Source organism: Beta vulgaris, chromosome 9 (assembly GCF_026745355.1).
Source record: "Beta vulgaris subsp. vulgaris cultivar EL10 chromosome 9, EL10.2, whole genome shotgun sequence".
NCBI lineage: Eukaryota > Viridiplantae > Streptophyta > Magnoliopsida > Caryophyllales > Amaranthaceae > Beta > Beta vulgaris.
This window is the reverse complement of record NC_079210.1, coordinates 15,486,522-15,558,610: the sequence shown is the minus strand read 5'-3', so window position 1 is coordinate 15,558,610 and position 72,089 is coordinate 15,486,522. Positions and strand designations below refer to the sequence as shown.

Below are 72,089 nucleotides of genomic sequence, written 5' to 3'. Positions count from 1 at the left end.
ATTTTTTTTGTTTTGAAAAATCTCTAATTTAATAGCACAACTTTCTCTACATGATTGACGGTTAAACACCACTTACATTGTTTTAAAAAAATTAAACACCCTAAAATATTTTGTTTTTTAAAAAGAAAATGTTCTTAAATCCTCCGGTTGTTATGGGAAAACTGGAGCACACAAATGCTTCGGCTTTTCCTTAACCACAGAAGCATTTGGTGGTCAAATGCTCCAATTTTTTAAACAACCGAAGTATTTGATCAAATAAATGCTCCGGTTGAAAGCCGGAGCACTTGAGAGTATTTTGTTTTTTAAAAATAAATTATACACCTTGCTAAAGCTGTACGAAAACAACACAACAAGAAGCAGCAGCAAAATAATTGTGTTTCAACATAGTACACATGCATCAAATGTCTCATTAAGTGATATTGACAAGCAACAAAAACATAAACTAATTATAACTCCTGTATAACAATTTTTCCTAATATTAATTTACTGCATATTATACTCTAGCAATTTCTGAACTGTAGACAACATCTTCTCCAAATTAGAAAACTCCCAACATCAACATCATAGACTCTAACATCTAGGATAAGATTTTTAGCTAGATCGAAACTCTTGAACCTTTGTGAGGTGCTTACATTCCTTCTCACGAAGAAAAATAGAATCCCCGAAAAAGCAAAGAACTAGGGCATGCACTATTATTAATTTTACTTTTCTTTTTTAAAAAATCCCTAATTTAATAGCACAACTATAACCCCCCGAAAATTTATGGATTTTATAAATATATTTAATTATATATATATATATTTATATTTAAATATAATTTAGTTTAAAATAATTTATTTATTTAAAGGGTTGACTATTTTAAAAGTCAAAGAAATTATTTTAAAGATTTAAGAAAGTTAAAATATTTTGTTAAGGCATGCTTTGAAAATTATTTGGAATACTAATTGGATTTGAAAAAGGATTTTAAATGGGCTTAAGGAATCCAAATACTAATTGGACTAGGAAAAGGAACTTCTAGTAATGTTAGGAGTTTATTCATCAATCGTTTTAATTCTTCTATCCTACTTAGGATCCAATTAACTTTTCCTAATCCCAAAAGGAAAGCTTGCCTATAAATATCATTAAGCCCAAATATTTTACCCCCAAAAATATTCTCTCTCCTCCTCCCACTTAATAACCGACCCTCACTCTCTCCTCTCCTTTCACATGAGTTTTCTTTCTCCCTTCTTCCTTTATTCTTCTTCAAGAAATACTTTCTTCCTCCACAACAAACACCACCACTACTTCATACCGATCACCATAGTCGACTGCTGCTGTCCTTGCGCGTCGGCGATCCTCATAGGAGTTTGTTGCTAGGTATTTGACCAAATAGGATCGTCTAGTTCCTATATAACCTATCATTAAAATACCTTTAGCAGGGGATAGGGCTAAGCGGAGCGAAATCCTATCTTGTTTGATTTGATTTCTTTTTCTTCTTCCTAAAATTTTTATTTAAAATTATATTTTTATGTTTTGTTTTAGTACTAATTATGATTATAAGCGTTAATTTACTATTTTAATGATAAATATATGATTATATAAATTATGTATTGAAAGAATAAAAATTCAAATTTGATCATTATGTTTAAATTGAATTTTTAATTATTAAAGCATGGATTTTTAGGGTGTTAAAGATTGAAAAATCATAATAGCATGTTATAAACTATGAAATTGGTTTAACTTGTGAATTTAAGCATGTTTAAGTATGTTTAAAGGGAGTTTTAATAATTTATAAGTTGCTTAAATTTGAAAAAGGTTGTTATTAATAGAGTTTTATGGGTTTTCATGACTAGTATAATAGTACTATGATAGGGAATATGAGTAATTAAAGTTTTAATGATAAAAATAACTTTTAAATATTTTTAAAAGGAATTCAAAGTATTTTAAAGTTGCTGTAATTTATTTGGAGTATTGATTATAAATTCTATTAGTTTTTTAGATTTCTGTAGGCGACTTCTAAAGTTGATTAAAAGCAGCCTATTAATTTGTCTACACAAGGTACATACATACCTATGTGTTGTTTGATGTAGTATCATGATTTTAGGAAAAAAAGTTATGTCGTATCATGTATAGGAACTATGTGAGTTCATATATGATTGCTACTATAATTGGATTCTACATGTTTATGCATGTGTGTGAACATGTGAATTATGAGATTTATTTATGAGATTAATATCATGTTTGTATGGAAAATTGATGCAAGCATGTTGGATGGAAACTTTATTTATTAATTCACTGGGGGAATCAATATATTTATTAGTTGGATCATGATTGAATCAGGTGTTTGCTTATATTATTATTTTCACTACTCTATGATAACTGTGGGCCTTATTTGGTAAGTTGATAATTTCTACCTTTGAAAGGTAAGTTGGTTGTTGGCAAGGTTCAACAAATAAGAATGATTGAAATAAAGAAGGAATTAATCTTGGGTTCTAAGTTGTATGATCACTTATTTAATCTTAAGATAAAAAGGAATAAAGTTGTGAATGTTTGATTATATATTATCTGCATTGCTTGTCTGTCATAACAAGTAATAATTGGTAAATCATGTAAAGTGAAACTTGGATAGTAATAAATTAAACTTTAGACTGGTGCACGTCTGAAGTTGGAGAATCAGGATTTGGAGTACATGGTTGTTGTGCCATGGCTTTTTCTGGGAATTGGATTGATCACCGTTCCTATTTTTGTCAAAAGATCCCTCGATATCGTAGGTTATTATGGAATACAGAGTCACGCCCGTATTTCGTCTTCTAAAGGGAAGGCTAGTTATTAGATGAGACAACTCGGTCCAATGACTATTCCATTAAAGTAATAAAAAGATTGTTAAAGTTTGGTTCAGTAAAAGTTATCTGTAGATTTGTTAGATTGTTATGTTGTTATATATCCGTGCTTATTATTTAGTAGTATCATGTTAACAATGTTTATTTATTATTATGTAGTACTCAACTTTGCTGACTACGTGCTTTGTTTGTATGTGTGGATCATGGCGTTGCCTTATTAATCCTGTGATGACCCATTCTTGGTGAGCAGATTCTTTAGTTCATTGCCATCTATAGGTGTGCAAATGTTGCATCATCGGGATTTAGGAATGGAGAGCTTGTGTAACAGATTTATCTGTTTACTAGTGTAAAAAATAGCTTTTGCTACTTATCAAATGCTTTCGTTGACTAATCAACACGAGCATTTGTATCATAAATTCCCGGCTTGATCAATGGAGCACTTGGATCGTTAGGCGCGAGTTTTTTCTTTTGGTGAAATCCCCCCTGGCTAATGCAATCAAATATTGGACCGTAAGTCGTACCCCCTCCCTACCAACTTCCCAAGTCCTTCGCATCCTCCCCCACTCAGCCGTCCTCCGTCGTACCTCCCTCCCTCCCAAGTCCTTCGCATCCTTCCCCACTGATATAACACCCCTGAATTTCGAGTGCTTAATCTAATAAATAATAGTAAAGTTCTATAGAAAATTTGGTAGAGTTTCGTTTGAAATATGGATTACCTAAAAATTAATTTTGGACCGGCGTCCGAATTATAAACCTGTTTCAACAAATCAGTAATCCATATTCTAAATTCTCAACAACTCCACCCAGCTCAAATACCAACGAAATTCCTGTTTAATTACTCGAAATCCAAACGTGTTATTCCACGATTATCACGAGAATAATCGCCAAGGAAGAACTACCTGCACTAAAACTAAATTAAAGCTTAATTTAAACTATTACAATCTAACCGAATAAAGATTTAGGTGGATTAATATTTACAACCCTAAGCCTTAAAATTATTGATTATATATAAGAAATGCACTAGAAAAGAACTATTATAACTATAATTTATGCAAAACTAGTGGACGTTGCTCTCTACCCACACCCCGGCTCTAAGCCTTCATGTACCCACATATATCAGGCATGTAGTATCAGCCAAACAGGCTGAGCAACATTCAATACTGTAAAGCCAAAATACATATGCAGGTAGGATGCATTAATTATATCCTACAAATCATTTACTTTTGGAACCACAATACTAATTGAAAACATTATAAAACATTTTTCTTTATTTCTTTTCCAAACCAAATACTTTTCTATTTTCTTTGCTAAAACAATATCTTTCAGAATCTTAGAATCATAAATCTATGGAATGAAATGAACTTTATTTCCCATTGGGCTAGCTCGGCCCTCCGGATAACTATTAGACAAAGACCCCTACTGTGCACACCCCACAAACGGTCAAACCTTAGCAGAAGATCTAAGTTCGAGGTACTGATCAACGTACCCCAACTATTCTGTAATGTTGAGACGATCCCGACAAGTTTCAATTCCTTGAGACACCATAAAGGCAATCCCAACCAGTAAAACATAAAACTATTCATAAATCTTTTTATGTAACTATTCTATAATTCAAGGTTTGAAAACAAACTATCTGTATTAGGAGGAACATCCTCCTATTCAAACCAATCTCAACTCAAGAGAAATACATACCTTTATAATCTTTTCTCGTAAATGTGAAAGTTTTAGTTGAAATCTTATCTTTTGTAGACCTTTCTCGTAACTATTAAAGATTTGAGTAAGGAATTTTACCTTTTAAAATATATCAAACCAACTAGCCCAGTCAATACAGCTCCTCAATGAAACCGATATCTACAATATAAACATACATGTACTTAATAAATATTAATAGATTTGGCTAATATAGTTAATGAGTTTTTATTAACTTTAGTTTTATAAAACATCAACCCCCTTTTTTTATTCAAGTAAGTATAACTAATTCTCATAACTTATTTACTTAAACTGTCATTTTCCTTTGATTACCAAAGTAATTAATACCAATAATACTAGAATCTCCCTTAGTTTATATTAAATCAACATTAATATTCCTATTATACTTTAGACACTCAAAAGTCCATTAGAAAAAACATTGAAACTTAAAACATTCGAAACTAACTATACTTTTTATCGATTTCAGCAGAAACTTAAAATGGACACAACCTCCTCATACAAAATCCAAATCAAGTGTTTCTTGAGCCTATCATGGATAAAATTCCAATACGAACAACTTTTGTTAAATGGTATTTTTGCTGAAAATGCCCAGAAAGTGCTTAAAACTGCATTTTATGAAACTGACATTAATTTATACGAATTACACCACAATTCTCTTTGAACAACAAGTTTACTTAACATTCTATTAATCTAAACTAACTAGTAAACAACTAAATAAACATTTTATTCATTCAATTCCGCACCCAAACAATTAAAAATCAGAACCCCAATTCAATTTCATAAACATAAACCCTAACTTCATAATTTTGAAAGAAAACTTAAATTAGTTGAGGAATTCATCTTACCCACTTATATAGAAGATTGGAGATGAAAAATAACTTGCAAAACCCCTAATACACTAGTGGAAAAAATTGCCTTTTCTACTTATCAAATGCTCCGGTTAACTAATCAACCCGAGCAATTGTGAAAAATTTAATTTAAAAAATTCACAAATACTCGAGTTGATTAGTCAACCAGAGCGTTTGATGTCAAATGCTCCTGTTGACTAATTAACCGGAGCATTTGCATTATTTCCCACTTATAATTTTCGAGTTATTATTTGCACACTCCATATGTCCCTCCCTCTTTCGTATCAATTCTTCATCATTTTCCTCCCAATTGAAACCCTCGCACTAAACACCTCCGACGTCGTCCCTCAGCCTTCCTTCGCTCCCTCCGTCCCTCCCTACCCGTCGTCCTCCCTCCGTCCCTTGCTCAATCCCGTCGCCTAACTGAAATCCCAACACGTCTTCGTTCCCTCCGTCCCTTGCTCAATCCCGCCATTAACAGCACCGTCGAATCACAAGGCTTCGACCTCCCTCAATCCGTACCTGAATCTTCAACCTCCAAACGCCTTCTGGTTTTATTTTCTCCTAATTTCTAGGTTTTTCTGAATTACTCAAGATAATACTAGGGTTTAATCTAATTAGATTGTTCGATCCACTAGTGGAAAAAACTGCTTTTGCTACTTATCAAATGCTCCGATTGACTAATCAACCCGAGCATTTGCGAAAAATTTTAATAAAAAGAATTCACAAATGCTCGGGTTAATTAGTTAACCGGAGCATTTGACATCAAATGCTCCGGTTGATTAATCAACCCGAGCATTTGTGAATAAGTGCTCCGGTTAGTCAACCCGAGCACTTGAACCCTTTCACATCTATGGAAACAAAAACTCGCATCGTTTATTTTCACTCTCCTCATCAGGCCTCCTTCCCTCTCTAGTGTTTTAACTTTTCCCTCCCTCCGCATTCTCTCTTTTCTTCCCTCTCCTTCAAACGGCTTCTCTGTCTCCCTCTTCCCTCTTCACTCTCAGATGCGCTCCTTGGAACGCATGTCAAGGTAATTTTATGCGAACTTTATTGCTGTATTTTAGGTTTTTTTTTTGGTTTTTTAAGGATTTTCTCTGATTCAAAAACTTTCTCTCTCACCTCGATTCGCCATTCTAGTATTAGATTCCCTCATGATATTTGTGATTAGGGTTTCAAAAACTTTATGTTTTCTCTCATGTTTCTCAAACTCATCGCTGATTGTGACTCACAGTAGAATTTTACAAGGAGAACTGTTGTGGTTTGTGCTTTATTTGTTTTGTCTAAGGTTTGGCAATTTCATCGATTTTTTATTGCGAGATTTCATTCGGCTTTATTCGTAGTTCTATGAATAATCAAGATGGATTTTAATGGATATTTGACATCTCTTGACGCTGGTCTCTTGTAGTTGCACGAGGTTTCACCTTTGACTCTCAAACCTTATCCTTACCTGGTGCAAGAGTTATTTGAACAGTGGCTTTCGCTTCTTGAAACCAATTGCTCGTAAGTCCTTTCATTTTGTTTATGGAAGTTTTTTCTTATAGGTTATTTTTGTGCGTAAGATTATGATGTGCTGATAGTCGATCTGAAAATGGCGATTGGTACTTAGATCTTTCTCTCTTCTTCTTTTGATTTTCTTTTTCGATCTCGGGTTCTGCTATATTGTTCAATTATTTGACTGTGTAATTTCTTGAATTTGGGAATGATTCTGGTAATGAATATGGGCAAATTAGCAGTCAATATCTTTTCTCTAATCTCAATAAAGAAAGAAAGAATAATCTAGTAGCTTACAACCTTGAAATGATTTTTTAGTAATAACAAGATTGGATTGGCACGAGAAAGTGCTTTAATGATGGTTTGAACTTGGTATTCTTATATGGAAATTTTACTCCATTGTAGGATGGCCCTCCAAGCTTTAATTTATGTTTTTAATTATTGGAACCTCACATTGTATAGCATATTTTAAATAAATGAGATGACAGACTTCATTGTTAAACAATGAATAATAATTCTTATTATTTAGAAGTATCTAAATTGCACTAGACATTTATACACCTAGTGATAAAAGTAATGTGTAGCTTTTAAGCTTCTAAATGCATTTTAGGGAAATAGTTTTGTCTTGAGTATGGTAAAAGTTGTGTTCAATACTATGATTTTATTTTCATATATGTCCGCTTGTGCATCAAGTGGATATATATGTGTAGAAGAGTGATGGAAAATCATTTATTATGCTTTTTGAGGTGCTTTTGATTTCATTATTAATGCACATAGATGAGCTAATTTGTGGGCTTTACAGATGAAGTTGATATATGTACAGGCAGTGGTGGCGGTCACGACAAAGGTGGTGGCGGTCGCGGCTGGAGAGGAGGGTTTAAAGGTGGCGCAAAAGTGATAGTTAAGCCACACAGACATAATTTTCATGTTTATTGCTAAGGGTAAAGAAAATGCTCTTGTTACTAAGAATTTGGTTCCTAGTGAATCTATATACAATGAGAAGAGAACCTCAGGCAATTTTAATTTTAAAGTTATTGTCTTTTTGGTTACTTTTATATCGGTTCCGATATATTGATGCGTTGTCGATCGGTGTTATTAATGCTTAGTAGTTCTATTTTTTAGCTTATGCATTTATTGCCTCCTTTATTTTTAGATTAAATAATAAGAATATGCTGAGTTGAAATCATGTATGTTTATAATTCATTAATTTGTGTGTTTCAGTGTTATATTTTGGTGATTGCTTGTGTTTATGTTCTTACCTAAATATGTCAGTTTTGAAAAGAATTTATTGTTTATTAGTGTCTGACCCTAATTAGTTGTAATATCCATATGATTTTAAGGTGTTGAATGAGTTAACTTTTTTTTGTTGGTGTTATGCTTTGTGATTCAGTTTATTGATGGGTTCTGATGTAAATGTTCGTTTAGCGTTTTTTTATTTGACTTTAGCAAGAAGACTCAACAAAAACTGAGTATAGGGTGTGGAATCCCTTTAGGTCAAAGTTGGCAGCTGCCATTCTTGGTGGTGTTGACCAAAGTTGTTAGAATCGTGATCTGGATAGTAGGATCGCACGATCCTACGATCTAGTTTTTTCAAAACGATCTAGATCGTGTCTGGAATCGTGTATGTAGCAGGATCATAACTAGGATAGGGTGGGATCATTAGAATCGGTAGGATCGCACGATTCCATGTGATTCTATCGGTCCCACTTTTTTAGCTGTAAAATCCGCCACACTCAAAGGCCAAAGCCCAAGCTATAATGTCAAAGAAAGCCCACACTTAAGACATGTTATTTACTGCTTCTAAGACAAGCGAATATCCTAGAGTTTAAGTCTTCTCCACTCTCCTCTACTGAGTGAATGACTTAAAGCATCAAGCAATTTAAAGCTGAAATTGAAGCTCGAACAGTTGAATTGAAGATGAAATTTGAGCTCGAACAGGTTAAGAATTATGAGTTTGGGTGATTTGTTGGTGTGATTATGGAAGATTATAAGGAATTGCAGCTTTTGTTGTAAGGTTCGACTAAAGTTAGTCAATGTAATATATTCAAATTTGTGATTTCGAAGTAGCTTGATTCACTTGGTTCACGATTTTGATATGTAAATGAGTCAAATTGGGAGGTTTTAGCCTCTTTTCTGAGTATATAATTGGAATTTGGAGCTTTGAGGTGGATAGATTTACTTAATCTGAAGTTTTGATCTGTAATTTTGGAAAATTTACATAATTACTAGCTTCTTTTAAGGTTGGATTGAGGCTGAGTTATTTTTTAAAATTTATTTGTTCCATTTGCAGCTGCTAAGGGTAGGGATCAATCCTTAGTTCATAACTTTTAGTCATGTAATTATAGAATCAGACAAGTATATTTGTGTGAGAGAGACTTCTCCTCAAAGTAGTGTTGCGATTATTGATACTAGCCTTCATATGCACGCGATGCGTGCGTTAATTTGAAAATTTGTTATTCTATTAGATACTCCATTCGTACTTTATTTATGATTAAACTTAAATGTGAAAAATTCAACAGTTAGATGAATTTAGATATATTAATTCGCTAATGTAAAAAAATAAAAAGGTTGTGAGTGATTGTTAACATTAATTTTTTGTGAATGAATATTGAACAGAAAGAACAAAAATAATGAGTTGGTTAAACTGAATTAAAGAGTATCAAAGGTAGTGAATGTTCAGACTTTTCATGTGCACGTTATGTATGCCATCTTTTTTTATAAGATATAAATTATTTGCCCATTTAATTTTTGATTGAAATATTTGATGCATATACCATTTTAAACTTATTTTAAATGACAAGTTGGAATGAGATTTTTTAAATGATTTGCTTTTGTAATTTTTTTCATTCCATTGATTAGATCATTAAGGGTATTTTAGTCACTTCAAAAGAGGACACCACACCTCCTCCCTTGGCTTATATAATAGAGATAAGCATGCCAAGTCAGCCTTTGAGTCCATCACGGATGATTTTGCTTTGATGAACTGTAATTCAAGAACTCTCTCTCTCAAAGGAAGGATTACCTATTTTGAACCTCTTTTTTCAACTAATTGTGCTTTTACAGGGAACATATTTTAGTTAGACTTAAAATCTACTCACTGTTTAGGTGCTTGTGGTTGATTAGTTGGTCTTATGAATCGGATACTATTTTATTTGGATGTAACCTTGTCTCTTTAAGTGGACAATTGATGTTTACGAGATTATGATGGTAGTTCATTTTTCAGCTCCTCATCGTACTTGACATGCTGTGTGCTCTTGATACTCTTAGTGTACTCACTTGTATGATTGTTTGGTTTGTGATAGTGTTATACTAGTCTAATTGGTTTGTTCATTGACTAGCTAGACTATAATGAATGTTAAAGCTCAATTTTTATTTACTTCTCTGATTTAAGGTCATAATGATCGGACTAAAACCCTTCATTTTTGTCTCTTCAAACCCAAAAATCTTCCCTTCTGTGACGTGCTGTTTTTGGTGCTGTTGGAGGGCGGTACCACTGTCGCCAAGCTGCAGTGATTGCTCCTGCTCCTTTGATGCAGTTGCCGAAGTTCTTCCTGCTCTAGTGCAGCAACAGTTCTTTCTGCTCTAGTGCAGCAGTAGTTCTTCCTTAGAGATTATCATCCTTCAACTCGCATTGCTTTTGGAGCTTGTTATGGTAAATTCTGCACCTCTTCTCTTGCTGCTTTTTCTAGTAGCACAGGGAGGCATAATACTAACATCTATGATGCATGAGTGATGATGAAAGCACCGTTATATGATTATATATCTGCATTTGTAAAGGTTGTGTTATAGTAGTTTGAGTCACCATCATTGCATTTGTAATGGGCTTAAAGTCTATTAATAACGCACTTGTGGGAAACAACCTAACTCAAAGTATGAATCTGAATTCATCATTTTTATTATTATCGCTAAACCTTTCATCAGTTGCTGTCACTATTGTTTCTGACTTTATGAAGAATGTTTGTTATTAATGTGAACTTGTATATGGTTGTGGTACTTAAAAAAGTATATATAAGGTGGTTTCTAACTAAATAAAAAAAGAAGACAATAATATTCTTCATAAAGGATAATTTAGAAGGTGGTTTCTCGCAAATACTCCCTATTTTGGCCAACATTAGTCATAAGACAAAATTATTTCCCTTTTAAAGCTATAATATTACTGTTAACTTGTGCAAAGATTCCACTAAAAAAGGAATTGCAACAGCCAGAGGATCAAATAAAGTAGAAAAAAGAACATTACATATTTAATTAGCTAGTTTTATTAACAACTTTTTAAACTCACTAATTAATGGCAAAAAGAACAATATAGGAGAAACAAAGAGGTTGTGCCTCAAAATTGCATAATTAACTTAAAATTATTCACTTATGTGATGGATTTCCATATTTTATTACTATGATATTCACATTACCTTTATTGTCATTTTTCTAGGCATATTATTTGCAAAGCTGAAAGGTAATGAGAGGCGGAAGGAAAGGATATGACTTTTGCTCTCTTATATCGTGTTTGTGTTGGTAGCTGACTGAATTCTGCGTGTTTTTAAGTTTGTTTCTTGTTTTTTTGGACATTACTTATATCCATACAAAAGTCGAATAACAGTCAAACAATTTATCAAACGTTAATGGAACCCGTTTAGTGATAAACATAAAAAAGGCACTTTTTTTTTGTCAAATTTCGATATTTTTTAATTCTACATGGTTTAGTTGATTTCTTATGTAGATTGAAGAGAATAACCACTTCTTCATCTATGTAGCACCGTTTTTGTATACTTACAAGGTGCATAATGTTCTTGTTTTGTCATAGAGCTGCATGTTCTGTGTTGTTGACCTGCTTGTTACTAAACTCTGATTGCTGACACTATTGTATTATAACTCTTATTATTTTTCACTTATTTTTACTATTACAACTTCATTATGTTTACCTTTAATATTAAAGTGTTAGAAATGGAGAAATTATCAAGTGAACATAACTTAAAACAAAATATGACGAGGAGGTAACTATAATTCGGTTGCCTTTCAGTTTAATCACGATTTATGATTACTTTCTTGCATTTGGGAAACTTGTATTTGCTATATATGAATATAAGTATCAAGAGCATCATAGTTTGATCATGTTTTGCATGAATTATATTCCCTTCCCCACTTATATTTTTTGGGTTCATGTACTTGTAATTAGTATAGCCTGCCATTGAAAGGCTTTTGGAATGGGAATCATTCTAATTTATGAGAAAAGCTATTTTCATGCTTTAGACAGAGTACCATTATGTTCTTTAATTTGGTTTTTCTATGATTTTCCTGCAAGGCGAACTGCGTCCCTATATATATATTGCTGGTGAATTAATTTCTTGTAGCTAGGGATACGTTGAAGAAAGGTTGATGATCCAGAGTTGCTGGAGTCCATTCGCTTGACTATTATTAACAATTTGGTTGAATATCACCCAGTAGTTATCTATCCCAACTTAGTATGAGTTACATTTTGACAACATACGAAAAGTAACTATTGTACGTTTCTTCATTGCGCGATTCTGTTTCCTTTTCCCCCCCAGGGGTCAAGTGCTCAATTAGCGATGGGAGCAGCTTTTGGAATTACACCTCCGAAAATAGAGGTAGGTCATCTTACTCTTGATTTACTTGGAGAGAAGATCCTGTTACTGGAAAAATATACCACACAGTAATCCCTTCCTAAGAATGATGAAATTGCTGCCAGACTGATCGCCCAACGCTTTGATGATACTGAGGAAAAGGTATGCACTGAAGTTTACTTGATTTCATACATGCGTAGATATTACCAACATTATACATGATTAAGGTTAAGTAGTTTTGCCATGAAGATAAAGGATTCTTATTCAAGAATCAAAATCATGTTATTTGTGTTGATTACATGTTTAATTAAGGTTAAAATACTTACCATATCTTGATTTTCGATTAGCTTACCTTGGGAACTGACTTGTTTTGTATTTTATCTCGCGGGTTATTTTCTGAGAGTGTATTTCATATACTGATTGTCTGGATTTATTAAGCTGGAATATATTTGTCAAAAGAGAGGTTTTTGTGAGAGTCTCATGTAAGTCCAAGCTAAATTAGAATGGTTTGTTCATTGGACTTATCACCGTGTCTTGACTCGGTAGGGGATAGGTATTTTTCTGTACACATTGATCTTCTTAGGCCTCCAAGCAAATCACGGGTGTTACTTGACGACCAACTTTTTCATTTATAGACTAAGTTTTGCATTCTTAGACTAACATAATGGTTAAAATACTTACTATATAGCCCCTTGATTGTCTGATTATGCATCTTATCTCTTAATGCTACTTCTTTCACAGATGTCTGCTCCTCTGCAGGTTATTGTGTTTCTACAGGGTATTAGGGTATTGATACATCATCCACTAAAACTAAAGGAGCGACGAACACCAACAAACACAGCGCAGCCAGAGGAAAGAAAAAGAGCGGAAGCAAGAGAAAATTGGGGAAACTGAATTAGGTTTTTAGTCTTTTGAGTAATTGATTCGAGATTAGCATAGATTTGCTATCTTTTGAATGGCACGAAGAAAAAAAAATATCAGCCTAAATAGCATAGATGCAACTATGGACTTTATCCTAGTTAGTGTGTATGGGCTACATACTATAAATGATAGGAAGAGTCTATGGAGTGAATTATTGGAGGTGATAGCCACTTGTAACAAACCTTGCATTATTATTGGAGATTTTAATGCAGTGTATCAGGTGGATGATAGAATAAATGGAGCCATGGTGAGTGAGGCTGAAACTCAAGATATGGGAGATTTTATTCTGAGGGGGAATGTAATTGAAGCACCAAGTGTGGGTTTTTATTATTCCGGGAATAATAAAGGTATTGGGAATACTAGAATTGCTAGTAGAATAGATAGAGAATTTGTGAATGCCCACTGGTTGGTTAGGTTTCCTGATGTGAAAGTCCACTACTTACCCAATGGAGTATCAGATCATTCTCCTTTGATCCTTGATTTGAAAGCTTCAAGAGAGGAGGGTAACAGGCCTTTCAGGTTTAATAACATATTATGTGAGCATAAGGAGTTTGAAGAGAAAGTGAGTACTGCTTGGAGAGAAGGTAATGAGAGCTATAAAATGAAACTTGTCTGGAATAAACTCAAGAGGGTGAAGATGGCTCTCAAGAATCTTCACTCTAATCACTATTCTCAAGCGCATTTGAAGGTGGAGGAATATAGAAGGAAGCTTGCTGATATTCAGAATCTACCTCAGATACAGCATGATGAGAGGGTGCAGTAGGAAGAAAAAGAGTGTGGTGAGCAGTTAAGATACTGGTCTCGAGTTGATGAGAGTGAGTTGATGAGAGTATTATAAGACAAAAATCTAGAATAACTTGGTTACAGGAAGGTGATTCCAACACCAAGTTATTTTTTACTGCAATGAAGATAAGAAGGGCAAGGAATAAAATGGCCCTTCTTTATACAGAGAATGATGTGCTATTGAATAGCAAAGATGAGATTCAGCAGGAACTGGTGGGATTTTATGAACTTATTGGGCACTTGTGCTAGAGAATTGCCTATTATTGATCTCCCAACAGTTAGAGATGGTGCTAAGCTGAGTTCTGCAGCTCAAGAGATTCTAAGCCAGCCTGTGAGTCCACAAGAGATTGAGAGAGCTTTGTGGGATATTGAGGATTCCAAAGCCCCAGGAATGGATGGATTTAATGCTATATTTTTCAAAAAAAGCTGGAGAATCATTAAGCATGATGTTATTGCAGCTGTTATAGAATTTTTTCAAAATTATCATCTTCATGGACCTGTGAACATCACTGCAGTCACTCTGGTGCCCAAGTAAGCAGATGCAAGATATGCCAAAGACTATAGGCCTATAGCTTGCTGCACCACTTTGTATAAAATCATCTCCAAAGTTATCACTCACAGACTTCATCAGGTAATTGGGGAGGTGATAAATCAAGCTCAATCTGGGTTTATTCCTGGAAGACATATAGCAGACAACATCATATTAGCTACAAAGCTAATCAGAGGATATGAGAGAGCTCACATCTCACCTAGATGTGTTATCAAGGTGGATATTAGGAAAGCCTATGATTCTGTGGAATGGACTTTCCTAGAGAGTATGCTATGGGAATTGGGTTTCCCTCATAAGTGCATTAGATGGATAATGGCATGTGTGCAAAGTGCTTCTTACTCTTTGCTCATTGATGGGATCCCTACTAAGCCATTTAAAGCTAAAAAGGGCATAAGACAGGGAGATCCTCTCTCTCCTTTCTTGTTTGCCATTTGTATGGAATACTTGAGTAGGTGTTTGGGGAGACTTAAGTTGAATCCAGATTTTAATTTTCACCCTAAGTGTGAAAAAATCCACCTTACTCACCTCATGTTTGCAGATGATCTTTTACTATTTGTAAGAGCAGACATGAGTTCTATTGTTAAAATCATGACAGCTTCCCAAAGCTTCTCACAAGCTTCAGGGTTAGCAGCTAGTGTGGATAAGAGTAGTCTGTATGTGGCTGGAGTTTCACAGGCTGAAGCAGCACTATTGGTAGAAGTATTCAACTACCAGTGGGGGAACTCCCTTTTAAATACTTGGGGATCCCTCTAACTTCTAGGAAATTGACTTTTGTCCAATGCAAGCCATTGATTGAAAAGATTACTGAAAGAGGACAAAGCTGGATGGTTCATCTCCTTTCATATGCAGGAAGGATGCAGTTGATCAGAGCCATTTTGAGTAGTATGCAAAACTACTGGGCTCATATTTTCCCACTTTCAAAAAAAGTGATTAAAGTTGTTGAGAGAATTTGCTGTAGATTCTAGTGGATAGGTGAGATTAATCCTTCTCACAAAGCCCCTGTTGCTTGGACCCAATTTTATAAACCAAAAAAAGCAGGTGGATGGAACTTGATTGACATGAAGATATGGAATAAGGCAGCTATACTGAAGTTGCTCTGGGCTTTGGCCTTTAAAACAGATAAACTTTGGGTGAGATGGGTAAATGCTTACTACATTAAAAGAGGGGACATTCACAGTGTTACTATCACTAGTAACACTTCTTGGTTGCTTAGGAAAATCATTGACAGCAGGGATTTATTGATTGATCTAGGAGGCTGGGATAATGTGTTGAAGCAGGGGAAATACATCATTAAAACTGTATATAGTATGCTTGTGGGGAGTGTAGAAGCAGTGGATTGGAGGAGACTTATAAGCAACAACAAGGCAACTCCAAAAAGTAAGTTCATATTGTGGATGGCAGTCCAAAACAGATTATACACCACAGATAGATTGCAACAGTGGAACATTCAATGTAACAGGAGGTGTTACCTTTGTGAGAATGAGTTAGAGTCAGTAAATCATCTGTTTTTCCAATGTGAGTATGCAGATCAGGTGTGGAGGCCTTTGCTTCAACTTTTGGGGATCAGCAAACATGGACAAGGGCTCCAAGAGGAGAAAATTATAGCTGTTACTAAAGCTCACAGCAGGAGTCGCAAAGCTAAGCTATGTGTTAGCTTATTTACAGAGGCAATATACATGATTTGGTTACAAAGAAATGAAAAAGTGTATAGTGGTAATTGCTTAACAGCAAGTCAAGCCATTAGAGAAATAGTCTTTAAAGTTGCAGGGAGATGTGATGTAAGAGATAGAAATATGTTAATCTTATAACCTTGTAGTCTGGTGGTCTCTTTCCCTATAGAGTAGTTGGGAACGTTTGATTTTGGGTTGTAATCTCCTTTTTTTTGGTAGCCAATAATAATTTTGAATTGCCAAAAAAAAAAAAAATCAGCCTTTTTCGTTGTCGCTGTATGCTTTGCTTGCTGATGTGCAGCAACAACTGTTATTTTTTTTTAAAAAAAATAACATTAGCAAATGCTCCAGTTATTAGGAAAAACCGAAGCATTTACTACACAAATGATCCGGTTTTTAGCTAAAAAAACCGGAGCATTTGACCAATTTTGAGCATATAAAAACATCAAATGCTTCTTTTTGCACAACCGGAGCATTTGAAAGACTAAATGCTTCGGTTGACAATCGGAGCATTTGAAAAACGTTCAAATGCTCGTATGGCGTCGGCTACGGGTCATATACGGAGCATTTGTGCTGTTTTTAACCGGAGCAATTGATGTTTTTTCCACTTCTCTAAGTTGGATGATATCATTTCTCTAAGTCGGATGAAAAACGATTCAAATGCTCGTATGGCGTCTGCTATGGGTCAAATGATATCATTTCTCTAAGTCGCCTTCCTTCCATTTCTAGGTTTCCTTGTCCTCCTCTATCATGTTTTAGATAGTTTTATGCCCTAGAAGCTTCGCCAACGTTCAACACCCGACTATGATCGAAATTCTTCATCTCGGTTCAATGCCCTAAGCTTCGTCGACGTTCAACACCCTAAGTCTGACTTGGTAAGTTCAAATGTTACTTTTACGTTCATGGATATGCATATGTGAAAGAGCACCGTGTTCATGGTTTTTGTAGACAACCGCTAAGTTTGGTTTTGTTTCCTATTTTTTACCTTGGCATATTTGATTCTTCTGCTTAACGTCTTCTTTATTTTCTGCCAGGCAGATATAAAATGTACAAGCTTGTTGGTGAAGAGAGGTTCTTACTCTGGCAGTATCTAGCATAGAGTTGCAGGTCTTTACACCCTTTTGCTTCCCAGGCGATTACATTATTTTTATTTATATGGTCTTCTTTGGATATAGTCCAGAATAGTTCTGAATTGCCTATGTAAAATGCTACTTTGTTGAATTTACAAATGAGGATGCCAAACAAAAGGATAAGCCATTATTGCTTGTTTCTCCTAATATGATCTTATCTGTGTTATAGTTCACCATAGTCCTGTCGAGTTGTATGAGTTTGTGCATTCTTGCATATGAAATTATTACTAGTCTTCTTTCTTTAATATGTACCTTAACCTCTTTATATCTCCTCTTTTTATGTGAAATAGCCACATCTTGTATCCTCCAATTGAACTAGTAAGTTGCATAATTGAAGATCATAATGCTCTTGTACTTCAATTCAAATTTAGTTTTGGTTGGAACTTTTTCCTTTCACTTGTTGGAACATGGAAATGTGTTTTGGAGGTGGAATAATATTGATGGCTTGGAAAGTGATAGTGCTATAACATACACTGTTTCCATCTAAGATTGTATCGTCAAGATTTACAGATCAATTAATTTCCTCTTATTGTTATCTCAAGCTTCTTGACCTCTTTGTTGTATGTGGTATTGAAATGCTTTAAGCTGTTCATAGCTAATTGTTTTATTAAAATCTAACTACCAATCCTGACTAGCATAAGTTAAACTATTTCTGAAAGTACCATGGGCAAGTCTACCCTAAGTAGTAATCTGTGGTTGTCTAATGTAATGTATGTTAATTCATATCTCTTAAGCGCTCCTGTTTTTCTCTTGATTTTCCTGTAACTGATTTCTTTCTAGCTTGTACTCTGTTTTCTTAAGAATGTACTTCCTCATTTAGGTGATAGTGATGCTGTATATGGATGACTTTATGGTAGTTGCCATCATTATGGTGTAACACCTAGCTGGAGATGTGTTTTTGAAACAGTATCTTGCGAAAATTTTTGTATTAGATTCTTGCCCGTGGTTGATCTTGTTATTGCTTCAATTTGGCCGCTAATCCTGCATCTTTATGTTCAACATGTGGCTTTCCTTTTGAAGAAACTTGTAAGAGAGATTGAGCGTCGGGTGTCGAATCAAGCTGATAAAATAAAAAATCTAATCTACTCAAAACATGCATTCATTGTGTTTAAAATATTCACTGTAAGCCTTGGATTTTATACTACTGATGATTACAACAAAATAATCTCTGCAAGGTTCGTGAAGGCAAGTATTAGTCAAAAGTGAGAGCCCTTAAGACGCTTGTTGTTCGGGCCGCTGGAGAAAGTGAGGTAGTCTATGCTTATTTTGAAAATCTCATGAGTGTCTACTATTTATAGAGATTGAGTGATTTTTTTTCCTCTATTGCTTCTTTGTTAGGTTGTTGTAAACCATCTTCGGCAAACAAAGGTACGTTGTTATTGTTGCTATTAGTGGTTCTTACTTCTAAATGCCTCCTACACGGTACTGTGTTTTGATAGAATTTTGATTGTCATTATTGATTTTGTAGAGATGAGACTTTGAAAATATATTTCCACTTGTGCATTGTTTTTTTTGTTTTTTATGTTGATGGCTATCATTGCTTGGATTGATTGTTAGAATTTTGCTAATTTCTTCAATCTTTATCTTTCCTTTGGCAAAATTCATCCAAGATTAGATAAATTAATTTCTTTTTATCCAAGATTAGAACAATAATAATTTTAATATATATATATATATATATATATATATAATATAATATAATAATATATATATATATATATATATAATATATATATATATATATAATATATATATATATATATATATATATATAAGAGCTACTGTTACTGTATTTATAAACATTAATGCCTCTTAAAAATAAATAAAAAGTGGTAAGTGTTTATTCATAGAAAAAAAATCTTATTAGAGGGTAAGAAGTAAGAACAACAAAAGCAGAACAAAAGGGAAAACAAAGGAGAGGAGAAGGTTAAAAAAAGGGAAAAAAAGTGGCAGAGTGAGGACAACAGACCAAAAGAATAAAAAGGTAAAAAGGAGAGAAGGTTAAAAAAAGAGACAAAAAACTCAAAAAAGAAAACACATGACTAACTCTTGAGGTACTCTTTATTTCTCTCTTTCATGGTTCATATAATTAGTTGAAAATTGGATGTGTGAGTTTTGATGCTTTAGTTGAAATTTGGATGTGTAAATTCTGATTTTTAAAGTGAAAATTGGTTGTGAGTTTTGCTAGTTTAAATGTAGGTGTGTGCGTTTTGATGGTTAAGTTGAATATTGGATGTGTAAATTTTGATGGTCTACTGAAAATGACCATTAAAGAAATTAATTATTATATCATAAGTGATTTTCAAGTACATTAAAATAACAATGAGTATTGAACATGTATATTTTTTCTGACTGTTGCTTATGCATCTGCAGACAATGAGCCTGAGTAGCAGCCCATCTGTGAACAATTCTGAAGAGGAGGGCACTGCAGTGATTCTTGAAACCAAGTGCAATCTGTATATTAAGGTACTATCTGAAAGAAAAGCTTTCCTTGGAATCCTCCTCTTTCGAATGCATATTCTACCCCATTCATCTTAGTTTTGATATATCATCCACATAATTTCTTGAGGGGGATTGAGAAGTGGGTTTTAGTGTCACACATTTTCTGCTTTGCTCTTTGATAATGAGATGACATTTTCTTATTCAAACTGTAGCTTTTGCTCTTTATTTATTACCTGTATTGGCTTTCATCTCATAGGAAGAGTTCAATCATGCCTTGATCTTATTCAAACTCTAGCTTTTGCTCTTTATTTATTACCTATATTGGCTTTCTTATTGACTATATCAGGCACTGATTTTTTCATAAATGCCTCCTATCAAAACACACAGTATTATAGTCAAGTATCCTTGTGCTTTCTTGACTTTTGCTTGTAACTTTTTAGTATAGAATCTCAAAATCTCGGAAACACTTGCTTTATGAATAGCGTTCTTCAGTGTGTGGTGCATACTGCACCTCTTGTTGAGCATTTTTTACAAGACTATTCTGATGAGATAAACAAGAAAAGCCCATTGGGAATGCATGTATACATTGTGCATTTTCTTCGTTTTGCATATTTGAGTCTTTATGTAGAGTTAATTGAAGCTTGAGATATTTAGCATGTGCTTTGTTATACTCTTAATATGTAAGGTGAGCTTGCCATGGCATTGAGTGATCTATTGAGGGAAATGTGGTCTTCTGGCGGCACAACAATCGCACCACGTCATTTTAAAGGGAAACTTGCTCACTTTGCTCTCCAATTCAGTGGGTATAATCAGCATGATTCTTAGATCATTGCTTGTTTTACTGCTCATTTATTTGCATACATATTGACTGTGTGTTGATTGAATGAAAATATATAGTTTTAGTGTAGGACTATTGCATGCATATTTTTCAGTTGTTTTGTGCTTCCATGCGAGGACACATGATTACTGTGCCCTGTACAATGGGCACATCTATAGACAGTCCACACTCCAAAAATATGAAGACATCTATAGACAATCCACACTCCAAAAATTTTTAGTGTTTGTGTTTCTTTGAACCCATAATTGTATTTCTTATAATTTGCAATTGTTGTTTATTTGTAGTATTTCTTGTATTCAGGAACAAAAATATTAGAAATATAACTTTTTACCTATTTATAATTGATTATGTATTAATTTAGCGTGAAAAAAAGCAAAAAAAAAAAATTTATATTTTTTTGGGCCTCAAATGCTCCGGTTTTCCTTAATAACCAGAGCATTTGGTAAATGCTCCGGTTTTTAAGGAAAACCGGGAGCATTTGTGTTTCCAAATGCTTCAGTTGCAACCGGAGCATTTGTAAGAGTCTCAAATGCTCGTATGGCGTCTACTACGTGTGCATACGGAGCATTTGCGGCCTAAAAATCGGAGCAATTGAGGTTTTTTCTACTAGGTAAAATCGCAACAAATGCATAAAGTAGTTATAACTCCTGTATAACAATTTTTTCAAATATTAATTTAACGTACATTACACTCTAGACAATTTTTGAATTGTAGACAACATCTTCTCCAAATCAAGAAACTCCAAACATCAATATCATAGACTCTAACATCTAGTATAAGATTTTTAGCTAGATTGAAACTCTTGAACCTTTCTGAGGGGCTTATGTTCCTTCTCTGCAAGAAAAATAGAATACATAAAAAATACAAAACACCCTAAGCAATTTTTTTTAAAAAAGAAAATGTTTTCAAATGCTCCAGTTGTTAAGGGAAAATCGGAGAAAAAAATACTACGATTTCCCTTACCAACCAAAGCATTTGGTGGTCAAATGCTTGGATTTTTTAAACCGGAGCATTTGATCAAATAAATATTCCAGTTTGAACCAGAGCATTTGAGAACGTTTTCTTTATCTTAAAAAAATTGTACAATTTGCTATAGTAGTATTATGACGACACAACAAGATGAAGCAGCAGATTTACTGTGTTTTAACATAGTACACATGCATCAAATGTCTCAGTAAATGATATTGACCAGCAACAAATACATAAAGAAATTATAATTTTTGAATTGTAGACAACATCTTCTCAAAATCTAAAAACTCCAAATTTCAACATCATAGACTCTAACATCTAGGATAAGATTTTTAGCTAGATCGAAACTCTTGAACCTTTATGAGGGGATTCCGTTCCTTTTCAGAAAGAGGAATAAAATTCCTGAAAAAGCAAAGTACGAGGGTGTACACCATTATAAAGTTGATTTTTTTTTAAAAAAATTAGTAATTTAATAACACAACTTTCTCTCCATGATTAACTGTTAAAAACAACTTACAATTTTTTATAAATATAAAACACCCTAAATAATTTCTTTTAAAAAAAGAAAATGTTCTCAAATGTTCCTGTTCTCAATGGAAAACCTGAGCATTTGAGAACACAAATGCTCCGATTTTCCCTTAACAACCAAATCATTTTTTTGACTTTAATTTTCTTCTTTTTAAAAATCCCTAATTTAATAGCACAATTTTCTCTCCATAATTGACTGTTAAACACAACTCACAATTTTTGGAAACTATAAACATCCTAAACAACTTTTTTTTAAAAGAAAATATTGTCAAATGCTTCGATTTTTAAGGGAAAATCGGAGGACACAAATGCTTCGATTTCCCTTAACCACCAAAGCATTTGGTGGTCAAATGCTTCGATTTTTTAAAAAACCACAACATTTTATCAAATAAATGATGCGGTTGAAACCGAAGCATTTGGAAACGTTTTCTTTTTTTTAAAAAAAAAAATTGTACAGCTTGGTATAAATGTAAGACGACAAGAAAACAAGAAGAAGCAACAGATCCATTGTGTTTAAACCATAATACACATGCATCAAATGTATCATTTAATGATATTGACGAGCAACAAGTACATAAAGTAATTATAAGTCATGTATAATAATTTTGGCAAATATTAATTAACACATATTACACTTTAGACAATTTTTGAACTGTATACAACATCTCCAACTCTGAAAACTCCAAAGACCAACATCATATATATTCTAAGATTCAGGATAAGATATTTAGCTAAATCGAAACTCTTGAACCTTTCTGAAGGGCTTTCGTTCCTTCTCAGGAAGAGGAATAAAATTCCTGGAAAAAGCAAAGAATAAGGGTGTGCACTATTATAAAGTTTTTTTTTTTTTTAAGAAAATAACTAATTTAATAACACAACTTTCTTTCCATGACTGACAGTTAAACACAACTAACAATTTTTATAAAATATAAAACACCCTAAGTAATTTTTTTTCTTTAAAAAATGTTCTCAAATGTTCCGGTTGTTATTGGAAAACCCGAGCATTTGAGAACACAAATGCTTCGATTTCCCCTTAAACTGAAGCATTTTTTTGAGTTTAGTTTTCTTTTTTTTTATAAATTCCTAATTTAATCGCACAATTTTCTATCTATGATTGACGGTTAAACACAACTTAAAGTTTTCAAAAACTATAAAACACCCTAAATAATTTATTTTAAAAAAGAAAATGTTGTCAAATGCTACGGTTTTTAAGGGAAAATCGGAGCACACAAATGCTTTGATTTTCCTTAACAACCAAAGCATTTGGTGGTCAAATGCTTCGATTTTTTAAATAACCGGAGCATTTGATCAAATAAATGCTCCGATTGAAATCGAAGCATTTGATAACGTTTTCTTTTAAAAAAAATAAAAATTGTACAGCTTGCTATAGCTATACGACGACAATAAAACAAGAAGGAGCAATAGACCCATTGTGTTTCAACATAGTACACATGCATCAAATATCTCATTAAATGATATTGACTAAACAAATATACAGAGTAATTATAACTCCTATATAACAATTTTTGCAAATATTAATTAACACATATTACACTCTAGACCATTTTTCAACTGTATACAACATCTTCTCCAAATCTAAAAACTCCAAACACCAACATCATATATATTATAATATTTAGGATAAGATATTTAGCTAGATCGAAACTCTTGAACCTTTGTGAAGGGCTTCCGTTCCTTCTCAGGAAGAGAAATAGAATCCATGAAAAAAGCAAAGAACAAGGGTTTGCACTATTATTAAGTTTAATTTTCATTTTTTAAAAAATTCAAATTTAATAGCACAACTTTCTCTCCATGATTTACGCTTAAATACAACTTGCAGTTTTTTAAAAATGTTAAACATGCTAAACAATTTTTTTAAAATGTTCTCAAATGCCCCTGTTGATAAGGGATTACCGGAGCACAAAAATGCTCTTGTTTTTCCTTAAAAACCAAAGCATTTGGTGGTCAAATGCTCCGATTTATTAAGTAAACGAAGCATTTCATCATATAAATGCTCCAGTTAAAACTAGGGCAATTGAGAATGTTTTCTTTTTTTTAAAAAAATTGTACAGCTTGCTATAGTTGTACAGGGACAACACAACAAGGAGCAGCGGAATCATTGTGTTTCAACATAGTACACATGCATCAAATGTCTCGGTAAATGATATTGACCAGTAACAAATACATAAAATAATTATAACTCTTGTATAACAACTTTTGCAAATATTAATTTAACAAACATTTACACTCTACATAATCTTAATTTTATTTTTATTTTTGAAAAATATCCTAATTTAATAACACAACTTTGTCTCCATGATTGACGGTTAAACAAACCTTACAGTTTTTAAAAATATGAAACACCCTAAACAATTTGTTTTAAAAGCAAAATATTCTCAAATGTTCTGGTTGTTAAGGGAAAATCGGAGCACACAAATGCTCCGGCATTTGGTGGTCAAATGCACTAAATTTTTAAACAACCGGAGCATTAGATCAAATAAATGCTCCGATTGAGAACGGAATATTTGAGAACATTTTGGTTTTTTGGTTTTTTGGTTTTTTTTGGCTTTTTCTTTTTGCCTTATTACGGAAAATTTTGCTATACAAGGAAGAAGTAAGTACACACTAAAGGGATCAATAAGAATTTGTGGCTTTTTATGCTACTTATTACAAACGAAAAGAAGTAAAAACTTAGTTTCTTGTTGAGCCTTATTTGGGGACATGATGAGCATATCTAGTGACACAAGGGGCCACATACTTGAAGCTAAAATTATCCAAGCATGAGCAACATAGTCAAGATTCAAGAATAGACATCCAATTGAGCTTTCATTAGTTTCATTTTGGTAGTACCTAATGCAATTAAGATTAATCATCTCCTAAAACACCACAACCCATGCTCACACGCTGTCAAAAAGAGCCTCTAAGCATATACTCAAAGTCAAAGCAAGGAATCCACAAATATCATCAATTAACATCTTCCTTGGGTAAGGAAACCAAAATTTTATTCAAAACTAACACTTATTTTTTTTTCATTTTGTTTTTATTTGAATTAAAGGAAATGAAATCAAAACTTGAAAGATAAAGAAAACAAAAAGAAGAAAAATATAATAAAGAAAGTGAAAAAAATGTGTTTTAGATTTAGATTTTTTTTAAAAAGAAAACGAGTAAGATAAGTTAAAAATAAAAAAGAATACACTTCCCTCAAGCTAGTGAGTAGCTATTCCCCCAAGCCAGAAAAAGCATTGTCCTCAATACATGAATAAGAGAATCAAAGAGAGCGGGGAGGAAAACCAACAAACCAACATGCCAAACGAGGCTCAAAGTATATGAATGAGTACATACAATAAGAAACACTAATCTAAAACCAAATAAAAGCTCTCAAAGTAGAGAAAATTAAAAGAAAAAAAATATAACTAAAGCAATAAGTACGTGTTACCACCCGAGAGTGCTCTTTTTAAGGTCGATAGCTCGACCATGTGCTACGACATCATGGATGACGGAATGAGTAATCCTCAAAGTTGACGGGGGGAGATCTTTGAAGTATCAAGCCATAAGTTTCACTAGTTAAGTTTTTTCCCATCTTCCATAGCTTGCATTAAACCGCACAAAGGGTCATGCTATCCATCATAAACCCAATCATGTGCATTACAAGACTTGAGACTCACCACTTCATCAACATATGCATTAACACGATTTAATTTCTTAATAAGTGGAGCCCCATTGGTTTGCTTGGAAGTAAACTCCATCTTTTCTTTACCTACCCTTAATGTTGTAACATTCCTTTCCATATCTACAAGCACCCCAACTGTCTTCAAGAAAGGTCTCTCCAAAATAAGAGGTACATGCGAATCATCTTCAATATCTATTACTACGAAATCAGGTTGTATGGCTATACTCTCCACTTGCAAGGATACATCTTTCAACTCTCCAATGGAAAGTTTGATCGAGCTATCTGCCAATTGAATCACTCTCCTTGTAGGTTTACCTCCAAATTATGCTTCTTTACAATTGAGAGTGGCATAAGTGTAATACCCTTGAATTAAAGAGTTTTCTATTAACTGCCAACTGCCAAGTTTTTTTTTAGCCTGATTATATATTAATAGTCCTCGAGTTTATTTAAAGGAAAGGGATTTGATTATAGAATCATTGAAAAGTTAATTATATTTATTGAATTAATTATTGTATATCATTTTAATGGAATAACTTCAAGAAACATTGAGTTTTATTATTTTAACGAGTATGGGTTATTATTGTTTTATATGAAATTGTATCAGTATTTAAATTATATTTTGAAAAGGTAAATAGATGTATTTAGATATATGTAAAAGGAGGGAGATTTGTGGTAATAAGGCTAAATAGATTACAAGGGGGAGATTAGAGTAAATTAGATGGAGGGAAAAAAATGGAAAAAAAATAGAAATAGACGTGGAAGGAAGAATAGGAGTAAGTAATCATTTTAAGTTTGAAAAAAGAGAGAAAACAAAAAGAAAGAAAACAAAAGGAAAAGGTGAAGCGTAATATTGTTTTCTTCAGCAAAGGAAAAACAGAGAAAAAGAGATGAAAGGGGGAAAGGGGGAAGAGGGAGTTCAAAGGAAAGAGAAGAGTAAGTGGAGGATGGCGAGCTCTAGCGAGCCATTCACGGTATCCGTGGCATCTAAGCAGATGCACGCATGTACAAGATAGATGAGAGAAAGAAGACACACGAAGAGGAGGGAGTAAGAGCACGTTTTTGTTCATTTGGGGGTGTTTAGTCCATGTTTTATGATCAAATTTCCAGGCTTACTTCATCCTTTATCTTCCATAATCGTGGGTTAGTTAAGTTCCTAATTTAATTTTAGTTTTTCCCAAGTTTAAGAATTTAGGGTTTGTGATTGAAATTGAATTGGGGTTTTTGATTTGAAGGTTGTGAGCATGAATTGATTGAGTAGAATAGTTAGTTTGGATTGGCAAAATGATGATTAAACTTATTAGTGTGAGTTGCGATGGTTTGAGGTTTGATTGAATGAAATGTTTGTATTTTAATGCTATGTTAAACAATAAAGTGTTGTAATTCGTAAGCAAAACATGTCAGCTTTGTAAATTGCGTGCTTCAATAGTTTATGGGCATTTTTAACAAAAATACTATTTCACAAAACTTGTTCGCATCAAAATTTTAATTTAGATAGGCTCAAGAAAAACTTGATAGGGATCTCATAGGAGTAAGTTATGCTCATTTAAAGTTTCTACCCAAAACGTATATTTTGTATAGTTCATTTTAAAACTCTACTTTTTCATATAATTGTTCTCTAATGAATTATTAATTATCCAAATATATACTATGAATGTTAGATATTTTTATATAAAGTAAGGCGATTCAAATTAATTTGGTAAAAGGTTTTAGTTAGACACTTAAATGAAAGTTCAAGTTAGAATAATGAAGTCATTTGTATGGTTTATGTTGTTTAATGTTTTATGTGCAACTAGGAAATGTTGATTGCTTTATACAACTGAGTTAGTTAAAACCAAGTCTTTTATTATTTACAAAGTACAGATGTTATGTTATAGCTTTTGGTTTAACTAAGGAGCCATTTGACAGAAGTAGTTGCCTTGTTATGATTTGTAAAATGTTAGATTTCTTACTTAAATGTTTTATAAGTTTACAAGCAAAGTTTAAAACGTAATATTTCTTACTAAATCTTTTATAGTTAAGAGAAGAGTTTTTATAAAGGTTTTTAATTTATTTTGGTTGAGTTTGTAAAGTCTAGACTGGTTTTGGTTGTTGGGTTTTGAGGATACATGTTTATGATGCGGATGCGAGTCTTGAATTAAGTTTTAGGCGTTCCGTATTACAAACGGAACTCTGTCGAATTTTCTTTAGGATTTTAAAAATAAATCTAGTTCTTTAAAAGTTTAGGATCATTCACTTAATATAGTTTATTAGAGTTTGGAGGTTTCAATGTAGTCATTATAGTCTAAAAGTTTTAATAAGTCAAGGTTTTTGAGCTTCACACTCGTGGTGAGTAAGTTGGTAATAGTCCGAATTAGGTTTTCTGCTGCATTTAGGTCTTAATTAGGTTGGTCATAAATCCGGGTTGTTACAATAAGGGTAACATTTTCTCCCAAATTGGCTAGTGCCACCTTGCGTTCCAAATCTTCGATCTTCAATGGTATTAATAATGAACTCAAATCATCAAGCTTTTTGGGTGGCTGGTGTTGGAGAATGGAGCTAATATCTGTGATGAGAGTGTTTGTGGGGACTTCCTCAAGTGTTTTCTTGTTAGAGATAAGTTCCTTGAGGAACTTGGCATAAAGTGACATTTGTGCCATTGCTAAGTTGAATGGTATGTGAGCTTGGACCCTTTTCGTGTCTCCAAGAACTTCAAAAAAAATTTATTCAATTTCTTTTTGACGAGTCTTTGAGTGAAAGGAACCGGGGTAAAGTATGATCTCATTGGGGGAGGTTGCTTGCTCTAGTAGAATAATGTTGCTTTGCTGCGGTTCTTAAAAGGCCTATTGCTGCATATTTCATGGCGCCGCAAATCAAGGCGCAACAATAGGTTAAACATATTGCTGCGGTTTTTTAACAACAACAATATGTTAATCTATTGCTGCAGTTGTAGGTGAAACCCGCAGCAATAGGTGCTAGCAATTTTTTTTCTATTTTTTTAGGTTAAATGATATAGTACTTCATCCCACTAAAATAATTATAGCAATATATGCAGCATCACAGTGCAACTATATCAAAAATAGTTACAACAAATAATTTTTTTGAATATATTTATACTTTCATATAAATTATAATTTTACAAATCCTAAAATTACAAAAAGAACTAAGAAGAACAAAAAAGAAGAATGCCACGAGTTGAACAAAAGATTAATTACAGCACAAACTAAGATGGCATTTAGTTATAAAAAAACAAACTAAGATTACAAGGTACCGACTAAGATGACAAAAATAAAAGAATAAAAATAACAAATGAAATCATAAAAATATATAGATATTACCACTATTTGAAGAACTGAAGAATCACATCCATTACCCCAAAAACAATTCAAAATCACAAAATCTTCAAAGAACTGATGAATGAAATGAAAAATAGAGTTAAAAAATGAATGAAACATAAGATCGACAACCACCGATAACCACTGACTATCACCACCACTAAGCCCCAACGAAGTCGACACTAGCAACCGTTCAAGAGGATGGGAAGAAGAATCTGAGCCGGTCGCGCGAGGAGTTTGTGTGATGATAAGTGGCTTTTTAAGTCCATTTTGATGACCTATTTCCACCCTCATTAAGCCCTTGTTTAGTCCATTTTTATGCTTATTTAGCTTAACCTTTGTTCAACGTTAGTGATTCTACTAGCTACATGCATTTTGAGTCTACTTTGGGAGTTATAGGTTGTTTTCTCTTCATGGGAAGACTGAATGTTGTGAACACCCTATACTATGACTGGTCCTTATCTTCTTTTAGGTTTTGTAGTGTCCTACTTGAGATTGTCGAAGCTTGGAATGGCAAAAGGGAACCTTTGGATGGAGAGAGGGAGCTTCAAATTACAAAGAAGAGTAGAAATAGAGCCAAAGATGGCACTCCAGCTCTGGAGTGGGAGCTCCGAATATCCCATGTATTCATCAGTTCTGCTGAGAAATTGAAGTTGGCGCTCCGTCCTCCTGGAGCGGGAGCTTCGACATGCTGTAGGAATATCTCACATTAGGCTCAGAGCTCGCGCTCCACGCATGGAGCGGGAGCTTTGACCTACTGCAGAAGTATCTCACATTAAGCTTAGAGCTTGCACTGCAAGTATGGAGCCTCTCTTATGACATTTAGGCTATGTTTTTAATTCCAAGAAAGAGGGTTCTAAGTAATAAGCACATTCTTCTAGGTTAATTAGAGAGAGAAAAACACATTCTTAGGAGAGAGAAAGTTATAACTCAACATTTGTTCTTCATATTCATCAATTAAATCATCAATTTTTGGTAATTTCGAGTCTCTAATTCTTATTTCCTTGCTTATTTTTAGTTATTTATTTAGTTTTGTGCTTGGTTAAATTAGTTTATGGTTGCCTTGATTAGTCTTATTAGTCTATTGTTCAAAATTTTAATCTTTCTAGTTTTTACTAATCATGCTTAGTAGTTTAAGTATGTTTGCTCCTCTTCTTTTTGCTTTTACCAGTGTTACTATGTTTTTCTCCTTCCTAGGCTAGATTTCTAGCTAGGGAAGGGGGGATAATGGGACTTTGTGGTGATTTTGAATGATGTTTGGTTGATTTTGGTGATTGTTTTTTTAGTACTCAAATCAAGGTATTCTATTGTTAAAGCATGAAACTTGATCACCTTTGTGCTTGAATCTTGTACTAATGTTGGATTGTGCGAGAGCAAGCTTGATATTAGTGATGACTTGGTGATGGGTAGACCACGACCTCATAGGCGGGGTTGGGTAGGCGGTGTTGAGAGGTGTGCGAGAGCAACCTTTTGATGTTGGATCAAGACCCTCAATAGACTTGAACCATTGCCTACCAATGTTGTTGAAATTTTTGTTGTGAGTTTCATGATTCCCCCTATCCCTAGTGTTTGTCTCAATAATTAATCACTCTTATTTTATTTGCCTTATTTAGTCTAGTTATTCACTTAAACCCCCTTTTTAATCCCCGTCAATTGATTGCATCTCGAATTAAGTGTAAAACCCTTTGCTTCTCCGTGGATTTTATTCTTGATTTGGAACCATAGGAAATAATGACATATAGGGGACCGATCATGTTTTGGCGCCATTGTCGGGAAACTAATGTGTTGTTTAAACTTAGTTTATTGCCCATCAATTGCTTTTTATTTCATTTTCGATATTGTGTTGTCATTACTAACCGTGTGCTTAGCTTTGTTGAATGATAAGGAGATCCCAAGGTATCCTTACTACTCCTCTTGACCCGAAAATCGACTGTAATTTGAGGCAATTTCGGAGGTTATATGAGCATCAAACCAAGGAGGAAATATTTTTTGACTCCTCAAGTAAGGTAAGTGAAGCCATGGCCGAGGTTGGCAACCCTCTATTCCAACACTAGTAGAATAAATGCTATTTGCTGCGCTGATATTGCAACGGTTTTACCTATACGCAACAGTATAACAAGCAAAAAAAATAAATAAAATTGAAAATGACAATATTGCTGCGGTTCCCGTCAAAAACCGCAGCAATATTGTTTAACGGGTCAATTTTGAAAAGCATGTGGGGTCCACAGCGACTAGTATTGTTGCGGTTTCCACGTAGGACCGCAACAATATATTAAAAAAAATACTTTTTTAATATATTGCTGCGGTCCTACGTGGCAACCGCAACAATATTAGTTGGCAGCCAAAAAAAAAAAGGGGGGAGGGTTTTAATTTTACGACTCTCACATCAGTTCTCTCTCTCACTCACAGTACTCGCTCTCTCACACTCTCGACTCTCTCTCACACACACTCTCTCTCTCCTCCGGCGAATTCGTTCTTCTGGCGACGTCTGCAACAACTTTCCGGCGATTCACTCCTTTGTTTTCCGGCGATTTCCTCTATCGTTTTTCGGCGAGTTCGGTTTGCTCCGCTTCTCTCCTTCGTTGCTCCAAGAATTCGATCCTCCGCTTTTATTTCACCGGCGCCACTTCAAATTTCCGGTGCTTCTCCTCTGAATTTCCGGTGCTTCTCCCTCAATTTCTGGTGTTCCTCGCCGTTTTGTCATCTTTGGTTAGTTTTTTTGTAAATTTTTCTTAATTAGTGTTTTAATAAATGTTTGGCTTAAATTGTAGTTTAAAATGATTAGTATAAAGTATATATATGCTTAGTTATATGATTTGAGTATTAAAAACTGATTTTGTGATAATTTTGCTTTAGTTTTTGTATGCCCTAATATGTTATACGGGATTGTTTATGCTTAAGTTATTGTGATGTTTTTGTAATTTTTTGTTTAAAATGTTGCACCATGCAATGCCTTTATATTGATAGACTCACCAATAAGAGGGGAAGGGAAATCTAAGGAATGGTTTGGTAATTGTTGTTTGATGATAACTTGAAATCGCTTGAATGCGATTATTGTTTGGTGAATACTTGAAATCGCTTGAATGCGATTGTTTTTATGCACATCATATTGCCTAGATACCCGTTTAAGACTTACTCATTAGGAGTAAGTCTTGAATAGTCCCCGTTTTGGGACTGTTCTTAAACGTCACATCTCACTTAGGTGGTGATTGTGTGTTGATTCTTTGATACTAAGTGAAATACGGTTAGTCATTTCCCTAATTTGTTCTCCGGGTACATATAAGATAAACAATTATCTTTATCGTGTACTTGGAGAACTAAAGGGAAATGCTGCCGAATTTCACTTAGAATCAAAGATGATACATGCATTCACTAGTGGGATTGGACGTTTAAGGATGGGTTAGGTTGGAGTGATAAGGACCCAATGGAAGCATGCATTGAATATTAGTTTGTTGTATGTGTTGGAGTTATGTGAATTTTAAATTGATAATAATTTGTATGTATGTGTTGTGGGTTTTTAGAAATGGATCGAAGTTGGATGTATGGAAAGCGGAATACGTTGGAGTTCGTAGAAGGTGTGAATGAGTTTTGTAAACGTGCTGTAGAACATCAACAACTTACTTGCGAGGCTGAGATTTATTGTCCATGTGTTGATTGCTACAATGTGAATATGATTTCTGATATTAGGACCATAAGGGATCATCTTATCCGTCGTGGATTTAGGGCTGAGTATTATATTTGGTTATGGCATGTGAGCAGGGAAAATATACTCAGGATAGGGTTAATGTTGATGTTGGATAGTATTCATTAGAGATTGATATGTCGAATGTCGGGGTTGAGAATGAAGTTGTGATAGAAGATCATGTTAGGATTGAAGGTGATGATGTAGTAGGTGATGAAAATGACAACGGAGATAATAGTGACACTGAGGATGAAGAGTTTGGTGATCGAATAGGTGAGATGTTGGAAGGGGCTCGTGACCATTTTAATGAGCGGCCACGAGTGTTTGACATTTGTCTGAAGCTGCTGGGAAACCCCTTTATCCAGGGTGTACAAAATACACTCAATTGAGTGGGTTTTAACTCTTTTCAACATAAAAGCGAAACATAATTTGACTGATGTAGGCTTCACAGAACTCTTAGAAGCTTTACATGATATGTTTCCGAGGGTATTTTTTACCAGAATCTACCTACTATGCCAAAAAATTAATGTGTCATTTGGGTTTGGAATATGAGCGCATCGATGCATGTCCGAATGATTGCATGTTGTATCGAAATGAGTATGCGGACCTTTAGGAATGACATGCTACAAATTGTCGGATGGGGTTGTGCCTGGACCGGGCAATACTGGTCCTTCTGCGAAAGTGTTGTGGTATCTTCCAGTTGTGCCAAGGTTTAGGAGGCTCTTTTCTATAAAGAAGATGCACAAAACCTAAGATGGCATGCTGATCGAGAAAGAAAGAGGATGCTTAGGCATCCAGCAGATTCTCCTCAATGGAAAGCTATCGATTCCAGATATAGAGACTTTGGTCAGGAAGCTAGGAACTTGAGACTTGCATTGTGTACGGAGGAATGAACCCTTACGGTACTTTGAGTAGTCAACATAGTACTTGGCCTTTCTTTTAGTGATATACAATCTTCCTCCATGGTTGTGCATGAAGCGGAAGTATATTATGTTGTCTCTTTTAATTTCTGGGCCTAAGCAGCCGGGAAATGATATAGACATATATCTTGCACCTCTCATCGAAGATCTAAAAAGATGTGCGACGAAGGTGTTACGGTGTTTGATGCGTATTCTAATGAAGATTTCAGGCTTCGGGCTATGCTATTCTGTACTATAAATGATTATCCTGCTTTGAGAATTTAACGGGGTATAAGGTCAAAGGGAAAAGGCATGTCCCATTTGTGAGAATGGTATGGAGGCTACACATTTGCCACATTGTGGGAAACATGTCTATATCATTAATAGGCAATTCCTACATAGTTCTCATCCATATCGAAAGAAAAAAGCACCATTTAACGAGTTGTTGAAAATGCTCCAGCTCCTAGACCGTTAACTGGAAAAGAAGTTTATAATCGTGTTAAGGGGATGGGAATAGTATTTGGTAAGGGGGTTAAACTTTCGGAAGACGATGGTGTCATTTGGAAAAAGAGTCTATATTTTGGAGACTTCCTTATTAGTTAGACATTGTCTCGACATAATGCATATTGAAAAAAATGTTTGTGATGCAATTATTGGTACTTTGTTGAATATGCCAGGAAAGACTAAGGATGGTCTTAAGGTTCGTAGAGATATGGAGAAATTGAAGATTCGGCCTAATTTATGGCCAAAGGTTAAGGAAAAGGCTAAGAAAGGAAAGGGAACAACAACGTATTTGCCTCCAGCTTGCTATACATTGTCTAGGAAAGAGAAACGATTGTTCTGTGAGTGTTTATAGGTATTAAGGTTCCCACGGATACTCATCTAACATGAGAAGACTTTTTCTATGACTGAATGAAATTAATTGGGTTGAAGTCTCATGACTGTCATGTGATGATGCAAGTGTTTTTGCCGATTGCAATACGCGGGATTCTTCCAAAACATGTCAGACTTGCTATCACGAGGTTGTGTTCATTTTTCAATACCATATGCAACAAGGTACTTGATCCTGAGAAGTTGGATGCTTTGCAAAATGAGGTGGTGATAACACTTTGTCAATTTGAGATGTATTTTCCACCTTCTTTTTTTGACATTATGGTTCACTTAGTCCTTCATTTGGTAAGGGAGATTAAACTTGTTGGTCCTGTGTTTTTAAGATGGGCATACCCTTTTGAGAGACATATGGGTTCTTTGAAAAAGAAAGTAAGAATCCAGCAAGACCAGAGGCGAGTATTATTCAAGGAACAATTGCCAAGAGGTTGGAGGATATTTTCTTCTTATTTTGCTAAGGCTGTGACGATAGGTCTTCCAAAGTCGAGACACGAGGGTAGATTAGAAGGCAAAGGTGGGGTCGGAATGCGACATATTGCACCTTCATTGGATGAGTTGCATAAAGCTCATCTTTTCGTGTTGCACCATGTTACTGAAGTTAATCCATACTTAGAAAGACATATGTGTGAATTGCGTCACAAAAATCCGTCAAAAGGGGAGAGGGCATTGATGAATGAGCACAACAGGTCGTTCATTGACTGGTTTCACAATAAAGTAATTGGTGAATTGTCTGCAAACAACCATAATGTACCTGATACAATTAAGTGGTTGGCATACGGTCCACGTGACAGTTTTAACTCCTATGAAGGTTATGATATCAATGGTTATACCTTTTACACTAAACGTCAGGATTAGAAATCAAAGGTGGTCCTGAATTGTGGGGTTTCAACGATTGCATCATCTAGGGAGTATGCGAGTGCAAAGGATAAAACTCCGATTGATGCTACACAATCATATATGGGATCATTCAAGAAATATGGGAGCTCGATTATTGTGACTTCACTATGCCTATTTTTCGATGCAAGTGGCGGATAATAGACGTGGTTTGCAAAGGATGAGTGCGGTTTTACTCTAGTCGATATGAGTCGTCTGCGTGACACTGAAGAACCTTTTATCCTCGCATCGCAAGCAAAACAAGTGTCTATGTATCTGATCCGTAGACACTCAGTGGTGCATTGTTGTTAATGGTAAAAGGCGAATTTTAGGAGTAGGTGATGTTGACGACGAAGAAGAATATGATAAGTTTGATGATATCCCCCCTTTCTCAATCCCAAATGATGATATGATGAATATGTCTGATACTGAAAATAGTTACATGCGAATTGATCACCAAGAAGGTATAACAGTCATCGAGCAACCTATTGACCAAAATTAAAGGTAAAAAATGTTTTATATGAGTAATTTGTCTTGTTTTGGATTTTGTTATAATGATGTGATGATGTGTATTGTTTTACATTTTGTTAACACTCTTTCTTGTTTCTATGTATATGCTACAGATATGGCTAGTGACGATTTGAGCGATTATTCATCGGAGTCTGATGCCCCTTTTCACCCAGAAAAGGAGCCTGACCAGGGAGAGGACAATGATCGTGCTGCAGATGCGAAAGATGCATGGATGGAGAGATTTGAGCTAGAGGCTGATAGGAATGCTTTACTTGGCATTGAGGTGACAGGTCCTGGGCAACAAATCCCCTCAGGTTCGCGTTTATTTCCATATTGTAAATATTCACTATGTAATTTACTTGTTCGTTCTCTAATTTAATTTCCTTATTTTGATTCTTAGATCCACATCAGATCACTACATATTTTGCTAGCGGGAAGAAGTCAAGCGGGAATCCAAAGGCATCCAGAAAGAGTAAACGAGGTCCCACGATGAATCTCCGCAACACAGGAGATATGGTCTTAGAGTTTGATGCTTATGGAAGACCAACAGGTAAATAGATGTAATTTACCATACTTAGCTTATTACAATTTCATGTTTGGATTTCTAATTATTTCTTTACTAGGTAAATGGCGAGCCAAGTATGGTATTTGGATCGGTCTTTCTATACGGAAGCTGAACATAAATTGTTCATGGAGACACATTTCTCCTACCTTGTTGGATGTGATGTGGAAAGACACTATGATAAACACATTTCTCCTACCTTAGTTTAATGTATTTAGGCCATTTTGGGCCATTTTCTTCCCAAATGAATCAATACGAGTTGTTTCATGCTAGTTTAAGTTGTAAACACCTCTAATATATAATATATACTTAGTTTTGTGTATTTATTGTTAGATTTGATTGATAATACAACATATAGGCAAGTTGGAACCAAAATTAGCCCATTTAGGCCATTTTGGGCCATTTTCTTCCCAAATGAATGAATACGAGTTGTTTCATGCTAGTTTAAGTTGTAAACACCTCTAATATATCATATATACTTAGTTTTGTGTATTTATTGGTAGATTTGATTGGTAATACAACATATAGGCAAGTTGGAACCAAAATTACCCCATTTAGGCCAATTTGGGCCATTTTCTTCCCAAATGAATGAATACGAGTTGTTTCATGCTAGTTTAATTTGTAAACACCTCTAATATATCATATATACTTAGTTTTGTGTATTTATTGGTAGATTTGATTGGTAATACAACATATAGGCAAGTTGGAACCAAAATTAGCCCATTTAGGCCATTTTGGGCCATTTTCTTCCCAAATGAATGAATACGAGTTGTTTCATGCTAGTTTAAGTTGTAAACACCTCTAATATATCATATATACTTAGTTTTGTGTATTTATTGTTAGATTTGATTGGTAATACAACATATAGCCAAGTTGGAACCAAAATTAGCCTATTTAGGCCATTTTGGGCCATTTTCTTCCCAAATGAATGAATACGAGTTGTTTCATACACTACTACAAATAGGTGCAAAAGTATCACCTATGAGAGACCTCCTTAATGACATAAGTGATTATTCAGCTAAAAACACCTAATTTGTTAGAAAAGTGGTCTGTTATAACATGATAAAGGAGACCTCTTTCTTTAAAAGGTGGTTTCTTTAAACCTTCTCAAGAATGTTCAATATTAAAGAAACCACTTATTCCTATTAAGGGGTGATTTTTAATTTTATATCTTTTTAAAAATATTTTTTCATCCATATATGCTGCAGTGGCGGATGTAAGTAGTAACACCAATTTTTTTTTTTTTTAAAAAGAATATCTTAACCCATTCACGCTCAATTCTCACATCTCTCAAAAACTCCCTTTTCTCTCATACAATCTGAGATACAGTCCCTTTAACTTCTCTCTCATACGGCCTCACCGGCGAACCTAAAGACGTTCGTGACTCGGCAATCGAACCTCCTGCTGGTTGCTTCGTGTTGGTGTTGTGAGTTGTGACTCAGATCTTCTACATGGCTCACTGCCTCACCTACGGCCTACCTGCAGCAGTAGAATTGCACGAAACTCGATGGACGACGGTGGACGGTGGACGAACGACAGTGGACCTCCAAGACTCGTGACTAGGTACACCTCAATTTGCTCAAATTTCTTGATTTCTTGTTTTACTTTAGAGACTAGGGTTTCATCAATTTCATGAGAATTGGAAAATAAATTGCAATTTTACTTGTTATGAGTGTTTATATATCAGAGAGTATATCAGATTATATAATCTAGAGTTGTTATAAATGTTGATTTTGTTGTTGTACTTTGATTTGGGTGTTATTGGTGTTTGAAAATTAAAATGGCATTATGTTTTGAATTGGTTGTTATACTTTTATGCTGATTTTGTTTGGTGTACGCAATTTGTCATCTTTTCGTTGAACAACCTTTATCAAAAATTAATATTTTGGGTACTACTCCTGCTTTACACCCACATGCTTCCATTGTAGCTTCTCCACTTGTACTCGGCTTGAAGGTAACCTCTTTTTTTTGTGTTTTTCTTATTTAGTTGAATGTGTAGGTCTTATAATGTGATCAAAGATTGAATCTTTGATACTTAGAATTGTTTCCCTTTGTTTATGGCTATTGAAGAGGTTAAAGAAGTTGATTTTTGCTTATTTTATTAGAAAAAGAGGCAAATATAAGAAGGAAAAACAATTTATTTTTTTAATGTGAATGTTAGGAGAAAAAGAATTTCTAAAGGGGAAAGATAAATTAAATTTTATTAATTGAAGGTGATACATCATCTACAGTTGATATCAAATGTTATGAAAATTTTAAAAGACTACAACTTTTAAAAATAATTGTATAATAACTGGTTTTAGGTTGAATTGTCTAAACATTCTTCAAAAGTTGCCCTTTGTTAAATAAACCACTTAAATGAAGTATTCTTTTGGATGGTGTTACGTAGGTATGTAAATTTGAGGAACTGTTCAAACTACTATAGTGCATCCTAAGAATCTAAGATAAACTTTACTCATTTACTGGAGGATCTGCATTCCTATCTTTGTGATGATCTATGACGGAATGTGCATAATAATGAATCTAGTATCCATTTCCTTCATTGTATTGTATATTTGTAAGTTCTCCTTACAAAACATAGATTTGATTGCAATAATTGTATGATTATCATTTACAAGGTGAAGATGCAGAGTGGATAGACATAAACCTTTGTTCTCCCAACCCAACTTCAGATGACTGGATTGGAGTTTTCTCTCCTGCAAATTTCAAGTATGGTCTCTAGCTGCCTCTTCTACACTGGCTGTATTGTTGTTTTTCTGTTTCTTTTGCAGTCAGTTTTTAGCATTATTCCTTTTCTTGTTGACCCGCCCGTCATGAATTGTGTCCTTACTTCTGTTGTTATATTATCATGTTGTTACTTTACTTCTTTGGTCGAAGGCAGAAGCTATACTATTGCTTTAATTTAAGGGCAGTATTCTAATTATGCACTTTCTTACTTATGGAAGCTCGTCAGACTGTCATTCAGAAACTGATGTAATAGATCAAGTTCCATATATATGCTCAGCACCAATAAAGGTACTTATACTATGAGGAAAGTAATCTATTCTTGTTAATCCTTTTCTTAGTGGAGCATTTGGATTAATCATTATTTTGTTGAATGTCTTATTCCAGTACATGTTTGCAAACACCAACAATTCAGATTACACAAAGAATGGAAAAGCTACTCTGCGTTTCCTTCTGATCAATTAGCGTGCTGATTTCTCATTTGCATTATTTTTAGGCGGCTTGTCCAATGTGGGTGAAAAATTTCTTGTTCAGATCTCTATGATGATAACTGTTTTTTTGCTGCATTTCACTTTGATTACTTCTAGAAGTTCTATCTTGGGTGAACCAAAATTAATGTGTCAACATGATTTGTGCAGCCAAAGGTGGTGGCAGTTTCAAATTCCATAACATTTGCAAACCCTAAAGCACCACTTTATCCACGTCTTGCGCTGGGGAAGTCATGGGACGAGGTATGTCCATTTTTATTGTGGATTTCGTGTTTGTGATTATAATCAACAGTTAATACCAAAACGAACACCAGCTGGAACATTGCAATTTGTTCTATTTGTTTGATTTTTCTGCATAATTCTGAAGCATAGAATGCAATTTGTCATCTTTTCGTTGATTATATTTTAGATTCCACCTTATGCTCATCCTACAGTGCGAGACAACTACGACGTCAAAGAATCGTTCCCTTCACCAGACAACAACAACAACAAATGCGCATTTTGAAGGTAGCTTTATACTCTTGTATCGTTCTGATCACTCTCATCTTCATTGTTATCTTCATTATTCTCATTGTCAAGTTTCATTTCATCTGTCATCTTCCCTTACACTACCTATTTTACAAGAAAAATTGCTAGCTTTAAAGTTAAAGGAATGTAGTTTAGAACATGGGTTTTCAATTTCACTTGTTTCCACTGAGTTTTCTGCTAGATCAATGGCTTTTTTGCGAATTCTGGTGGTTTCCTTGATGGATTATTGATATAGGTTGTAAATTAATCGAATTGGGTATTTCTGAAACTGGGTTTAGTAAAAAGATGGTGAATTAAGGCTTGGAGGTCATTATAGGGGGTTTCTGCAAATTCTGGTGATTTCCTTGATGGGTTATTGATACTGTTACATTAGGCCATTGACCCAAAAGACAACCGTCTACTGCTTTAGTGTGTATAGAAGTAATAAATGGCAGTCAAATGAGACATTGTGATGGTGTTCATGTTTGGGGTAATAGTATTGGAAGTGTTCAGTTCAAATTGAACTATTGAAAAGGTCCACGATAGGTGTTATTGGAGTTTTATATGTAATATTTTGGGAGTGCTTGATGTTACTGGATTAAATTTTGCCATAATACTATACTAAGTATCATTTGTGAACTTAATTTCCTTTTGTCTTAGTTTAGATGAAGCAGAATTTCTGGTATAAGCAAACAGTTCACAAAGGAAGCATTAGAATTGACAAATATCTGTACTTGCGAACACAACCCTGAGTACAAGAACAGACAATGAAAATAAGTCCAGGCTATTGGATGTGATTATGTGAACGTCTCAAATATTACATGTCGACAGAAGCTATAACCTGTTATAATATCTTTAATTCTGCCATCTGCTGTTTAAAAGAAAATCAAAACTAATGCTCTTATTGAGAGTCGAATTCAAGACCTCTCGCTTACTAAACGGGTACCCTAACCAACTGTGCTAGAAGAACGCTTTGCCTTGCTAGTCAATGGATTGAAACTTTTTTCAATGCTGATACTTAACAGTTTTTGCCTAATTCTGCATAGGCAGTTCTTTTTAGTTTTTCCTGTTTTTAGCTCGATCGTATCCATTACAGGTGGAGTCATGTTCGTGGTCTTTGAAATTCGGAGTACCAAACTCCAGTCTCCAGTGACTGAACTTGTAGTGTTTACCAGCTCATTCAGTATCTAGCATGAATTATATCTTTCTCCCTGGTGGTAAGAATGATGTCCTCTCTCAGTTTTTCGATTCGAGTCTTAGATTTTATTCATATGAATGTTTTTTCAATAATTGCCTTACCTGCCATTCGGCTCTTTGATACTCTATGCAGTCAAATGGGAACTTTTTAACAATTAGAAGTTTGATGAAATTGATTCAATATCTTATGATGAAGTTCAGACTGCAAGGACCTTTGCTTGACAAGGTTGGTTTATTAACTTAGGTCGCTTGTTTGAAATGTGAATCTGGCAGCCTGCAGGTCCCTGTTTTGGCCTCTACAAGACTGCAACTTTTTTACAATTGTGAACTTATCACTAATAAGGCGACAAGCGATTCCTGATAAGGTATCATTCTTAAGAACACTGATATTATATTTATGAATGTATTTGTCACGTGTCGATTAATTGTTTTGTTATAGCATATTCAGCTTGTATGTTTATCCTTTTAATATTATATTTTGCAGTACTTTGGCGGAGTTACAACTGAATTTTCTCAAAATAAGCTTGATGAGCTTAGAGACTTGTGGATCAATTATGTGGATGAGTATAAACAAGTGGATGAAGAAGAATTGGAAGATAATGACCATTTTAATTAGGATGTGTGTATTTTCTTTTTGAGCGGGATTAGGGAGGTGCTTTTATTTTGTGCACATGAATTGGAAGAAACGATAGGCCTAGGTGTTCTATTACTTTTTTATAACTTAGTTGAATTTTTGGAATCTTTTAAACATTATTTCTGAATTTGTAGTGAATGATATTAAATGAATGAAAAAGTATTCCAATTTTAAAGTCATTTGAATTATTTCAATACAAGTGCCTAAATGTTCTATATATGTAAATTGGAGCAAGTGAAACAGATTGGAGAAGGCGCGCGTATAATAATATTAAAATATTTTATTGTCGTTTTTTATAAAAAAAAAACAGGTTAAAGAGATCACCTTCTTCTTTCAGGTGGTGTTTAAGGAATGATAAAAGACACCTACATATTAAAAATGATTTCTTTGTAAGATAAAAAAGACCACCTATCTGTAAAATGTGGCGTCTTATCCTTTTTTCTTTTCCTTATTTAATTCTAAATAACCACTTATTTTAAGGAAGTGGTCTCTTTTATCAAATTAAGAAACCACCCACAATAAGTGGTTATTTATCCTGAGAGACCCGTGAGCTGAAGACCACCTCTCATGTGGTCTCTAAATGAGATTTTAGGGGGTCTCTTTAGGCTTTATATGCTAGTTTAAGTTGTAAACACCTCTAATATATCATATATACTTAGTTTTGTGTATTTTTTGTTAGATGTGATTGGTAATACAACATATAGGCAAGTTGGAACCAAAAAATTAGCCCATTTAGGCCATTTTGGGCATTTTCTTCCCAAATGAATGAATACGAGTTGTTTCATTCTAGTTTAAGTTGTAAACACCTCTAATATATCATATATACTTAGTTTTGTGTATTTATTGGTAGATTTGATTGGTAATACAACATATAAGCAAGTTAGAACCAAGATTACCCTTTTTAGCCTATTTTGAAAAACAGAACATGTTTCACATTCCCGACGAGGTTTCATACAAGAAGCAGTACTTGAGTGCTGTGAACGTCAGATGGAGGGATTTTAAGAGCAAATTGGTATCTGGTTGGATAACAATGACGAGAGTTAGATAAAAAAAGAGAAGTTAGGTGATAGTCCGCCAGACGTGTACAAGCACATCAAGAAGGAGGAGGATTGGGCCATTTTCAAAGAAAGGATGATGTCAGATGATGCTATAGTAAGTTTATAATTTAATTATTAACTTGGTTTTTATTGATTTAAATAATATTATACTAATTTAATGTATTTTGTTTATTTTTGTAGAAAAAGCGAGAAAAGGCGCTTGAGAGCACAAAGAAGAACACACATCATCACCACTTAGGTCAGAGGAGCTATGGAGATGCTAGAGAGTTGTGGAGGCAGGAGAAATTCGATCCACCTAGTTTTGATTCTGGATCGTCATCTGGTACAACATCCTCCTCGGTGTCCTCCAGTTTTAACCGGGGTGATGATTGGTGGTGCGCGATGCATACGAAAGATCCTGTTACTAAACAGAGATTTATTCCAGCTGAGGAAACAAAGAAAGCAGCTGACAAATACGTATGTATATCATTATAATTAACTTTTAGTTTGACATGAATATTTTTTTCATTTATTAACTACATTATTACTTGCTTTTTGGGCAGTTGGAGTACAAGGAGAAGCAAGCCAAGGGTGAGTTCGTTCTGGTTCGTAACAGAGATGCCCTTTTTATGGCTCTTGGAGAGAAGCCAGATCATTCGAGTCGTTGTTATGGTTTTGGGGGCGTGAATGTTGGCTACACCAAGGCTTTTGGGCATGTACCTAGGCAGTATATGAGACCGAGTAAGGAGCAAGAGGAGGAACTCATACGGAAAATGAGTGAAAGGTGGAGCGAGGACATCGCCACATATATGCAGAATGTGATGATTTCACAGTCACCTACACATCCACCATCTGGGCCATCTCCTTCACATGTAGTTTACCTTTGCCAATTTGTAGAGCTACGCAGTCGGACTTGGATGGATTTGGGGATTCTATTGGAAGTGTTTGTTGGATGTGTCCGCAAAGCACCGTTATGGAGTCCCATACATCATCGGAGGAGGTAACACAGTACATTTTGCATGCCATGGTTGGATGCGTCGATGTAGATGCTAGTATCATGTTCGCGCCAATCTTTCAAGAGTAATATTCTTTCTTTTTCTTAATATCTACAAATATTTATTGTTGCATGATATGTGATTTTTTAAGTAATTATTGTTGTTTAATCTTGCAATAACCAACATTGGATGCTCCTTGTCATATGTCCCTTGCCCGGGATAGTTTATACCTTCGATTCTGGCAGCTTTCACAAACAGCGGAAGTTAAAGCTTAAAACACCTATGATAGCGTAAGTTGGTATATGTTTGATATACTTATAATGAATTGAGATGTTAACATTCCACAATTAAAGAATAAATCAAACAATGTTGTGTTATCTAGTGCTTTTAGGAGGTTTAGGATGAGCGGCCACAGAGTTTGTCGAGAGAAGCTTTTGAGGAAATATGTTGAGGTATGTATTGATCGAATTGCTTGCTTCAATTTAAAGCTTACTTTATTCTCATTATACGGTAAGTTTTCTCATATTTTTATAACTTTTGATAAAGTGCGCGCAACAAAAAGGAGGCACGGAGTGCGGTTATTTTGTGATGCGGTACATTTTTGTCGTACTCGCTTCATATTTTGGTTCGTTGGATATGGACAAAGTAAGTTCATATAATTATTCATTTCATATTTAATATATTTTAACTATTTGATGCTAACTTTGGTACATTATTTTCAGGTTGCTCAAACCTTTACCAAAGATCCTTATACGGAGGATCAAATCAATGAGGTGAAGAATAAGTGGGCAAGATACTTTGTTGATGAGTGCATTGCGTAGAATAGTTAGTTTATGTTATATTCTTTGTTTTTCTAACTTTAGACGAATATATACATTGTATTGATGGATTTCATGATATATATATGTTGTATTGCGCTAAATATTTTTCTTGGATTATTATGGAATTGTATTTATGATGTTGGTTGTTGGATTGAATATTGGATGATGTATGTTGGAGATCATGGTGGTTGTTTGATGGATTTTGGAACTCGCTCATCCTTTTTGGACCCTTCGCCCACTTAGAGTGCTTGGATGGTGGATCTAGGAGATGTTATTGGTTGTACAGGTTAATTCCCTATCATGGGTTTATCCAATTTACAAACGGAGCTCTGCCAAAATTTATGCAGAAAATTTATTAGCATTATTGCTGCATAGCTTTATCAAGGTTGCATATATAGCTTCCTCATCACTAATATATAACAAGAAAAAATAAAGTAATATTGCTGCGGTTCTTGGCCAGAAATCGCAGCAATATTGCTTTTTTTTGTACAAAAAAGCAATATTGCTGCGGTTTCTTGGCCAAACCGCAGCAATATAACATGTCAGCAAGGTGACATGTCATCAGAAAAAATTAATATTGCTGCGGTTTGGACCCAAAACCGCAACAATATTAACCTGACATGTCACCAAAAATTTATAATATTGATGCGGTTTGTTCTTAAAACCGCAGCAATATTTGTAAAAATTGCTGCGGTTAAAAACCACAACAATATATTTAATACCGATTGCTGCCCCCTTAATTGCTGCGCGTCCAAAACCGCCGCAATAGGGCACTTTTTAACCGCCGTAATTTGGTGGAACAATTAACTATCAAACAAATCAAGGAGCTCCCTATTTACATCCAAATGCTAGAAACAACTTCAACAACCCCCCCCCCCCACAAAATCAATTCTCAAACAAACCCCAACCACCTTCCCAAACACCTCAAACCCTCAAGGTGGTCCATCCCCGGACACCCTTCTTTATCCTAGACAACATCAAGAACGTTTCCCAACAATTTTAACAAAAGTTGAGCAACCTTAATCGAAAAGTTGACCGAAAATTCCAAGAAACTACTTCTCACCAAAAGATCCTGACAATCAAGTTGCCCAACTAGGGAAAAAAAACGGAAGGGCTGCGGTGCAAGGGCTGCGTGTTTCTAAAAATACAACCCTTAATAGTGAAGGGCTGCGGTTAGCCGAAAAACGCAGCCCTATAAGTAATTAGGGCTGCATTTTTTTGAAAACGCATCCCTTTAAGTTGTAAAGGGTTGCAGTTTTTTTTGAAAACGCAACCCTTTAAGTAATAAAGGGTTGCGTTTTAAAAAAAAACGCAACCCTTTATGTGCTTTTTTTATTTTAATTTAAAAGAAATTGCAAGGGCTTTAACTAGGGTTTCGCATAAATTAAAACTCACCCTCCTCCCTTCTCTCTCACGTACGCCTCTCTCACCCTCCTCTCTTCTCTCTCACGCACGCCTCTCTGACCCTCCTCCCTTCTCTCTCACTGTCATCACCATGCCGGTCATCATCTCACAACAATAACAACAACGACAACATCATATCACAACATCATCTCTCATGTACCTTCGCAAACCACCAACGGAGTTGGCTGCACCACCACCACCAGCTAACGACAACATAACCAGACGCAGAAAGAGGAGAGAGAAAGAGAATACCCCGTCATCCCCGACTTTCTCTCTTCGACCTCGCAAATTCTCCCTCCCACTCTCTCACTAGTCACCTCCTTCCAAACTCAACCACCGACGACACTAGCAATCCTAATTTTCGCTGCAACGCCTCCGTCCAAAAAGAGAGTCAGTGAGAGAGTCACCAAACCCATTTTCCATAATATATTTTCCATAAATATATATCAGATTTATCTCTAAGTATTAATTTTTTCCTCTTTATACATGTTTGTTTCTTATGTTTATCCTCATCAAATATTCATCAATCAATTTAACGAAAATCAAGAAAATTGTTGAATTTTTCTGAAACAAAATTAGGGTTTTCTGATCTGATGTCATTTTCGTGTGTTTATGATATGAAATTATGAGTGACCTGTTATTAATTTTTAGATTGACTTGTTAACTTTTGTGTTTGAATTTTTATTTTATTTTATTTTCCCTAATTTTCTGAATTTGGTATTTTCAGGAGGTGTTTTCCCCGTCGAGGAGCACCACCAACAACACCAACAACAACTCACCCACGAATAGAGGACAGAGAAACAATGCGAGCAGGGGAGCGACGGAGAGCAGAATCAACGATATATAATTTTGACTGTTCTTGATTTCGTTTTTTTCCTTTTTTTCATTTTCTTACATTTTCTTACTGTAATTTCGTTTTTTTTTCATTTTCTTTCATTTTTCTTACTGTAAATTTCGACTGTTCTTGATATGTAATTTCGTTTTTTTATTTTCTTTCGTTCTTGTTGATATATAATTTCGTTCGTTCTTTTTTTTTTTTTGACTGTAAATTGTAATTTGATGTTATTGTTGATTGTTAATAAATAATTTCGTTTTTTTTGTTTGTTGATTCATTTTTTGAATTTTCTTGTTGTAAATTTCTTGATATATTTAGGAGTAAAACTTTGCAAATTTTTTTTTTTTGGTCAAAAGGGTTGCGATTGTGGTCAAAACCGCAGCCCTTTGTAAAACGCAGCCCTTCGTTGTGAAGGGCTGCTACGGAAAGGCTGCTGGCCAAAAACGCAGCCCTTAGGCCTGTTTTAACCGCATCCCTTCCGTTTTTTTCCACCAGTGCTACTTTGAATCCCGCAAATTCTCACAATGTGAAGGCCATCTCCCTAAGGTCTGGGACATCCTATAAAGGATAGGAGCTAAAGAGGTGCAACAAGAGGAGGATAAGGAGAAAAAAGAATGAGTTGTTGAGAAAGGAGAATATGAAATCCAAAAAGATGGTGTTCAAAAGGAGAAAGAGGTTGAGGTAGAAAAGCAAGCACCAACAGATGTCAAACCATCAAGATTCGATCCTCCCCGGCCACCATTTCAGAAAGGATAGTTGAGAGAAAGTTGAATGACAAGTACAACAAGTTCATGATCATGTTGAAAGGTCTTGAAATCAACATTCCCTTCCTTGGGGCTGTGTCATAAATGCCATCCTATACAAAGTTCCTCAAGGAACTTCTTTCCAACAAGAAGAAACTCAATGAACAATGCATCACTCTACCATACTAAGTGAGTGCACTTGTGCAACACCAAAGTCTACCCAAACAATGAGATCCGGGTAGTTTCACTCTTAGTGAAATTGGGAGATCTTGAGACCAAGGGAGCATTGGTCGGCTAAGGCGGAAGTGTAAGCTTGATGCCCTTGTCCATTGTAAAGTTGCTGAAGTTTGAGATGGTGCCTTCAAGGAAGACAATTCAATTGGCCAACCTCTTGATTAAGCTACCTTGTGGAAAACTTGAAGATATACTAATTCAAGTTGGTAATATCTTTGTACCTTATGATTTTGTTGTAATAAATATTGCGAGGTGGCCGATGAAATAGTTGTGTTTGAGTTTTCGAAAACCTCGAAGCAACCTATGGTGGAGATGGTGTGGAGAGTAGACTTGGTGGGGTTGAAGATTTTTAATTATGAGAGGGTACAAAGCATGAGACATTATATGCTTTATGAGGCCCTCCAAGATGATGAGGAGGTGGAAAAATCAAGAGAGGCCATGGAGATTGAAGCCCAACTTGATGAAGCTCATATGGATGCCCAAGTAAGCAAATATGAGATCCCATTGATCCAAACTGTGGCCAAGGGGGGGACTTCTAAGCTTCCTCCCAAGGTAGAGTTGAAACCCCTCCACTTCTCCCTTAAATATGTTTTTTTAGAGAATGAGTCTGAATATCCTTTTATCATAAATGCTAACCTTGATGACATCTCCTTGAAAAATTGATTGAGTTGTTGAGAAAATATAAGGGTGTCAGACGGTATAATATTGATGATATCCAGGGTATTATCCCTACCTTGTATATGCATCGCAACCACCTTGAGAATGATCATGTGCAACACCCTAGTTTTTGAAACAGTTTATTATTTATTATAGTCTATTTAATATTAAATTTATTTATCTTTAGGAAATACTTTGTAAATAATTTATATGGTTATAGTGGGACAAGTTTAGTGAGTAATTAAACTAATAATAGTAATAAGAGGGAATATACTCCTATATATGTACAAAAAAAGGGGGGGAGAGGGGAAAATAAAACAAGAAAACAAAAAACAAAGAAAACCTCATATTTACGTTCTTCACCACCATTCAACCTCTTCACCATCTCATCCTCTCAAGTCCTTCAACGTTTCTCCTTCACCACACAACCACCACCGTTATCGACGACCCGCAACCACAACCGTCACTAGAAGCGACACAAGGGTTAACTTCAGTAGAGGAGGTCAGAGTCAACAAGCCCCAAGGAGTGCTAAGGAGTTTGTTTCAGCCCCGTAGCCAAGCCTAGGGCCAATATCAATTCCAAAACAACCCAGGACCTGTTCATCGTTATTTCTGGAAAAGATGTGAGAACTATCATCCATGGAGGGATAATGAAGGCAATAAGGTGACATGTAATATTGCAAGAGAGAGGGGCATAGAGCTTATGAGTGTTTTAATAACCATGATTTTAAGATTGACTGCCTTTATAAGGTGTTGAGGACACCCACTGCTAGTACAACTAGTAATAACCTAACTACAACTGCAGCTCCAAATCGTACCGTTGGAATGGCTAATGCTGCTCATGCTAAGAGAGGTCCCGAGAAGAAGAATACGGGCAACCTTAATCATCTGAAGCAAGCAAATGCAGATAACCTGGGGAATGCAGTGATTGGTACGTTCTCTATCCATTCTACACCTGGCTACTACTATTTGATTCAGGTTCATCACATTCATTTAAATCTGAAAATTTTGCAAAAAGGCTAAACTTAGAAAGCGTCACACCTTGTTAGGACGATATTTTCATTCCTTCTAGTCTAAGTGTCACGTGTAATAGGATGTATTTAGATGCCCCTATAGCTTATGGTGAAACTACCCTGTTTGCTGATCTAATAGTTTTTCCTTTGGAAGACTTTAATGTAATACTAGGGATGGATTGGCTAAAAAAATATAAAGCCAATATAGATTGTCCACAAAAGGTCGCAATATAGAGTCATAAAGGTGTCCATGTGCTTTATAGTCGCCGTTTGGTGAAAATTTTTTCTACTCTTACATTGAAGTCTTATTTGAGGAAGGGACGCCCTGAGTACTTTTGCATACATGATACTAGTAAGGAAATACCACAACTCAAAGATGTCCCCGTTGTGAATGAGTATCAAGATGTGTTTCCAGATGATATTCTTAATATGCCTCCATAGCATGATGTGGAGTTCAACATCGATTTGGTACCTAGAACGGGACCTATATCTAAGCCACCTTATCGGATGGTGCTTGCTGAGATAAGAGAACTGAAAACTCAATTAGAAGATTGCTAGATAAAGGCTACATTCGGCCTAGTGTATCACCTTGGGGTGACCGTGCACCAATTCTTTTCGTGAAGAAAAAGGATGGTAACCTACGATTATGCATTGACTACAGAGAACTCAATAACGTCACTGTGAAAAACAAGTATCCATTCAAGGATAGATGACTTGTTTGATCAGTTGGCCGGTGCAGGAGTATTCTCTAAGATCGACTTGAGATCAGGTTACCATCAGCTTCGTGTTGCAGATAAAGATATCCCAAAGACAGCTTTCGTACCCGTTATGGACACTATGAGTTTACAGTTATGCCCTTTGGCTTGACTAATGCTCCAGCGTGTTCATGGATTAATAACAGGGTATTCAGAGCTTATTTGGATAAATTCGTTGTTGTGTTTATTGATGATATATTGATTTATTCAAAGAATGCGAGTGAACATGAAGAGCACCTCCGTGCTGTTTTGCAAATACTGAGAGAAAATCACTTGTATGCAAAGTTCTCCAAATGTGAATTCTGGCTCGAGAAAGTGGCTTTTCTGGGTCATATCATTTCTAAGGAGGGTGTTTCAGTTGATCCATCTAAAATTCAAGCGGTTTCTGAAGGTCTACTCCGAAGAATGTGACTGAAATTCGCAGCTTCCTTGGTCTAGCCGGCTACTATAGGAGATTCGTGAAAGATTTTTAAAATAGCTCGCCCATTGACAAGTTTGATGAAGAAGTGCACCAAGTATGAATGGAATGATGATTGTGAGAAGGCTTTTCAGACGTTGAAGGAGGTCTTACTACAGCTCCAGTCTTAACTTTACCTAATGGGGATCAAGACTACGAGGTGTATACAGATGCTTCGAGAAATGGCCTTGGATGTGTGCTTATGCAGAAACAGAAAGTTGTAGCTTATGCGTCTAGACAATTAAAAGTTCATGAGGCGAACTACCCCACACATGATCTTGAATTAGCTGCTGTAGTCTTTGCTCTTAAAATTTGGCGTCACTATTTGCTTGGTACTTCATTCAAAATATACTCTGATCATAAAAGCCTCAAGTATATCTTCAGCAAAAAGAGTTGAATATGAGACAAAGAAGATGGTTAGAGCTGATTAAGGATTACGATATGGAGATTCAATACCATGAAGGCAAGGCCAATGTTGTTGTGATGGTTCAGTCAGGAAATCTTCTCACTCATTGCACACACTTTCGAGAAGGTTACTTAGAGATGAATTTCAGAATTTTAATGTCGAAATTGTCCGAGTTGGGGTAAAGCTTAACTCCCTTACATTGCAACCATAGATGTAGGATGACATTAAGGAGAACCAAGCTAGTGATGCGCTTCTGAAGAAAAAGATGGAGAGGTTCAAGATACTGAAGATGCTTATTTTAAGATCCATGCAGATGGGAGTCTTCGTATAAGGTAGGTGGTGTGTTCCGACATACCTGATCTGAAGAAGAAAATCTTAGATGAAGCTCATTTGACTCCATATTCGGTACATCCAGGAGGTGACAAGTTGTATAAAGACCTCAAAATCACCTTTTGGTGGCCTCACATGAAGCAACAGGTCGCCGAGTATGTTTCCAAGTGCTTGACTTGCCAAAAAGTCAAGTTTGAGCACAAGAGACCTCAAGGCGAGATTCAACCTTTGGAGATTCCAGTGTGGAAGTGGGACTCAATTTCTATGGATTTTATCTCTGGACTTCCAAGAACACCTAATGGTAATAACATGATTTGGGTCATTGTGGACCGACTCACCAAGTCTGCCCATTTCGTACCAATGAAAGATACATGGAAACATCAAAAGCTAGCCGATGCATATAGGAAGAATGTTTTGCGCTTACATGGTGTGCCAAAGGACATTGTGTCCGATAGAGATAGTAGATTCTTATCTAATTTTTGGCAGAAGCTTCAAGAAGCCTTAGGGACACAGTTGAAAATGAGTACATCATTTCATCCTGCTACTGATGGTCAGACAAAGCGACAATCCAAACACTCGAGGACATGTTAGGGCATGTGCCTTAGAATTTCAAGGCTCGTGGGAAGATAGACTGGACTTGATAGAATTCTCGTATAATAATAGCTATCATTCTTCAATAGGAATGGCCCCATATGAAGCCTTTATGGCCGCAAGTGTCTAGTCCTCTTTGTTGGAGTGATATTGGTGAATCTGTATTCTGTCCTGAAATGATCCAAGAAACCGTGGAACAAGTAAAACTGATACAACAAAAAATGAGAGCAGCACAAGATAGGCAGAAAAGTTACGCTTATAAATAGCGACGACATGCAGAGTTTGAAGTCGATGAGAAAGTTTCTCCTATGAAGGGAGTAATGCGATTCAAGATGAAGGGAAAGTTAAGCCCTAAATTCATCGAACCATATGAGATCCTAGAAAGGATATGTGAAGTCGCCTATAGATTGACATTATCTCCATAGATAGCTCGAGTTCGCAATGTTTTCCATATTTCTCAACTTCATCGGTACATTAGTGACCCCTCACATGTACTCACACCCGATGAATTGCAGCTAAAAGATAACCTTTCATATGTTGAGGTCCCTATGAAGATTCTTGATAGTAAAGTTCGAGCAACTCGGAACGGGGAAGTTAAACTGGTGAAAGTTTGTGGTCGAACCACAAGGACGATGAGCTTAGTTCGAAATTCGAGGATGCGATGCCAGCTCAATATCCCCACCTATTTCAATAGGTACACTTTCAGTTAGGAGGACGTAACTAATCTTTTAGTGAGGGTGGAATTAGTATGATTCATTTCAATTCTTAGTATTTAAAGATAATTTTGACTTGTATTAAGTGTTTGATCCTACTTGAAAGTTAATGGCATGTTGACAGTATGCTAGTATGATAGTTTATGTTGAAGTTTGATAATATATAGGTATTATCTTCCGTAATTTAATAGTTTATAGTTGGATAAACATATAAAGTTAATGAGCTAGAGTCTTGAAAAGGGATAGGATTTTCTCTACGAGTTTAAGAATTGTTTCAAGTTTCGAGGACAAACATTATTTTAAGGGGGTAGATTATAACACCCCAATTTTTGAAACAGATTATTATTTATTTTATTAACTATATTATTTATTTTAGTGTATTTTAGTATTAAATTTATTTATCTTTAGGAATTACTTTGTAAATAATTTATATGGTTATAATGGGACAAGTTTAGTGAGTAATTTAACTAATAATAGTAATAAGAGGAAATATACTCATATATATGTAAAAAAAAAAGAGGGGAAAGGGGAAAATAAAACAAGAAAACAAAAAAAAAAACAAAGAAAACCTCATATATACATGCTTCACCACCATACACCCTCTTCACCATCTCATTTTCTCAAGTCCTTCAACATTCCTCCTTCGCCACACAACCACCACTGTTGCCGACGACCCGCAACCACAACCGCCACTAGAAGTGACACCATACAAGTGAACGTATACGCGGCGCAAGGGGAGAGAAAACGGGTAGTTGCTACTGCATTTTGGAGCGTCTAGGGCTCGTATTAGGGGCGTATTGCAAGTAATTTTTCATCCCCAATCCTCTATATTAGTGGGTAAGTTGAATTCCTCAATTACTTTAAGTTTTTATTTTAAAATTATGAAGTTAGGGTTAATGTTTATGAAATTGATTGGGGGTTTTTAATTTTAATTATTTGGGTATGGAATTGAATGAATAGAATTTTTAATTAGGTCTTTAGTAGTTAGTTTTGATTATTAAACTATTAAGTAAACTTGTTGTTCAAAGAAAATTGTGGTGTAATTCGTATAAATTACCTGTCAGTTTCATAAAACGCAGTTTTATGCAGTTTCTCGATATTTTTAGCAAAAATTCCATTCACAAAAGTTTTCCGTATTGAAATTTTATCCAAGATAGGCTCAAGAAACGCGTGATTGGGATCTCTAATGAGGATATCCATTATAAGTTTTTGCTGAAATTGATAAATTAAAAAAGTATAGTTAGTTTCAAGTGTTTTAAGTTTCAATGTTTTTCTTATGAATGTTTTTCTAATAGATTTTTGAGTGTCTAAATGTATAATAGGAGCATTAATGTTGATTTAATATAAACTAAGAGAGATTTTAGTATTGTTGGTATTAATTACTTTGGTAATCAAAGGTAAATGGCGGTTGAAGTAAGTAAGTTATAAGAATTAGTTATACTTAGTTTTATATAAAAAAAGGGTTGATGTTTTATAAAACTGAAGTTAATAAAAGCTCATTACTATTTTAGCCAAATCTAATAATATCTATTAAGTACATGTATGTTTATATTGTAGATCCCAGTTTCATTGGGTAGCCGTATTGACTGAGCTAGTTGGGTTGCTATAGTTTAAAAGGTAAGATTCCTTACTCAAATCTTTAAAAGTTACGAGAAAGGCCTACAAAAGATAAGATTTCAACCAAAAATTTCATAGGCACGAGAAAAGATTATAAAGGTAGGTATCTCTCCTGAGTTGAGATTGGTTTGAATAGGAGGATGTTCCTCCCAATAAAGACGATTTCTTTTCAAACCTTGAATTATAGAATAGTTACAGAAAAAGATTTATCGATAGTTTTATGTTTTTAAAACGGTTAGGATTGCCTTTGTGGTGTCTCAAGGAATTCGAACCTTGTCAGGGTGGTCTCGACATTACAGAATAGTTGGGCGGGTATGTTGATCAGTACCACGGACTTAGATCTTCTGCTACGGTTCGGCCGTTTGTGGGGTGTGCGCACTAGGGGTCTTTGTCTAATAGTTATCTGGATGGCCTAGCTAGCCCAATGGGTAAGAAAGTTCGTTCCATTCAATAGATTTCTGATTCTAAGATTTTGAATGAAATTGTTTTAGCAAAGAAAATAGAAAATTATTTGGTTTGGAAAAGAAATGAAGAAAAATGTTTTATAATGTTTTTATTTAGTATTGTGGTTGCAAAAATAAATCATTTGTAGGATATAATTTATGCGTCCTACCTGCCTATGTATTTGGATTTACATTATTGAATCTTGCTCATCCTGTTTGGCTGATACTACATGCTTTACATATGCAGGTACTGAAGGCTTAGAGCCGGGGAGTGGGTGGAGAGAAACGTCCACTAGTTTTGCGTAAATATAATTATAATAGTTATTTTCTGGTGCATTTCTTATATATAATCAATATTTTGAGACTTAGGGTTGTAAATATTAATCCACCCAAATCTTTATTCGGTTGGGTTGTAATAATTTAAATTAAGCTTTAATTTAGTTTTGGTACACGTGGTTCTTCCTTAGCGATTATTCTCGTAATAACCGTGGAATAACACATTTGGATTTAGAGTAATTATACAAGAATTACGTTGACATTTGAGCTGGGTAGAGTTGTTGGAAATTTGGAATATGGATTGCTGATTTTTTTGAAACCATTTTAAAATTCGGATGCCAGTCTATATTTCAAATGGAACTCTGCTGACTTTTTTATAAGATTTAATATTATTTAATTTAATTAATCACTCGAAATTCAGGGGTTCTATAGTTGGTACCTCTATTGAGCCTCAAAGGCAGTTGAATTCGACTTTGAAGGAAGTTGTGAAAAAAGAGGTTTTTAAGCTCCGTGAAGCGGGTATCATCTATGCTATCTGGAATAGCAAATGGGTGAGTCCGGTTCATGTGGTGTCTAAGAAAGGTGGCATGACCATTGTCAAGGATGACAAGGGAAATGACATCTCCATCCGTACTATGACTGGGAGGAGGATATGCATTAACTATAGGCGGCTAAACAAAGCCACTAGGAAGGATCATTTATCTTTGCTATTCATCAACTAAATGTTGAAGAGGTTGGTAAAGCATTCACATTACTGTGTTCTTGATGGTTACTCCGGATTCTTCCAAATTATTATCCATTCGGATGACCAACATAAAATAACTTTACATGCCCTTATAGTACAGTTTCATAACAAAGAATGCTTTTCGATTTATGCAATGCTCCATCTACCATCCTAAGGTGCATGACCGCCACCTTTTTCGACATGCTTGAAGATATATATATATATGTGTGTGTGTGTGTGTGTGTGTGTGTGGTGTGGTGTGGTGTGTGTGTGTTGTGTGTGTGTGTGTTTGTGTGTGTGTGTGTGTGTGTGTGTGTGTGTGTGTGTGTGTGTGTGTGTGTGTGTCCATATCAGTGTCCTCACTTATGTTTAGGACACTGACAATGTTACTCTGGACTGTTTCCTCCTCAACAATTCGTGAGGTAGAAGGTTCAACCCTGCTACTTTGGTCTTTGATAGCTTGAAGAAATTCGGATTTTGAAGTCATGACCTCCTTTTGTGCCTTTTGCGAAATCTGGAATGGTTTAAAAATCGGATTTTGGAGGATCGTATCTATAGGGGTAGAGACCGAGCTTGTGTCAGCTTTAAGGTTATGTTTCTCAATTCTGGAAAGTTGCTTTCCTAAAGTGTTAAGGGTAATGTTAGTGAAATTGTTTTGTAAGACAATATTTTTGAGGTTTGTGGTGTCTTCTTCTTGAGGTATCTTTAGAGGTGAGGCCTCTAACTTGTGCTCTCCTATGAAGAAGGTAATTTGTCGCAACGGAGGATGGTCAGCTTGAACTTTGCCATCTGTAGCCTCCCAAATGGATGTTCTTTTGTTGGTGTTGACAGGTTCTATGGATTTAAAAGGGTAATCAACGTTATGGTCAAAACTATAGAGTTCAAACCAATCAAAAAATAAAATATGAGCTTTGTGTTGTACTAAAAAGTTGTAATAACTTTCTTAGATTTGTGCACGGATATCTAGAAAGTTCTCAAAAACCACACTCTCTTTGAAAGGTTATGTGTGGCATAAAAGTCTTCATGAACTAATTTTTTATTGAGCCCGAGGGCGAGTTTGGAGGAGACTGTCGTTCAGCATAAACTGGGTGTGGAACTTGGGTTCTATATTCTACATTTTGGATGGAAGGTGAAGGTATATCTGAAGTAGAATACCTTGGCCTTTCCGGATAATTGTTTCTAAGGCAACTGATTTGTCGTTTGTAATGCATGTTGTTTGTAGAAGGAAGATGAGAACACCGTCCAAGTCTTTCAACAGAGGACAGTCTTCTGATCTTCATTCTACAAACAACATGCATTACAAACGACAAATAATTTGCCCTAGAAACAATTATCTGGAAGGCCAAGGTAGTCTACCTCAGATATACCTTCACCTTCCATCCAAAATGTAGAATATATAACCCATGTTCCACACCCAGTTTATGCTGAACGACAGTCTCCTCCAGACTCACCCTCGGCCTCAGTTATAACTGAAAATGTTGCTAATGAGCTAAACGTCCTTGAAAAGAACTTTTGGGTTAATAAAAAATTAGTTCATGAAGACTTTTTTGCCACACATAACCTTTCAAAGAGAGTGTGGTTTTTTGAGGACTTTCTAGATATCCGTGCACAAATCCAAGAAAGTTATTAAAACTTTTTAGTACAACACAAAGCTCAATATTTTATTTTTTGAGTGGTTTGGACTCTATAGTTTTGACCATAACATCGATTACCCTTTTTGAATCCATAGAACTTGTCAACATCAACAAAAGAAAATCCGTCTAGGAGACTCTAGATGACACTGTTCAAGCTGACCATCCTTTGTTGCGACAAATTACCTTCTCCATAGGAGAGCACAAGGTAGAGGCCTCACCTCTAAAGATACCTCAAGAAGAAGACACCACAAACCTTAAAAATATTATCTTACAAAACAATTTCACTAACATTACCTACCCTTAACACTTTAGGAAAGCAACTTTTCAGAATTGAGAAACATAACCTTAAAGCTGATACAAACTTGGTCTCTACCCCTATAGATAAGATTCTCCAAAATTCGATTTTTAAACCATTTCAGATTTCGCAAAAGGCACAAAAGGAGGTCATGACTTCAAAAACCGAATTTCTTGAGGCTATCAAAGACCAAATTAGCAGGGTTGAACCTTCTACCTCACGAATTATTGAGGAGGAAACAATCCAGAGTAACACTGTCAATGTCCTAAACTTAGTGAAGACACCGATACCGAGACTACTCCATCATGACAAACACCTGAAATAGCTAAGCTCTCTTGGCAAAATTCTGGTCCTCTTGATGTTATTCCTATAAGATCTAGTGAATTCCAGGTTGGAAGTCAGCTAACACAATTGTTCAACCAAATATAAGCATCTTCCATTTATGAATGGAACATAGATGGCATGAGTGAACACCAGATTTTAAACCTTTTACAACAGATGACCATGGCTTCAAATGCTTAAAAACCCAATCTGGTACGTCAGATAAAACGGTTGCAAACTGTTAATTGCAGGCTTCTCTGGCCAGTTAAAAGGATGGTGGGATTTCTATCTCACCAAACAACAAACTAGATATTTTAAATGCTATCCAAACAACAGAAGATGGGGTTCCCATTCTCAACCAGAATGGAGAACCAACCCAAGATTCTGTCTCGACCCTAATCTTTACCTTATCTCTACATTTCATTGGAGATTCCTCCCATCTAAGAGATAAAAACGCAAGTCTAATTTTAGATGCAAAAAACTTAGTGATTTTCAATGGTATAAGAATACTTTTCTCACTAGGGTTATGCTTAGGGAAGATTCTAACCAACCCTTTTGGAAAGAAAAATTCCTAGCAGGACTCCCAACCATCCTAGGAGAAAAAGTCAGAAACAGAATCCGGGAAGATTTGGGGAGCATATCATCCCTTATGATAGACTAACCTACACGTAAATTAGTTAGCCTAACCTTTAAACAAGGCCTTCAAATATGTCAAGATTTGAAGCTTCAAAAACATCTTAAGAGGAAGTTAAAAGAAACTAAAAAGGAGTTAGGATCCTTCTGCCAACAAGTTGATATGAACTCCCCCCAAACAAAAACTTGCAAAGGAAGTTGTAGTAAACCAACCACTTCCCAAAAACTCTATAAAGCCCGAAGGTTATATAAAAGACTGAAAAGTCTTCCATAAAAAACCTTTGAGCAACGAAAATGGAATACCCATAAGAAACACCAACAAACCACCCAAAACCTGACTTTAAAATAATAACTTGTTTCAAATGTGGTAAAAAGGGTCATACGCCAGATATTGTAGAGTTTTAACAAGATCCAAAACCTTGACCTAGATGATGAGACTCTAGGAAGAATTTCATCTCTTCTAATAGAATCTTCTGATTAAGTGACCGAATCTTATAATTATGCTGAGAGTCATAAATGTTATCCAGGATATTAGCAACCTAGATTTACAAAAACAATACCTTGAGCGCCTTCGTGAATCCCTTAAAGAAAAAGATCTCAACTCTCCCTCCCCAAGCACTGAACCATACAACCTCACCTCTATTTTAGAAAAGAGGAGTTCTAGAAAGAAGCCAGAAAGGACCATACAGGATCTTCAGGCTGATCTTAAAACCATTAAAATAGACATAAGAGATCTTAAAACAAAACAACAGCATAAATCTGCCATAATTCAACCACTAACTTCTCATATTACTACATACACCTCTAACGAGAGTGATCCTGACGCCGACCCAGATGATGAAAATAGCTCAAAAGTCCAAGACAATTTCCTCTTTGTTTTAAAAGAAATCAGTTCTAGAAAATATTATATAAAGGTTACACTTGAATTTTCTAGCGATTTTATAATTAATACCATAGCTTTATTCGATACTGGAGCAGATTTAAATTGTATTAAATCTAGTCTCTTCCCGAGACGTTTTCATTAAAAAACTTCTCAAAGACTTAGATCTGCTAATAACACCAAGATGCAAATAGAAGGAAAAACTGAGGCAAGGATATTAAATCAAGGTCTTTCACTAAAAAGCCAGTTTGTCCTTGTTACCAATATACACCATTCTGTAATCTTAGGAACACCTTTCATAAATGTAATAACCCCTTACAATATAAGCTATGATAGGATATCCTTCAAAACCAAAAATAAAAAACTATAATTCCTTTTCCTAGAAAAACCAAAAACTAGGAATCTCAACATTATAAAAGCAAGTTCTATTTACAATAGTGAGATAAATTCTCTTATCAACCGAAAGCAAAGTGATGTGCACGATCTAAAACAAAAAATCCATTTACAAAGATCGAAGACCAGCTACAAAGTAGTGTTCTAAAAACCCAAATAGCTGACTTCCAAAGTCTCCTTGAACGAGAAGCCTGCTCTGATCTTCCAAATGCCTTTTAGAATAGAAAGTAACACATGGTTGACTTACCTTATGAACTGGATTATGATGAAAAGAATATCCCTACCAAGGCTCGGCCAACCCAGATGAATGCCGAATTAGAATGTCATTGTCATGAAGAGATTATATTTCTCGAAAGTAAAGGCTTAATTTAAAAATCCCACTCCCCTTGGAGTTGTGCAGTGTTTTACGTTAACAAAGCTTCGGAAATTGGACGTGGCACACCCAGATTAGTTATAAATTATAAATCTCTTAACAAATCCCTAAGATGGATTTGTTATCCTATACCCAATAAAAAATACTTGATGCAAAAATTACACCATGCTTTTATCTTTTCAAAATTTGATATGAAATCTAGATTTTGGCAAATACAGATCAAGCCACAACACCGTTATAAAACTACATTTACAGTTCCTTTTGGCCAATATGAATGGAACATAATGCCTTTTGGCCTTAAAAATGCTCCTTCTGAATATCAAAGGATAATGAACGATATTTTTAACCCCTATTCAGATTTTTGCATAGTTGACATTAATGATGTGCTAGTTTACTCAAGCACGATTGACCAGTATTTCAAAAATCTAAAGACCTTTTTCTATCTAAAAAAAATGGTCTCGTCGTTTCGGCAAAAAATATTTCTTTATTTCAAACAAAAATTAGATTCGTTGGTCACTTGGTGTCTTGTGGAACTATTACTCCTATTGATAGATCTCTCCAATTCACCAACAAATTTCCTGATAAAATCTTAGACAAAACACAACTATACAAAGATTTCTTGGTAGCTTAAATTATGTCTAAGACTTTTATCCAAATCTTTGTAGAATTGCAAAGCCCCTCCATGATAGACTAAAGAAAAACCCACCGCCTTGGTCTGATATCCATAGGCTGTTAAAACAATAAAAACCTGTGTTTAAAACTCCATGCCTTAGTTTAGCAAACCCTAACCTGCCTAAAATTGTTGAAACAGATGCCAGTGACAAAGGTTACGGAGGTATCTTAAAAGAATACATTATCAGGTTCACCTCGGGGCACTCGAATGATACCTAGGAAAAATACTCTACTATAAAACAAAAAATGTTGTCAATTGTTCTTTGTATTATCAATTTTCAATCTGATTTATGAAATAAAAAAATTCCTCTTACGAGTTGATTGTCAAGCTGCTAAATCTGTTTCTAAAAAGGATGTCCAAAACATTGCTGCAAACATATTTTTGCCAGATGGCAGTCTATTTCAAGCACTTTTTAATTTGAGATTGAGCATATAAAAGGAAAAGAGAATTCTATCCCTGACTTCTTAACCCGTGAATTTCTTACAGAAATGCCAAAAAAGATAAAAGATAAGGAGAAGTCTCGACCTCCTCATGAGAAAACCATATGCACCATACAAAAACCAATAAAAACATGGTACAGCGCAGTTCAGAATATGGAGAGTGAAACCTCCTCCATTGATAGAACACAGGAAGTTCAAGACTGGCTCCTTTCCATCTATGAGCATCCTTCGTCCATCCTAAAACAACCCCAAATCCTCCATGCTTTTGAAAACTCTAAGTAAAACCAGGAAAACTCCAGCAAAGCGGTCATAGAAGACAAAAATCACGCAGATAAAAATATTACAGTTAGTTCAAAACCAGAGGAAGGAGAATCTTCTCAAAAAACCCCTCCTTAAAAACAATTTGTAAAACCAAGTAACTCTCAGGTTGTGGTGGCTCAACCAAAGAAAAATGAGAAATCCGAATATTTTGTAAAAACCTGCTTCTCAAAACATTATAACAATTGAACATGGTTATCATAATGAAGATCCCTATGTTTCAATTCAAAAAATCTTTGGAAAAAACTGGTTCTACAAACCATGGGATCGTACTAAAACAGCAGAATATTACCAGACAATCCTTGAAATCACTGGCTCCGCTGAATTCAAGCACTTCCTCTATAAGAATGTACAAGCCGAGCCGTCTTATTCAACCATCAAAATCCTAAAGGTTCTCTGTCCTCACGATTGGAATCAAGACCTTTCAAAACACAATGCCTTCCCTATTAGCTTCAATAACACATTCCCACATTCTAAAACCTTTAATTATTGGGATTACCAACAGGCTTGGTTTTCCACCTTCCTAATACAAAACAATATATCACCCATTCATGGTTAATCTACTTTAACACTAAAATCATACAGCCAGAAAAATTGCCATCTTGGTTTACACATTGGTGGAAATTCTATGGCTCTTCTATAGAAATCCTTCACCCTAAAGTCACAAAAAGCTATAATACATTCAGAACCCAATATAAACCTTCAGATATTAAAAGGCGTTTTCCTGCCTTATGTTTATTTTCAATGAAGTTCTACCTCCCTTGGGTTTGTCAATGGTTCCTCGAAATAAAACCAAGATCAAGAGGGTATGGTTCTCCAAAGAAAATTTAAAACTAGATGGTAGTCAAACTTTAATGCACCATAATCTTTTCTCAAACCAGCCATCAGAGAATGGTTAAATAAAAATAGTAACACAGGTGTCATGACATCAGGGGCAGAACAATCTCAGTTCCTATCCCGAAATTCACAAGCAAATTCCTTGCTTGCCTCAGCGAAAACCCCCCAAAGATTACGCACGGATCCTTCGACAGGTAGCTAATAGTATGTCTGAATCCTCCATAACTTCAGATAATGAAACAAGAACAGACTCCTCCATCCACATGAGTGACGATGAAGAAGATGCTGGTTTCCAGACTTCATCAACAGTTTAAAGCTTCAACAAAACAAAATGCTTCAAGCAAAAAAAAAATAGTTCTCTCACTATCTCCAAAGCAGCAATAGGGTCTACACAGCAAAAGACAAAATACTTCAGAACAACAGTCTTACTGGCATTTTTTGAACAACAAACAGACAAATTCCTCAATAGTAAAAAGTTGCAAAACTATTCATCAATAGTTTAAAGCTTAAACAAAACAAAATTGTGAACAGTTTAAAGCAGAAGATAAATTGTTCATATATATATAATATTATATATTATTATTATTATATATATATATATATATATATATTATGGATGATTTTAGTGTTTGTGGTTCGTGTTTTGACAAATGCTTAAAAAACCTTGAGAAAGTATTTAAAAGATGTCAAGAGATGAACCTTATATTTAAATTGGCAAAAGTGTCATTTTATCGGTGGGGAGGGAATTGTCCTTGGCCATAAGATTTCAAAGAATGCAGTTGAAGTTGTCCGGCAAAGGTCACGGTGATTGAAAAGCTACCCCCACTCACTTTGGTGACCGGGGTGCGTGCCTTCTTGGGACATGCCGACTTTTATCGCTGTTTCATCAAATATTTTTCACAAATTGCAAGACCTTTGATGAGTATAATTCAAAAAGAAGTGGGATTCCAATTTGATGAATCTTTCACAAAGGCATTTGAGACCTTGAAAAATGCTTTAGTGAATGCGCCCATTGTGCAAACTCCGAATTGGGAGCTCCAATTTGAACTAATGTGTGATGCGAGTGACTATCTAGTTGGTGTTGTGCTTGGAAAAAGGAAGCACAAGAAATTGAATGTGATCTCAGAGGTAAGCCGCACTTTATATGATGCGCAAAAGAATTACTCGACCATGGAGGAGGATATGTTGGTGGTGGTGTTTGCATTTGACAAATTCCGGCCTTATCTTATTTGCAACAACCCCATCGTCTACATCGATCATGGCACGGTCAAATACTTAATGAGAAAGAAAGATGCCAAGCCACAACTAATTCTACAACACTCCAACAATTATCTCTTATCCAAAATACTTTTCAATTATACAACTTAGAGAATCATCAAAGCATTATCGCCCATGTGATAACGTATCGGCTTATTCAGAATTTTGCAGCAAAAACCATAATAACTAACTCTAGAATTGAAATTTAGTTAATAACAAAGTCAACTTTAAAAGTCAACCAACAATGTCAATGTTAACATAAAACCAAACCAACTATAAAATATATAAACTAGTGTACGATAAATAATTTAAACTACACAAGCTCTCCAATACCGGACCCAATTATGCATCTTTTTCAAACTTGCAGATGACAATTCACTATTGATCTAGAGAGTCTGCTCACTAAAATGGATCACCAGAGGATCAATAAGGCATAGTCATGATCAACATACATAAACAAAAGCACGTAATCAGCAAAGTTGAGTACTACATAGTAAATAAATAAACAAACCTAACATGATACTATTTCATAATAACATGATAGGTATAATAAACAAACCTCATAATTATGATACTAAGAACATCAACACATAGGTATGTACGTACCTTTTATACAGAAACTGGGTGGCCACTTTCAGAACCTTAAAAGTCGCCTACGACGAAATATCCGTCAAAACAAAGAGGAAAGAACAAAAGATGCGGCTCAAGGGTGGCGTGGCAGCAGCACGGTGGTATCACGGTGGTTGGCGCAGTGGTTTTATGAGGAAGGGAGGTTACTTGTTGAAGAAGAAATTATTGCTTGGGAAGGAAGCTAGGAAAAACCGAGGGAGAGAAAGGAAGAGGAGAGGGGCGCCGGTTCTTGGAGTGAGGAGAGAAAATATTGTGTGGGGAAAAATTATGGGTTTAATGAATTTATATATGTGTTTTCCTTATGGGATTAAGAAAAGATAATTGGGATTAAATAGAGTTTAATGATGAGTAAAATTGATGTTTGGATCTCCTTACACAACTAGAAGTTTGTTTCCTAAATTAAATAGTGTTTGGGTTCCTAACCCATTTAGACTCCTTTTTCGAATCCAACAAGTATTTCAAATGTTTTAATTTTTAAAGCATGCCTACACAAAATACTTTACCTTCTTTAAATCCTTATTTCATTTGACTTTCAAATAGTCAACCTTTTAAAGAAATAGTTTATTTTATTACTAAATTATATTTAAATATAAATACATAGCTACTAAAATATATTTATAAAATTCATAAATTTAAGGGGGATTACAAATTCGATGGGTTCTCCTCCTTCAAGAAGTTGACATGAAGATTCTTGATAAGAAGGGGAGTGAACATCTAGTGGTGGACCAACTCTCTCGGTTGCCATTAGACCATCTTTGCTATGGTGAGGAGAAGAAATCAATCATTGATGAGCTTCATGATGACACTCTGATAGTGATCATTTCCAACACAATCCCTTGGTACCCCGATATTGCTAACTATTTGGTGAGTGAAGTGGTGCCTCATGACTATAATTCTCAACAAAGAAAAAGATTTTTCAAGGAGGTCAAAAGGTATTTTTGGGATGATCCGTATTTACATAAGGGGTATAGTGATGGTATATTCTGAAAATGTGTGCCTACTCACGAGATTGAAAGAGTCTTGGCGCATTGTCATTCACTTGCAGGTGGCGGTTATGGTGGTGTTGGTAACACCGCAACAAAGATTGTTGATTGTCTCCTTCGGTGGCCAACATTGCATAAAGACGCTTACACATTCATATTTTGTTGTGATCGATGCTAAAGAATGGGAGGAGTAACCAAGAGAAATAAAATTCCCCAACAATTTAATCTTGATGTTGAGCCTTTTGACGTATGGGGTGTGGACTTTATGGGTCCTTCCGTTTCTTCCTGTGGAAAAAAATATTTTTTGGTGGCCGTAGATTATGTGATCAAGTGGATCGAAGCCATCCCTTCACCTAACAATGACCACAAGGTAGTGATGAAGTTGCTCAAAAAGATTATCTTTCCTCGATCTGGAGTGCCTCGGTGTCTCATTAGTGATGGAGAGTCTCATTTTGCTAAGAAGCAATTTGAAACTCTCTTGACGAAGTATGATGTGCACCATAAGCTTGGTTTTCCCTATCATCCTCAAACTCAAGGACAAGTGGAAGTCTCGAATCGCGAAATCAAGAATTTGCTCGAAATGATAGTAAATAAATCAAGGAAAAAGTGGTCTCTTCGGTTGGATGATACTCTTTGGGCTCTAAGGATTGTTTACAAGACCCCAATTGGCACTACTCCTTATTTGTTTGTTTATGAAAAGGGGTGTCATCTATTGGTTGTGCTTGAATACAAGGCATGGTAGGCCGTGCATGCTCAATATGGACCGCGACTTGGACAGAAAGAAGAGGTTGCTTAAACTCAACTAGTTGGAAGAGTTGAGGTTCAATGCATATGAGAGCTCTAGGCTTTACAAAGAGTAAAACAAGAAGTGGCATGACAAAAGAATCAAAGATCGTGACTTCAAGGTTCGCAACAAAGTTCTCTTATTCAAGTCACGACTCCATCTCTTCCCCGAAAAGTTGAAGTCTAAGTGGTCTGACCCATTCTCTATCAGCAAGGTCACTCCCTATGGCTCGTTTGAATTGGAAGGTGAAGATGGAGTTAGGTTCATGGTAAACGACCAAAGAATGTAAAAATTATTTCGATAAGGAAAAAATTTAAAAACTTGGTTGTTGGATGCTCGAGTCGGTCCCAACCGATTCGTCTCCCGAAGCCATTTGAGAAGGATGAAGAGGTCTAGCTTAAGACCATAAATCAAGCACCTTTGTATATATTGTTTATATTTTGATATTGTTGAACTTTGATTTTGATTTTATTTTGGTAGATTGTCCAATCCGGAGGACTTTTCCCCAAGGGAGGGGGTGGATATTAGTTTGATTGAGAAATACGAGGCACGACCTCTCGACACATCTAACCAATAGTTGAGTCGAGTTCCAAGCTAAGTCCTACATCTCACTTTTGGGGTAATTTCAACCCCCATAGTGTATAGTTTGTTGTGTATGTGGCAGAAAAAGGAAAAAGAAAATCGGCTAAGTACTAGGCTCAGAACTTCCACTCCAAAATATTGGAGCGCCAGCTCCAAATGCAAAAGAAATTCCGAAAAATTGAAACCCCCCGCTCCAGCTTCTTAGACCGACCACCCCAGCTTAAAGAAAGGAAAGTGGCTAGGTCTTGGATTCAGAGCTCCCACTCCAACTATTTGGAGCGCTCGCTCTGAAGATTTAAACAAAATAAATGCCGAAAAATTGAAGCCCCCGCTCCAGCTTCTTTGAGCTCCCGCCCCAGCAGAAAGAAAGAACTACGTCTGGGATTCAGAGCTTTCACTCCAACTATTTGGAGCGCCCGCCTTGAAGCTTTAAACAAAAGATATGACGAAAAGTTGAAGCCCCTGCTCCAACTTCTTGGAGTGCCCGCCCAAACATATATAGAAAAATATTGGTTAAGTCCTGGATACAGAGCTCCTGCTCTAATATTTTAGAGCGCCCGTTTTAAGTCAGCCAGGGCGACCTCTTTGGGGTTGGAGCGGGAGATTGGAGCGAATTTCTAAAAACAAAAAAAAAACAGGAATCTAGTCAGAGCCCCCGCTTTGAGTTTGGAGCGGGAGCTTCGAACGATTTTTCTGAAAAAAAAAGTCCAAGACCAGCGGTCGCAACAATATGCTTCGGGACCTATGGAGGAGCATCCACGTTCAGATCTTCCACCTCAACGATCTCATTAGCGGGAGCAGAACTTCCAGGGTCACCCAAAGCTTGCCTCTTGTTGGAGGAAGTATCTACTGGAACCTGCCCACGGGGCCGCCTCCTATTGACGCCACCCCTAGTAACATGCCGAGAGCTAGATGACCTGAGAAGGATGGCAGGAGATGGTGAAACACTAGTGCTAGCAGCAGCAGTAATGCCCTGAGCGGGGACGCGAGCCACAGTCGCCCGGCCGCGACCTCGACGGATGTTCTGGGGGCCGTTACGATTTCCCCCCTTCGGCCATTAGTAACACCATGCATCCTGTCGTAATCGCTGGAAGGAGCTGGCGACCAATGAGTTAGCAGCTGAAAATCCTCGTCAACGCAAAGCATGTTGAGATCAAGGTTGTCAAAACCTACAAACAAGCAAGAAAAAGTCAAATAATAAAAAAAAAAAAAGAAGAGAAGCAACTACTAACTATTACTACTATCATCAGACGCACCAATCCGACAACACCACTAACCATTTCCATGAGGGGGCTACAGCAAAGCGGCCGATAAAGGCTTATTACCCATAATGTCCTTGGAACGAGGAATCCAATATTTGGGCTCCTTATCCCTAGCCGTCTTCCCGTCCTCATAAGTGATCTCATAATCTTCCGTGTCAAAATAATCAAAGGCTGCTAACTCTTCTTCAGTTAACGGCACTAAAGGTAGATGCTCCATCTGAGGACGAGGCTCAGTGAAATGGCGGCGCATAAGGTAGTTCTCGGGCACTCGTAACCAAAAGAAGGCATCCTTCCAACCCTTTAGACCTGTCATCTTAGGCTGAACTGTCATCTTCTTCTCAACCGTAGTTAGCGACCATCAACCTGCCTGCCTAGAAGATATGTTCTTTTTCAACCAATGGATGTGATGGAAAACAATTATTGTTTGCGGGAAGTCCAAAAAGCGCACAACCCAAATGTACGCTATCAAATTGCGGACCGCCAAGGGTGTCGGTTGCGCCAAGCATACATTGAAATTGGTGCCAAACTCGAAGTGGTGAGTGTATACGGCCACATGACCGGGAGGACATTCCGTCACAACGGCCCCCTCTGGCGGCACTATCAGCCGGTATCCCTTGGGATAATGATATAAATTCCGAGCAACTCTCGGCCGGGTAGTAAAGATCAAGAGCGTGCTGACACCATGGTCCAATAATCTATACGTTGAGAGGACCGGTAGTGGCATCCTCAGGCAGCCAGAGCACATCAGACCCCGGTCCAACTATGACCTCCTCCGACTGGCTTGAGCGAGAACTTTCCCCAGTTATAGGTGCCCCAAAGGCATAGGGACGCCAGCAGTTGCGCCGGTGCGATGATGGTAAACGACCTCTTCACTAACCATAACGGTAGCAATCGAATCACTGTCGTCCCCTAAATTAACAATAGGAGGGTTAGGAGCTGCAGACCCCTGTAAGCGATCGTAAAAATCGGCCGACACCTGAACCCTGGCATCCGCCAAGCTATCCAGCCAGGCGTGCTCTCTAAGGGGGGTTACGTCAAGGCCGGGAATAGAGATAAAAATGGATCGGGTTCGGGCCGGGTGGAGCATCACCCGCTACCATCCGCACCACCCGATCCATCAATCACCCGGAAAAATCACCACCCGAATCCATTCATCCATTTACTTCCGGGTGAACGGATGGATCGAGTTATAATCGGGTGAAATTACCTCAAAATATGCTAACCATAAAATTTCAGAAAAATAAAGTTTCAACAGACAAAATTATTGATCCACAACTACAATTCAGATTAAGTTCAAAATCACAGTAATTCGCATACAAAAATTAGGAAAATTAGGTTGGGCATTGGGCTTTTAGATTTGGAAATTTAGCTGGGCCTTGAGGATTGGACCTAAAAAATAATTTTTAAAAAATAAACGGGTGATGGGTCGGATTAACGGGTCGAGTGATGGATGAAAATTGTCCACCCAAATCCGATCCATCACCCGCATCCGTTAATCCATCACCCATTCACCATCCGTTCAAACCGGGTTTTTCACCCGTCCATTAAAACGGATTGACCGGGTGACCGGGTGATCCACTGGATATTGCCATCTCTAGCCGGGAACGACATCGGCAGGTGGGTGCCTAAGAGAGCGCCTTACAAGAATTTCGTGCCTAAGTTCCCTAAGCATTTGCTTGTCACCGCTTTGGCTAGCGGACAGATATCTCATAGTCAGGTTGTGCTCCTTAGGGGTGGTAAGGTCCTTAAGAAATTTGGACCTCCTTTCTTTTTCTCTCTCGGTCGTAAGGGGTATGTCCTCTAACAACCAAGTCCTCCCCACTCGACTTGAACTAGAAGCAGGTCCACTGTCGGCCAAAGGGGAAGCAGGATCGTTTTGGCCAAAGGGGAAGAAGGATCACTCTCGGTCATAAACACCTCACTAAGGGCATTCTGGCTATCAGATAGGTCCGACATGATGAAAACGTAAAAGAAACTTAAGGAAACGAGGAAATAAATTGAGGGAATACCTAGGAACGAAAGATCGCCGGGAAGATAGAGAAAGTAAGGAACGAAAATCGCCGAAAAAGGTGAACAAAGTCCTCAAACGGTGGAATCGCACCAAAAAATCTCAGCTTGAAACCAGAAAACCACCAGAAATCTCAAAAGAATGCCGGGAAAACACGAAATCCCAATCGCAGAAAAAACCAGAAAACACGCGTCGGGAAATGAAGAAATTTTCATTGCACCAGAACCGGAAAGTGAAAAGTATAAGACTGAGAAACGTTTCGAAGTAATTTGAGCACATGAAGCGTGATTTCTCGAGCAATGTAAGCTTTCGTTATGGAGGAATTTGTCAGAGAAAACTGAAGAAGGATAGAGAGAGTTTTGAGCGTAGGATAAAAACTCAGAAAAAGACAATTGCTTTGGTTTATATGTGCAGATAAACGGCTAAGATTAAAAGAACTCTCCAACTCCTCTCCAGATTCCTGCCAAGTGTCATGACGAAATTTAGACCTAATAAAGTATTGGGCGGGATTTTTGGAAAGGTAATCATTAACTTTTGAAAATGCTTCAACTCCCTGCAGCAATACGTGGCATCCAATAAATTAATCTCTTCGAAAAATCGAATACGGCAAAAATGACTCGCGTCCACCAACAACATCATTAGCGGTAAAGACCCCAAACGATGCTGGGGGGCTAGTTGTATGAGTATAACCTAAGTATGTTAGCGAACCATCATGGCGAGTCCGCGAATACTAGTAAGGACGTGAGCACGGCCAATGTCGTCCACAGCTCTAATAAGTCAGTTCATCGACGTGGTCAGACAACGTTGGCGGTCGCCTAATAAGACAAAGGTATGGGAATCTTCTCACATGTCAAGTGCGTCAAAAGCATACACGTGTAACAAGATTATGCGCCCTGTTAGAGTAACAGTAATTCTATAAATAACCCACTAGTACTATTCTGCAGGTACACTCTCTCTTATACTAAAAATAGCTTACCTCTCTCTTCTAAGTTCTCTCTTTCAATCCTAGTTGGACAAACACTAACTTGAGCGTCGGAGGGGGTTTCCTTGCATCCCCCCCGAGGGTAGCTCACGTTTTCTTATTGTGCGGCTATTCACCAAAGGACAGTAACTCCCAAATCTTTGGCGGACTTCTCTTGATGCCGTCAACCGTTTCATCACCGAAACACGCTGCTTATCTTTGTGTTCATGATTTTGTATATTCTGTTATGACTTATGAGTAGTTTGCTTCATTTCCTTATGTGTACTGGTACATTTGATCATAGGGGCATTCAAGCGACAGTGAAAGCCTTGCTGAATAGAGAAGTATGCGCGCATATTCGGTATGCGTCCATACCGGAGTATGCAAGTAATTTGACAGAAAAAGACAAAAAGGGTAAAGTAAGACAAAAAGAGTAAAGTGAACCAAATGTTAAAGTTGATTTAATGACAATTTAGACAACTCTGATCATGTACGAGAGAACTCAAATGACCTATTATATGAATGTTGTCAGTTTTGAATATAATCAGATC

The 72,089-nt window shown here is 35.9% G+C and overlaps 1 long non-coding RNA gene across 7 annotated transcripts; it reads left to right on the top strand.

Annotated features, from left to right (window-relative positions):
* Positions 1 to 37,898: 37,898 nt before the first annotated feature.
* LOC125493112 (uncharacterized) lies at positions 37,899 to 45,213 on the top strand. Of its 7 annotated transcripts, none has more exons than XR_007269532.2 (14): positions 37,899 to 38,236; positions 39,292 to 39,382; positions 39,619 to 39,688; positions 39,785 to 39,907; positions 40,036 to 40,128; positions 40,320 to 40,392; positions 41,489 to 41,609; positions 41,863 to 41,954; positions 43,146 to 43,375; positions 43,462 to 43,737; positions 43,824 to 44,545; positions 44,638 to 44,707; positions 44,802 to 44,900; positions 44,978 to 45,213. It is a non-coding gene; the product is annotated as an uncharacterized LOC125493112 (long non-coding RNA). The 7 variants fall into 7 exon arrangements; XR_007269527.2 differs by having other exon boundaries at positions 40,295 to 40,392; positions 41,723 to 41,954; XR_007269528.2 differs by having other exon boundaries at positions 40,295 to 41,609; positions 43,824 to 44,340; positions 44,479 to 44,545.
* The last annotated feature ends 26,876 nt before the right edge of the window (positions 45,214 to 72,089 follow it).